General features: G+C 37.1%; 1 protein-coding gene across 1 annotated transcript; it reads left to right on the top strand.

Moving 5' to 3' along the window:
• Positions 1-19,922: 19,922 nt before the first annotated feature.
• On the top strand, positions 19,923-21,098 carry LOC123258174. Its single transcript, XM_044718052.1, has one exon. It carries the CDS (start codon positions 19,923-19,925, stop codon positions 21,096-21,098), a length of 1,176 nt encoding a protein of 391 aa, XP_044573987.1.
• Positions 21,099-72,089: the final 50,991 nt, after the last annotated feature.

The following is a 72,089-nucleotide window of genomic DNA, read 5'->3' on the forward strand; positions in this document are numbered from 1 at the left end:
TACCTCTGCGCGTCTCCGCAACATCCTTTCACGGCTTGACGCAGCAGATGCAGTAGCTTCAGCTCCAGATTCCATTGTGCAATTAAATTAAAACGCAACTTTGCGACAACAAAAACAACAACGGTGTTTTAGTATCACTTTTAATGCTGATCACGAGAATTGAACGGGATGATAACCACGTCGGGGTCACCAAATGTTGAGCTATTAATAGTTTTTAATAGCAGCCAAATAACTACACGCGTTTCAAATTATATTTTCAATATATTTATTTTGGGTTCAATTTAACCCTAATATATGTATGCGGCTCCAATCAATTCCAAATCACAACCAAAACGCCAAACCAAGAACTTGCGCAGAAGCTCAACCAAAGCTCCCCAAAGCGCATACGCTACAAATAACAATAAAGCGCATGCGAAACTGGGGACAAAACAGAGACGAATCATGCTGATAACAACAGCTGCATCTTAGAATATTATTATTATTTTATATGCAATCTTTGGTGGCTGCTTGGCCCAACAGCCTGTCTGTCTGTTTGGTTGTCTGTTCTATTATTTCTTGCTCTATTATTTCCTGGCAATCCTGAAAAAAATTGGAGATGTTTGTTATTATTATATGAGCAATTATTGTTCTACAACTTTTTGAAAAAGCTGTAAAAGTCGAATTCCTTGAATAACTTTTGAAAGAAATGTCTGATCGGGTCGGTTGAGGTACCAAAAAAAAATTTTTTTTTCAAAATTGGCTCATTTGATCATTTTCATATTGCACGTGGAGATAGCTCTTGAGATGACGCAATTTTTGATATATCGCTTATTTCAGCCTCCTTTGAAACTTGCATTTACTTATACATGTGTGTGTTTTTGATTGGCAACTTTGCTTTTTGGAGTCTGCATATATTTGGTCAATACACTAAAAAATATGGAGTTTATCTTTTCAGATTTTAGTTCATTTATCTAAAAATAAAATCCAAATAAAAAAAGGGATTAAAATGTAAAACATAAAAAACATTGGCTGAACTAGGTCTAAAACTCAGACCCTCCCGTGTTAGAAACCACAACGCTCTCCACTCGGCTAATCCCGAACTTCGTTGCTTGATGGCAAATTTTGATGTAATTCTGCTTTGTGTTTCAGTGTCTCATGTCTTAATGAGAAGACTTACAAATGCCAAATTTTACGAGTAGAAAGCTTTATATGCATATGCCCCCACTGAGCATATAATGCATATAAATAAAACTCTGCTTTACTTAAATTACAGCCACCACCGTTTTTGGGCCAAATCATGGATTAAAAGCTAAAAAAAAACGAGGCAAACCAACTCCGCTAATACTTTTCTAATATTTATTTTATATCGCACACCCAAAATAAATTAATACATTCAAAAACTGGTTTAACTAGAAAAACTGTAAAAACGCAGTTTTCAGTTTTTTTAATTTTCTATCTTTGCGCATTTATTTTACAAATAATACATGTTTATTATATGATTGATCGGATATGCCATAACTTTGTTTCTTTTTATAAGTTAGAAGGATGGGACTTAGTACAGATTGCATTTATGGAAATCTTATCCGATTTGCAAAATTTTATTAGGATAATTGGCTTTACTTTGTTGTTTTTGAAACTAGAATGATGGGACTATCTACAGTTTCCGTTTTGCGCAATCTAATCCTATGTTTCATAAGGATCGGCCGACTATATCCTATACCTGCTATATAACTGACCGATCGGAAATGGCACAACCTTTCTATTTTTAAAGATGCTTGGGGCTGTTTTCAATAATTTTATTAGAAATTTTGTTGATGGTGAAATTCTCATAAGGATCGGACAACTATATAGGATCCGATATATATAAAAATAATATAATCTTCTGCTTAACTGCAAGGGTATATAAACTTCGGCTCCGCTTGAAGTTGGCTTTCCTTTCTTGTTTTTATACCCTTGCAGAGGGTATTATAATTTTGGTCAAAAGTGTGCAACGCAGTGAAGGAGACATCTCCGACCCGATAAAGCATATATATTCTTGATCAGGATCACCTCCTGAGTCGATATGAGGATGTCCGTCTGTCCGTCTGTCTGTTTCTACGCAAACTAGTCTCTCAGTTTTAGAGCTATCGAGTTGAAACTTTGCACACATCCTTCTTTCCTTTGCAGGCAGTATATAAGTCGGAACGGCCGGGATCCGTCGACTATATCCTATAGCTGCCATATAACTGATTGATCGGAAATGCCATAACTTTGGTGTTTTTTAAGTTAGAGGGTTGGGACTTTCCACACATGTTATGTTTGACCAATATATCTTATGTACAAAATTTCATAAGGATCGGCCGACTATATCCTGTAGCTGCCATATAACTAATTGATCGGAAATGCCGTAACTTTGGTGTTTTTTAAGTTAGAGGGTTGGGACTCTCCACAGATGTTATATTTGGTCAAAATATCTAATCTACAAAATTTCATAAGGATCGGGTGACTATATCCTATAGCTGCCATATAACTGAACCATCGACAGTGGTTGGGCTTGTATGGTGCCGCGCCAAAAATATTTCTAGTGGCGATATCGCAATGAAATTTTTTCCAAAAATCTATAAAATGTATTCTAAACACACTGTAAAAAAAATCGTATCGTATAGCTTCTATACAAACCAATGGCGCGATTTTTCATAAAATTATTTTTTTTCCAATACTAAAATTAAATATTTGACCTTTAAATACAAGCATTAAATTGTAATCCCTAAGAAGTTTTACGTAACTATTAAGTTGAGGGAAGTCTTACTATTAAAAAAACAAACTTAATATTGATGTTTACTTATATTTGTATAAAGAAAGAGTTATAAGACTTCATCAACATAAAATTCTGTAAGCCCTCTTCGCTGCACCATACATTAAAAGCATATAAACGTGAGAAAACACACTTATAAGAAGAACTTAATAAAGTTTAAAGCAATGGAATAAACAAAAAATAACTCAAAACTATTATATGCAAATCTATTAATAAACACAAACTCAAAAGACGAAGGACAAAGCAACAGAACAACAACCCCACAAGCGAAAATAAATTTTTGTAGTGCAAAACTGACCCTTAAAAAGTTAAGAGGGTGTTAGAATTTTCACGATTGTAAGCACATCTGCAAATTTCTGCAAAAAAAATTTACACATTTATTACCTTTAGAGCCAGACGAACACATTAGTATATAACTTAATTGTGGCATTTCGTGGCGTCACAACTAAAACTTTAACTAAACATGAAAAAGACGTTCAAAAAATAGACAAAAAACATGTATTTTTTCAAACTAATATAACAAGAACAGTTTAACATGTACGATTTTTTATAATATGTCAAATTTTAGAAAATACCTTGAACTTCAAAATCCATTACAAATATTTTAAATTTGGATACGTAATAAATGATCTGACCACTTCAAAGTTCGGTTTTGTTATGAAAAATTCGCGATGCGCGCAATCTGCGCTGTGAAAATAAACACCTTCACTCAACTTCAATTCTATTTTTAAGAAGAACGTTTAATTTTCCGGACAAACCTAGTAAGCCACAAAGAAGTTTGGACAATTTAGAAGCGATTTGTTTACTTTTCCTATATTTTTGTTGTTATGACTTTTTTTATTTTTTTATTCACTGTGCATAGCGGACACCGACTGAACTGCAAGGGTATATCAACTTCGGCTCCGCCCGAAGTTAGCTTTCCTTTCTTGTTTTTTTATAATTTATTACATAGTGTATTATATAATAAATAGTTATTACATATAGTGTAGTATATGTATTACTAGCGGACCCGGTAGACTTCGCACTGCCAGCTGTTGTTTTTTTCTTCTTTTCTTAACAAAACTTCTTTTGTGACTTTTTCTTAAAACTTCTTTTGTGATAAAATTTAAAATTTTTCAAACTTAAAAATATTATCTGATACAGTAAGAACTGAAGATAGCTAAAGTAAAGTTTCGTGGAGCTGACCAAATAAATTAAAATACAGTACTAATTACAATTTGTGACTCTGAAATTTTTTCGCGATCGCGATTCACTTTTGTTTAATTTCGAAACGCGACATTAGATCCCTCAAAGCGCACGCGACGAATAATTTGATTGGATTTGAACTTTGTGGAGCGGGAAAAAATTTAAAATTGACCCTTTTTCGTTAGAAACACACCTAAATTGCTTTAAATTATAATCACATTGACTGATTATAATTTAACTAGCAGTACCCTGCCACGTTTCGCTGTGGCATATTGTTGTTGCACGCATAAAAAATAAGTCAAACAAAAAAGAATAATTTTCAAATTAATTAAATTCTGTAATACTTGTGGGTATACAATATTCTTTGTTTCTCCTCCTTAATCATTCATTATTATTTCTGTATTTTAGTACATAGGCTGCTCTTCACTTAAGCACCTTGTGATACACGACATTTTTTGTTTTATTATCAGGCGCAAAAACAAACAACGCAGATGGTCTTCCGCAGATAAGTTTCGCGGAGCTATCATTTAAATAATTTTCAATCCCAAAAATTAAAGAGTACCCTCTTATTTTATTCAACTTCAACATCCTGAAAGACTGGCTATTTATAAGATTTAAATTTATTTACAGACACACACTGTTAAAATACATTCTGTCTAATCATCACTAATTTACCTCTGTCTCTGTCTCTGTCTCTGTCTCTGTCTCTGTCTCTGTCTCTGTCTCTGTCTCTGTCTCTGTCTCTGTCTCTGTCTCTGTCTCTGTCTCTGTCTCTGTCTCTGTCTCTGTCTCTGTCTCTGTCTCTGTCTCTGTCTCTGTCTCTGTCTCTGTCTCTGTCTCTGTCTCTGTCTCTGTCTCTGTCTCTGTATCTCTATCTCTCTGTCTCTCTGTCTCTCTGTCTCTCTGTTTGTCTAAAAAATAAAAATAAAAATTTAGGGGTGGACTACCCCTAACATTTTTTTTTTTTGCACGGTTCCCACTGCATACGTACAGCCCACCTCCCGTCCAACCGACCGCGGGACGCTGCCGCGTAACGTACGGCTCGAATCGCGGGAATAGATCCGAGATAGATAAGCGAGGATTAGGAGAAAGATATTACGAGGAAGAGGGGGGAAGATTTAGGGGGATGAAAAATAGATGTTGGCCGATTCTCATAGATACCGGATAAGCACAAAAAAGTATGGCAACGAAGACTGTGGCACGAGAATTTTATATATTAGACTAGCTGTCCCGGCAGACTTCGTACTGCCAGCTGTTGTTTTTTTTGTTGCGTTCAGAATCTTCTTTTGTGACAAAATTTAAAATTTTTCAAACTTAAAAAAATTATCTGATACAGTAAGAACTGAAGATAGCTAAAATTAAGTTTCGCGGAGCTATCATTTAAATAATTTTCAAACCCAAAAATTAAAGAGTACCCTCTTATTTTATTCAACTTCATTTATTGAATAAAACCATGAAGTTTTATTATTATTTTCGATACATCATGTTGCTTACTTACAAAAGTTTTCCTGAAAGACTGGCTATTTATAAGATTTAAATTTATTTACAGACACACACTGTTAAAATACATTCTGTCTAATCATCACTAATTTACCTCTGTCTCTGTCTCTGTCTCTGTCTCTGTCTCTGTCTCTGTCTCTGTCTCTGTCTCTGTCTCTGTCTCTGTCTCTGTCTCTGTCTCTGTCTCTGTCTCTGTCTCTGTCTCTGTCTCTGTCTCTGTCTCTGTCTCTGTCTTTGTCTCTGTCTCTGTATCTCTATCTCTCTGTCTCTCTGTCTCTCTGTCTCTCTGTTTGTCTAAAAAATAAAAATAAAAATTTAGGGGTGGACTACCCCTAACATTTTTTTTTTTTGCGCGGTTCCCACTGCATACGTACAGCCCACCTCCCGTCCAACCGACCGCGGGACGCTGCCGCGTAACGTACGGCTCGAATCGCGGGAATAGATCCGAGATAGATAAGCGAGGATTAGGAGAAAGATATTACGAGGAAGAGGGGGGAAGATTTAGGGGGATGAAAAATAGATGTTGGCCGATTCTCATAGATACCGGATAAGCACATTTCATCAAAATCGATCAAGCCGTTTCGGAGGAGTATGGTAACGAAAACTGTGGCAAGAGAATTTTATATATTAGATTATTACCCTCATAAGAATAGGCCTCTCATCTGTTAATTTGTTAAAAAAATTTGGTTTCCCACAACTACGAAACAATTTTGGATTTTAAATACATTTGTGGGCAAATTTTTATTTTATGGTCTTCCGACCCGTGAACATGCCACGTATAATTGACCATGGGAAAAACATGAATGTTCTAGATTTAAACCACAAACTTTTAAGGATTGGCCTTGTGATTTGTTGATTGTCATGGCAAATGCAAGACGTATCGGAAATTGAAGTCTTTTAAATTCAAACGGCATATCGGTTGGGATCATCGGGATCCTCGGAATGAGAACTTCCTCACCTTTGAATTTTCCTATCATTATCGTAGCGTAAATTACATTGTTCATCAATTTACTAACCACCAAACGCGTACCGTTGCACAGTTTTGGTTGGTTTATGTTTCGAAGCATGATTACTACGGAGCCAACCTTTAGGCGTAAATTGTGCGGTGGTAAGCCAGGCACGTCCAAAGAGTTTAAAAATTCAATTGGATAGTTGGTGGCTTCATCTTCATTTGTGACGCAGTCAATAGATTTGAATGAATGCATTGTTCCAATGATCTTATTTCGAATTATGTAGTTCAGGTCATCTACATCTTTATTCTTAGCCGCTAAAATTGCTCGCTCACTCAACCATTCATTATTTTTGTAGTTAGAAATAATATTTGGAAATACATTGTTGATAAGTTCGTCTTTTGATGAGACAAAATAACAGAAATTATTTGGAAATGATATTAAACCGCTCGATTCTATCTACAAAATAAAAACCAGATTCTTTAACTACATTCTATGTAAGTACAAAAATAAATACCTTAAATGTCGGATTAAAACCTCCTTCTTCGATAATGTCTGCCCCAAATGACGTCATTTGGAAACAACTATTGTATTTTCGAGTATTTGCAAGAAAGTGGCGTGATTCTTGTGTTTCGCCGCAAAGCAATGAATACAATGGCTCTTGTGGCGGAGTCAACACTGGCAATTTCACTTTACCATTAACGCAGCATAATCCAGGCGTTTCTCCGGAAAACTTTAATGCACCACAATACTCGCAAACAACGTCCATTTGCCCAATGCAAACGCTAGGATGCAAGCTGTAATCATTGCTGCAATCGTATCGAAACGCAGCTCGATTCAAATCAGCTAAATATCTGCGTCGCAAATTGAAATCTATTTGAGAAGCACGAAGTCGAGCCATACTATTGCGGCGCTGTTCACGTGCAATTTCTCGTTCTTCTTCAGTCCTTTCATATGCAATATTTTGTACTCTTCTTGCATTACGGCTTTGTCGGGAAAGATTCGACCGTCTTGGTCGCGGCATTATTAATTAAACTTCACTTCACTTCAATCCACTTGTTAATTATTTATTTAATAGAAATAGTTTTAATATTGATTTCAGCGCAACACAATCTTTTTGGTTCGTTGTTAAATTTGAGAGCCTGACTATGAATTTGACTTCGTTTGTAACTGACATTTTGACATTTGACATTTTCTTCTTAGCTGTCTGCCTAAATAAAAAAGTATGGGCCAGGGAGGAAAGGGAGGAACGCTGTCGAACGGGACAAAAAGTATCCTATGTCCTTCTCCTGGCTCTAAGCTACCTCCCTACCAATTTTCACTCAAATCTGTTCTTCCGTTCTTGATTTATAAGTTGTGTAACATAAAACACGATGTTCTTTTATATATATAGATATAAACTGTATTGAATAGCAATAGATAAATAATAATCATTTTTAATCCCAGAAACTAAAGAGCGTAAAGGAGCTGGTGGTGGGACCATTTGTGGCAATTTTATTTTGCCTTTAGCACAAAGCACAGTGTTTTCATTTCCGCAATTGTTACTGTTTTGTCGGCACAATAATCAATTGCCGGATCATAGTGGAATGCAGCTCGTTCAAGAATCACAGAAGCACTGCGTCTGCGGATTCGCTCATTTTCATTATGTCTAGCTTGCTGTTGTTGTGTTTGATGTACACGAACTCGTTGCATTCTAAGCTTATTTCCTACATTGTCACTCACTAAAGAACGCAATTCTGACATAGCAATACGACTATTTTCTTCTGTCTGTCTCTGGTCATCAGTGCGGCTACCACGTGAGGTAGCTCTTCGCACATTTAATTGATTACGACGACCTAAGTCTTCACCTCGGCATCGTAAATTGTAATTAATCAAATTGAGAAAATTTCCCGCAAAATTTGAGAAGTAATAAAATTTCAAATAAAAATTTTTTTCAATTTTTTTCACAACTTTCAGTGAACACTATATGGGTTTGTCACATAAAATTAACTGAGCAGAGAACAATGAGTAGCTGTCAAACAATGTATCACATACCGGCGCCTACTATTATTGTAGTCTCCGTTTTGTTTAAAAAACGTTTGTATGGGAAATAGAAAAATGCTGTTTATGGATTTTCCCGGCAATCATTCCCGGTTGATCGTAGAAGGGTGAAAATTGAGGATTGTATGTATTTTTGTATGTTGTATCATAAAAAAAGAGAAATTAAAAATTTTGTCTAAAAAGTAAAAATAAAAATTTAGGGGTGGACTACCCCTAACATTTAGGGGGATGAAAAATAGATGTTGGCCGATTCTCATAGATACCGGATAAGCACAAAAAATTTCATCAAAATCGGTCGAACCGTTTCGGAGGAGTATGGCAACGAAAACTGTGGCACGAGAATTTTATATATTAGACTAGCTGTCCCGGCAGACTTCGTACTGCCAGCTGTTGTTTTTTTTGTTGCGTTCAGAATCTTCTTTTGTGACAAAATTTAAAATTTTTCAAACTTAAAAAAATTATCTGATACAGTAAGAATCTGATACTGAAGATAGCTAAAATTAAGTTTCGCGGAGCTATCATTTAAATAATTTTCAATCCCAAAAATTAAAGAGTACCCTCTTATTTTATTCAACTTCAACATCCTGAAAGACTGGCTATTTATAAGATTTAAATTTATTTACAGACACACACTGTTAAAATACATTCTGTCTAATCATCACTAATTTACCTCTGTCTCTGTCTCTGTCTCTGTCTCTGTCTCTGTCTCTGTCTCTGTCTCTGTCTCTGTCTCTGTCTCTGTCTCTGTCTCTGTCTCTGTCTCTGTCTCTGTCTCTGTCTCTGTCTCTGTCTCTGTCTCTGTCTCTGTCTCTGTCTCTGTCTCTGTCTCTGTCTCTGTCTCTGTCTCTGTCTCTGTCTCTGTCTCTGTCTCTGTCTCTGTCTCTGTCTCTGTCTCTGTATCTCTATCTCTCTGTCTCTCTGTCTCTCTGTCTCTCTGTTTGTCTAAAAAATAAAAATAAAAATTTAGGGGTGGACTACCCCTAACATTTTTTTTTTTTGCACGGTTCCCACTGCATACGTACAGCCCACCTCCCGTCCAACCGACCGCGGGACGCTGCCGCGTAACGTACGGCTCGAATCGCGGGAATAGATCCGAGATAGATAAGCGAGGATTAGGAGAAAGATATTACGAGGAAGAGGGGGGAAGATTTAGGGGGATGAAAAATAGATGTTGGCCGATTCTCATAGATACCGGATAAGCACAAAAAAGTATGGCAACGAAGACTGTGGCACGAGAATTTTATATATTAGACTAGCTGTCCCGGCAGACTTCGTACTGCCAGCTGTTGTTTTTTTTGTTGCGTTCAGAATCTTCTTTTGTGACAAAATTTAAAATTTTTCAAACTTAAAAAAATTATCTGATACAGTAAGAACTGAAGATAGCTAAAATTAAGTTTCGCGGAGCTATCATTTAAATAATTTTCAAACCCAAAAATTAAAGAGTACCCTCTTATTTTATTCAACTTCATTTATTGAATAAAACCATGAAGTTTTATTATTATTTTCGATACATCATGTTGCTTACTTACAAAAGTTTTCCTGAAAGACTGGCTATTTATAAGATTTAAATTTATTTACAGACACACACTGTTAAAATACATTCTGTCTAATCATCACTAATTTACCTCTGTCTCTGTCTCTGTCTCTGTCTCTGTCTCTGTCTCTGTCTCTGTCTCTGTCTCTGTCTCTGTCTCTGTCTCTGTCTCTGTCTCTGTCTCTGTCTCTGTCTCTGTCTCTGTCTCTGTCTCTGTCTCTGTCTCTGTCTCTGTCTCTGTCTCTGTCTCTGTCTCTGTCTCTGTCTCTGTCTCTGTCTCTGTCTCTGTCTTTGTCTCTGTCTCTGTATCTCTATCTCTCTGTCTCTCTGTCTCTCTGTCTCTCTGTTTGTCTAAAAAATAAAAATAAAAATTTAGGGGTGGACTACCCCTAACATTTTTTTTTTTTGCGCGGTTCCCACTGCATACGTACAGCCCACCTCCCGTCCAACCGACCGCGGGACGCTGCCGCGTAACGTACGGCTCGAATCGCGGGAATAGATCCGAGATAGATAAGCGAGGATTAGGAGAAAGATATTACGAGGAAGAGGGGGGAAGATTTAGGGGGATGAAAAATAGATGTTGGCCGATTCTCATAGATACCGGATAAGCACATTTCATCAAAATCGATCAAGCCGTTTCGGAGGAGTATGGTAACGAAAACTGTGGCAAGAGAATTTTATATATTAGATTATTACCCTCATAAGAATAGGCCTCTTATCTGTTAATTTGTTAAAAAAATTTGGTTTCCCACAACTACGAAACAATTTTGGATTTTAAATACATTTGTGGGCAAATTTTTAATTAAAATTTTTAAACTAACCAAATTCCAAATCCTTTTTAAATTAAAAATACGTATAACTTCAGAGCCACTGAAGCTATCGAAAAATTCTTTACGTCTTTGGAAAGGTTTTTAATTATTCCACCTTCTTGAATGTCAAAATCTATAGAGTTAAAAAAAAAAAGAGTTTTGATGTTTATCCTTACAATTTAATTATTGCTAACTGTGTGAATCGCCTGTCCAGAGGTTACTTCCATATATATATATATATTCTATATATTATGCGTTCTATCTATATATATAAAAGAACATCGTGTTTTATGTTACACCACTTATAAATCAAGAACGGAAGAACAGATTTGAGTGAAAATTGGTAGGGAGGTAGCTTAGAGCCAGGAGAAGGACATAGGATACTTTTTGTCCCGTTCGACAGCGTTCCTCCCTGGCCCATACTTTTTTATTTAGGCAGACAGCTAAGAAGAAAATGTCAAATGTCAAAATGTCAGTTACAAACGAAGTCAAATTCATAGTCAGGCTCTCAAATTTAACAACGAACCAAAAAGATTGTGTTGCGCTGAAATCAATATTAAAACTATTTCTATTAAATATGCGGCTGGCACGTGAGGTAGCTCTTCGCACATTTAATTGATTACGACGACCTAAGTCTTCACCTCGGCATCGTAAATTGTAATTAATCAAATTGAGAAAATTTCCCGCAAAATTTGAGAAGTAATAAAATTTCAAATAAAAATTTTTTTCAATTTTTTTCACAACTTTCAGTGAACACAATATGGGTTTGTCACATAAAATTAACTGAGCAGAGAACAATGAGTAGCTGTCAAACAATGTATCACATACCGGCGCCTACTATTATTGTAGTCTCCATTTTGTTTAAAAAACGTTTGTATGGGAAATAGAAAAATGCTGTTTATGGATTTTCCCGGCAATCATTCCCGGTTGATCGTAGAAGGGTGAAAATTGAGGATTGTATGTATTTTTGTATGTTGTATCATAAAAAAAGAGAAATTAAAAATTTTGTCTAAAAAGTAAAAATAAAAATTTAGGGGTGGACTACCCCTAATATTTAGGGGGATGAAAAATAGATGTTGGCCGATTCTCATAGATACCGGATAAGCACAAAAAAGTATGGCAACGAAAACTGTGGCACGAGAATTTTATATATTAGACTAGCTGTCCCGGCAGACTTCGTACTGCCAGCTGTTGTTTTTTTTTGTTGCGTTCAGAATCTTCTTTTGTGACAAAATTTAAAATTTTTCAAACTTAAAAAAATTATCTGATACAGTAAGAACTGAAGATAGCTAAAATTAAGTTTCGCGGAGCTATCATTTAAATAATTTTCAAACCCAAAAATTAAAGAGTACCCTCTTATTTTATTCAACTTCATTTATTGAATAAAACCATGAAGTTTTATTATTATTTTCGATACATCATGTTGCTTACTTACAAAAGTTTTCCTGAAAGACTGGCTATTTATAAGATTTAAATTTATTTACAGACACACACTGTTAAAATACATTCTGTCTAATCATCACTAATTTACCTCTGTCTCTGTCTCTGTCTCTGTCTCTGTCTCTGTCTCTGTCTCTGTCTCTGTCTCTGTCTCTGTCTCTGTCTCTGTCTCTGTCTCTGTCTCTGTCTCTGTCTCTGTCTCTGTCTCTGTCTCTGTCTCTGTCTCTGTCTCTGTCTCTGTCTCTGTCTCTGTCTCTGTCTCTGTCTCTGTCTCTGTCTCTGTCTCTGTCTCTGTCTCTGTCTCTGTCTCTGTCTCTGTCTCTGTCTCTGTCTCTGTCTCTGTCTCTGTCTCTGTCTCTGTCTCTGTCTCTGTCTCCGTCTCTGTCTCTGTCTCTGTCTCTGTCTCTGTCTCTTATATATGTAGAAATTTTATTCTTATGATTAGCGCACTGCTACCCAAATGGCAGCTTAATCTAATCGTCTTTAACAATTTAATAGGGCAAGAAGTGATTACATGAATGGAAATTAAATGTGGTTGATGGAATTATTATGTCAAGATCCGGTCTGGTTGGTCTTGAGGGTGGAATCTTTTTAGTCTTCTCCTGACTCTAGTTCTTGGATCGGCGCTGCTAATAGCAGCGGTGCCAAGTCTTTTGGCTAGGCTGTTGGGGTGATCATTCAGACTTTGCATATATTTTTGAGAAAGTTTTTGCAGCTTGTCTCCGATTTTGGGCACGTTGAGATCACGTTCAATGTCTCTTGTTCGGATGAACCACGGAGCTCCAGAGATCCTTCTAAGGGTTTTTGCTTGCAAAACCCGGATTTTTATAAGATTTGTTTTGGCAGCGATACCATAAACCTGTAGCCCGTAGAAAAGGGTTGTCGCTAAAATTGATTTATAAATTTGGACCTTACATCCTAGCGTAACCTTATTGCGTGGTGCAAGTAACCAAGCCATCCGAGCAATTTTGTTTTTGAAAGAATTTTGAATACAAGTTATATGTCTGCCAAAAGTAAGTTTTTTATCCAGAGTGACACCAAGGTATACGCAGGAAAAGCTCTTATTGGACTTCCATTGAGATTGACTCCAGGACAGGTACTTCTACAAATAGGGAATGCTTTATTAGCACATTTGTCCGAATTTATTCGGATGTTCCAGTTCATGGCCCATTGGTGAAACGAATCCAGATATTCTTGTAAAGCAAATGTGACAGTCAAGATACTTGGTTAGGTCAGCAGTGTCGTCCGCATATGTCGCAATTAAAACATCTTGTTCGTTAACTTCCGTAATTGGAGTTTGGGTAGGCATATACAAAGTATATATGGAGTTTAAAGTAGGGCCAAGGACGCTACCTTGTGGAACTCCGGCAGAGATCGGTTTGATGGACGACATATATCCATCTACAGATACATGGAAAGTGCGATCTTCCAGAAAGCTTTTTACAAGCTGGAAAATTTGTGGTGTAAAAAGACTTTTTTTTCGGAAAGGCAGCAACTGCATACTCCTTCTTCTCTCATGCTTCTAAAGCAAAGTTGACAACTCTGTGAAGTTGCTCAAGAGTTCCATGTTGAAGACGAAAGCGGAACTGTAATTCCGGAATCGCACTGGTGACATTCTCGTCAGAAAGTAGTCTATTCAGGATCAGTCTTTCCATGGTTTTTTCCAGAGATGGTAGTAGGCTAATGGGCATGTATGAGTCTACGTCAGTTAATGGCTGATTTTAGAGTGGGCTGAGTTTTGTACAGTTTTGTGATACGCCACAGTGAGTAGTTAGAACTAGCGTCTGTATCCAGGTTTTCCAAAAGTCGATCTATAGAATCTTGTTTTCTCTGGGCGAGCACCTTGCGAAGACAGTTAGCCAGCCGATGATATATCTGATGGATTCCGTGATGTCTCCCGTTCTTGTAAATTCTCTTCTGACTTTTCGCTTTAGATTAAGGAGCGCATCAATTCTGGGTGGTAGGTGGGGATGTCTAGAAGTATCTGTAGTTCGGTGATTTCTGGGTGCAGCTATCTCAGCTGCCTGGTTTATAATGCGCATGAAAGTGCTGATGGCATTGTCAATCCCAGAAGGTTCCTGGATTTGTATGTTAATCTCGCCCAGCTGCTCTAGGTGGGCTTTGAAGGAGTTTATATTAGCACCTCTGGCAAGAAGTCGTGAGCGCTGCGGATTTTTCACAGGTGTAGAATGGAGTGTGGCTAGAATAGGAGTGGGGTCCGAGGGAGATCATGGAGTGTACTCACTTATAGCCTCTCCATAGCGTATCCATTGATTATATGAAATCAATGTACCAAGTACTTGACACGGGTGAACCCACTTTTTAGTCATATAACTCCTCCGATTGAGACTAAGCAGAGTGTATACCGGGCCCCCAGCTAGGCAGACTCTCGGCACGGGTCGAGTGACACCTTAGTCCGGCCCGGTGTGAGATGGTGTTTTAATATGGAAGTTGGATAGAAACTGTAGTGCAGGGGAGAAAAAAAGGCTCCTTTTTAGAGGCGGTAACTCAAGCGCATCATCAGCACCGCTTACGGCGTATATACTAGTTTACCCGCTAGCTGTCGGGGGCTGTTTGTTTGCTTGGTAGTTACAGATGATATTCTAATCACCGCCACTCGAGACACTCCTATTGAAATTCAGCTTTGTGACATCAGGTTCGATGAAACTGACAGACGGACCACCTGAAAGAGACAACAAAGGCCGTTACTTTATGAAAGCCCCAATTTAACACAGCAGAGATCGCAGCTCCTCAAATCCAAGAACTGAGCTCTATGACAGCTATAGAGCTGTCGGCCGATCCTTATAAAATTGTATAGGGTCGGAGATGTCTCATTCACTGCCTTGCACACATTTGAATAAAATTATAACACCCTCTGCAACGGTTTAAATATCTACCAATACAACTAGTACACGAAGAAAAATGTTAGAAAAAGAAAAATTATAAAATAGAAGAAGGGGGAGGGGGATAAGTATTTTCACACAAAAAGAAAAAGAGAAGAAAAGGAAGAAGAAGACAACAAAGACAAATGAGAAGATGGAACATCGCGGCTTCTGTCGTTTTCGGAAGAATGGGAGAAGTGTGAGGAGATTGAATCTCCACACGAGAGAGACAGATTGCAAGAGGGGGCAACGGTACACGGACAAATTAGATAGAGGAGTGTTTAGAAAGTTCGGAAGGAAAAAAGGCTTTTGGAATGTAGACGGCATGAGGGGGAGCAGGGGGGAAGAAGAACCAGCACGGCTACGCGCACGGAAGAACCCAAGCGGGAAATGCGACGGGAATTCGGGAAAGGATTAACGGCGAGCACCGAGGCATGAAGGAATAGCAGCAGAAAGCACTATATAAGAAGGGACACTTGAGAAAATCGAGGCCGAGTCTTCTAGGGAAGATTGAAGGTTGAGTAAAAGACCCCCGTGGGTAAATCTGACATTCAAGCGGGAAAGTTTCCTTGCAGGAAGTAAGAGTATAGGCAGAAGTGCGGGATTTAGAGAGAGCCCAAGGATCTGTGATCCGTGGCTCAAGCACACCCTGTGGGTAAGTCCGGCGGCTGTACGCGATCATGTATCCGCGGCGGAACTGAAGCCCAAGGGTAAATCGAGTCGGGTTGGTTTATTCCCTGACACGGCAGGTATTATGGTGTCATAGTAATAGCGACGGATCGCAAGACCACACGTCCTGGTGGGCGAACCCAGTCGGGCCGGGTACAGGACAGCCACGACATGTTGACATGTCAACTACCCTACATTACCCTAAGTGCCCAACTACGAGACAGCTCTATATGAAATTTGTTTAGGCGCGGCCGGGGTGATTCCACTAGGTGTAGTTGACAGGCACTGGACCAAGAGAACTGCTCCATAACCAGTAGTAGACAAAAAAGCAGATATGGGTACCGAGCTGCCAACTAGGGATATTTTAGGGAAAATATAGGCTTTTGCCTGTTTTTCCTTTATTTTGATTTGGCTTCTGGATTTGCTTTCTCTGACTGCTGAAAAAAATTTGACTTTGCTTTTGTTTTTTCTCAATATTTTATTGTATTTGTTGTAAATTAAATTGTAAAGTAGTATATTTTATTTTTAAATTAAATATATTTTCAATAAACTTATATTAAAGAATTAATATTTAATATAATAATAAGAATTTAATTCCAATAGTTTGCCTTATATTCTCTTCTTTTAGTCCGTTGGAACGCTTCACGAATTTCCTTCTTAAATTCCTGGTCCGTTCTTCGATCGGAGTTAATCTGGTTAATCCAAGCTTTTTCAGTAACGTGAAGTAAAGCTTAATTACAATCGATATCGATAAGGTCTAATTCACAATAGCTGATTATAATATTATATACTATACGGAATATCTTATTTACACTAGCTTACATATAAGTAATTCTAGATTAATATTGTCGCGGATCGATTATCGATAGTTAGTATTTAAGTAGAATTTTGTTATTGTGCACTCGTGAAGATGTTGGGCACACTAGGATAAAAAATAATGGCGCGTGTGGTGAATTTGTCGTTGTTGTGATAGAGTGTGGGAGGTTAAACTGCGGTAAGCTTTGTAATTTATTATTCTTTCTTACCCTAACATGTACCCCCATAGAATAAAACATAAGTTGTACGCATACACATTGGCTTGTGTTTTGGAAGCGAGTTGCCCCATCGCCGCCGTACATTTGTTTAAGGCATCTCCCACACGAGAGACGACAGAAGCTATTATTCGCAGTCAGGCGACTGGCGACATTGTTTTGGAATAGCACCCTGGTGAGAGGATCGATATTGCCTGGACGACATGATGCACCATTCGCCCAGAAGGAGTCCCCGACTGAAAGAGGGACAGAATATCGCACCGCAAGTAGATGGCAGCGTTTTGGCCCCGCAACCGTCGCAAGCCGGCGGCCGAGGCAGTGAAGCCCCGGCGTCATCAGCGCAGCTGGCAGCATCTGGAGCCACCAGGAAACCGAAGGTGGCCGACCTCATGGATAGGATCGCCGAGTTGGAGAAGGAGTTGGAACGCGCTCGCAGCGCTAATATGGAACGCACTGGCCCCATTATTTCGAGTGAGGTTGGGGTAGGTCAGCCGCCATTTTCAACCGGCCTGACCGTACCCAACGCAACAAGTGTTTATTATGCGGCGTCAGAGAGACCGCCACCCTGGAGCGGATCTCAAACGGTACCGTGTTCGCAGAACTGTACCACGAGGATTAATCAAGCATCGCCATTTTGCGCCACCGGCACTACTGTTCCAGCGCATGGTTTCGTGCTACAGAATGAAGTGTCCGGTGGAACATCGGTACGTGCGCCTTCTCCTGGAGACGGTGCTTGGGCGACGAGCATTGGAGGAACTGTACGCTGGGCGCCACGAAAGCTTCCTGAACTGCCTACGTTCGGAGGGAAGCCAGAGGACTGGCCCATTTTCTACTGCGCGTTTACGGAGACGACGCAAGCGTATGGTTGTACGGACTTGGAGAACAACCAAAGGCTACTGAAGGCGCTAAAGGACGACGCGCGTGAGACGGTGAAGTCGTTGTTGATTCACCCCAGCAATGCGAATGCAGCGGTGGAGCAGCTGCGATTCAGATACGGCCGACCGGAGCAACTAATACGCAGCCAGCTCAACAGCATTCGAGATGTGCCTGCAATTACGGAGCACAACCTGGGAAAGCTCGTCGCATTCGCCACCCATGTCAGCAACCTCAAGGCTTTCCTACAGTCAGCGAAGGCGGAGCAGCACCTGGGTAACCCTATGCTGATGGAAGAGCTTGTGGCCAAGCTCCCAATAAGCAAACGAGTGGACTGGGCAAGGCACGCTGCAACTATTCAGCCCTATCCGATGATTGTGGACTTCAGTTCGTGGTTGATGGAACTAGCCAACGTGGTCTGCGTGGTGGCGGACATTGATGGAAGGGAGCCAAGGCGTCGATTGCTTCATGCCAGCGTCGACCGAGAGCAGGACGAGCAACAGGAGAGCTGCCGCAGGAATTGTCCAATTTGTGAAGGCCTTGGACAACATGCAGTTCGGGACTGCCAACGATTTATTGGAGCCACACCTACAGAGAGGTGGAGACTCGCAAGAAGACATCGCCTATGCTTCATGTGCTTGCAAAGCGGGCATATGACTGGATCCTGCGCTGCGTCAGAAGAGTGCACCGTGAATGGATGCAGGAGGAAGCATCACCGTCTTCTTCATGAGGCAAACAACGAAGGCTTCAGGAGACCGCCACAGCGAGGCGGCAATTGGAGAGGCGTCCAAGTGAATGAAGGAGCAGCCTCATCCGTGGATGCCTCTGCGACCCCGGAGAGAAATTTGAGCTCGACGAGGACCGAGAACGACTTCTGTTCCGTGTATTGCAGGTGACGCTATACGGAGGTGGGAAGCAGGTGGACACGTACGCTCTTCTGGATGAAGGTTCTTCGGTGACGATGGTCGACAACGAGCTGGTTGCAGAGCTAGGCGTACAAGGAGTACGTCGTCAGCTGAACGTTCAGTGGTTCGGAGGTAGGGCCACAAGAGAGCCTACTAACGTGGTACGTCTGGAGATCAGTGGAGCAGGCAAGTCCTCCCAGCGATCGAGAACTTCGGTGTGAAGGCGGCGCCAGCGGCCGCAGCCAGCGACGACGTGAGGGCTCAGAAGATCTTGGAGGATACTATGGTGCGAGAAGACGGATAACGTTGTGCTGCCACGTAGTTATGATATGGCGTACAATAGATTGGTCAACATCGAGAAGAAAATAAAGCGAGATGGGCAGTTCGCCCAAGAGTATTCACGGATTGTCAATGATTATGTCGACAAGGGATACGCTCGGCGTCTGGAACGGCAGGAGATCGATTCGGAAAGCGATAGAACATGGTATTTGCCGCATTTTGGAGTGGAGAATCCCAACAAGCCAGGGAAGATCCGATTAGTATTCGACGCAGCGGCACGAGTTGGAGGAGTATCGCTGAATTCTGCGCTGAGCAAGGGGCCGCAACACTATAAGGCCTTGGCATCTATCCTCTTCCATTTTAGGGAAGGTGCCGTCGGAGTCTGCAGCGACATTAAGGAGATGTTTCACCAGGTGCTGATCCGACCCGAGGATATATGTGCGAAACGATTTCTGTGGAGAGATGGGAATGACCAACGGGACCCCGACGTCTACGAGATGTGCGTGATGACCTTTGGAACAGCATGCTCACCGAGTGCGGCGCATCATGTGAAGACAGTGAATGCCAAGCGATTCCTGGATTCGGATCCCAGAGCAGTCAAAGCCATCGTCGACTACCACTGCGTGGATGACTATGTGGACAGCTTTGCCACAGAGAGCGAAGCTATCGAAGTATCTAGCAGAGTGAAGAAGATACATGCAGAAGGCGGGTTTGAGCTTTGCAAGTTTTCGTCCAGCTCGCCTACAGTGGAGAGGATGCTTGGACCCAGTGATCACGCCCAGAGTATTGGATGGGGTGAGGCCGAGCAAAAGATTTTGGGAATGCGGTGGCAGCCAGCCACGGACGACTTCAGGTTTCGAGTGAAGTACCACAAAGTCGCCCCCGTCGTGTCCGATGGGAAGAGAATTGCCACAAAAAGGGAATTCTTGAGCATGGTCATGTCAACGTTTGACCCTTTGGGATTCCTGTGTTGTCTAATGATAACAGCGTAGTTGTTGCTGCGAGAGGTCTGGAGGAGGAAGATCTCATGGGATGAACCACTACCGGCTGAAATGTACAACGCCTTTATGGACTGGCGTAAAGAGATGGAGAAAGTGGAACGTTTTCGGTGCCCACGTCACTACTTTGGATCCGAGCTGGTGAAGACTGTCGAGATGCACGTATTTGTGGATGCGAGTCAGTCGGCAATCGCATCAGTGGTCTACTGGAGGATCACGTACGAGGACGGCGACGTGCAAGTGAGGTTCGTGTGCGCAAAGACGAAGTGTGCACCGATGCGAACGATGACGATTCCACGGTTGGAGCTGCAGGCAGCAGTTCTAGGAACGAGGTTGATGGACACAGTCAGACAGGACCATAGTGTGGCCATTGCAGAGACTGTGCTATGGACGGATTCGAAGACAGTGCTGCGTTGGATTGGCAGCACACACCGGCGCTACAAGCAGTTCGTAGGGAACATAGTAGCCGAGATTCTGGAGTCGACGAAGGTGGCCCAATGGAGATGGCTACCATCCGCCGACAACGTGGCAGATGATGCAACTCGAGCGCAACGCAGCGTGGACCTAAGCGAGGAGTCACGCTGGTTAAGAGGACCGGCATTCCTGAGGAGACCAGCGGGCAGCTGGCCAGGAACTGAACCCACCGACGAAGCGGATGCAGAAGACGAAGAGGAGATGCTGAGTGAGTTTGTGCTTGTTGGAGCGAGTGACCCGTTCATATCGCTGGAGAGATTCTCAAGCTACAGGCGATTGCTGAGGACTACGGCTTGGGTCCTAAGGTTCATACGTCGATGCCGTGGACAACGAGATGAGCTGGAGAACTACGGCCTCAATGTAGCTGAGTGTGAAGCAGCTGAGGACTTGTTATTCCGTAGAGCACAACGTGAGGCGTTCCCCGATGAGGTGCAGGCCGCAGAGAAGGACTTGGACGTCGCTAAAGGAAGCGACATATGTGGACTGGCGCCAAACCTAGATGGCAATGGAATCCTGCGAGCGTATGGCAGGATCGATGCGGCGCTATGTATACCTTACAGCGCCAGGAGGCCAGTGATCCTCTCCCACCGGCATGGTCTCACGGAGATGATTGTGCGCGACGCCCATGTGAGGATGAAGCATCAAAACGTGGATGCTACTATGGCGGAGATCCGGACCAGGTTCTGGATTACGAGACTGCGGAGAGTGCTTCGTCTGGAAAGGCGTGGAGGAGACCCTTGCTGGAACGGATGGTGAGGTCAGACGAGCCCGCGTTAGGATCATGGATGGAGATCGGACCCGCTGGATAATGCGCCCCGCTTCAAAGTTGGCGGCTTTGGATTTGAGTGAAGAAGTTCTTCACGGAGGTGGGGATGTCGCGGATCGATTATCGATAGTTAGTATTTAAGTAGAATTTTGTTATTGTGCACTCGTGAAGAGGTTGGGCACACTAGGATAGAAACTAATGGCGCGTGTGGTGAATTTGTCGTTGTTGTGATAGAGTGTGGGAGGTTAAACTGCGGTAAGCTTTGTAATTTATTATTCTTTCTTACCCTAACATGTATCCCCATAGAATAAAACATAAGTTGTACGCATACACATTGGCTTGTGTTTTGGAAGCGGGTTGCCCCATCGCCGCCGTACATTTGTTTAAGGCATCTCCCACACGAGAGACGACAAATATATTTATACAATTCAACACGCCTCCTTAAATTTATAATTTAGATTACTTTATTTACTTCATTTATACTTCATTTGTTTACCATTAACTTTTTACAGTTTGACTTATAATAGTTTACAAGTTGTTACAATAATTTTAGCGATTGTGTTAAGAGGAGCCCCGTAAATATTCGTGATACTCCAATGAGTTCCGTTTAAAAACTGTTTTTATTTCTTACAATTCTCTTACAAGAAACATACATGAAAATCTTAAATCTATGTAAAACTACTTATCAACGGACTGCACGCTGACATGCTATGTGACCCTTTTTTAAGTGCTTCAAGTGCACCACATAAATATTTGGTTAGACTGCAGGAGATCGTCTTTCAAACCATGCTGTTAATCACTTATTCACATGGGTCTGATCTCTTACATTCTATGTTTGGAATTTTTATCGTGTTCAATGCTTGAACATTCTGCAAAGGGCCACAAAAAAGGTGTACATTTTGGATATTTTTAAATTTGTTTTCTTCAATATTAGAAAATTGTTATTATTATAATTGTTCGATGACAATATGTTGTTAATTATATCATTCTATTACATATTTTTAAATATTTTAACATTGTTTAAGTTATTTTATTAGCTCCCATGTTTTTTTTTAAATTAAATTGAAGTTATAAAACCAAAAAGAAAACAAAACTTGCCGATGACTATAATTGCTGATGTTGTTTTGCTGCTCTTGCCGATGCTTTTGTTTCCGTTGTTGCTTTGGCTGCTGTTGCTCCTGATGTTGCTGTCGCTCGGATGTTGCTTCTGCTTAAGGGGCTGCTGCTGCTGTGACTGATGTTGCTTTTGCTGGGGTGCTCACTGCTGCATTGGCTGATGTTTTTTAAATTTTTCGATGAAGGGCCTCGGATACGCCAACACCTTTATAATTTTATTTTTTTATAGTTTCATATGTTATTTATTCCGGTGCTGTCCCGGAAAAAATACCATAGAAAGGAACGATTTTAAACTATGCTCTTTTTTGCCCAGATCGCACCCTTATTTTATGCTCATTGGCATTTACACAATTTTACTTTCTGTGTTCCTTACCTATTGGGGGAAACGACAGTTTTGTTTTTTTTCCATGACTACGATTTTAAACTGGGATCTTCTTTGCCCAGATCGCAGCCTTATTTTATGCCTATTGGCACTTTTATAATTTAATTTTCTGTGTTCCTTACCTCTTGGGGGGAAACGACAGTTTTTTTTTTCTGACTACGATGTTAAACTGGGATCTTCTTTGCCCAGATCGAAGCCTTATATTATGCCTATTGGCATTTTTATAATTTAATTTTCTGCGTTCCTTACCTCTTGGGGGGAAACGACAGTTTTTTCCTGACTACGATTTTAAACTGGGATCTTCTTTGCCCAGATCGCAGCGTCATCTTATGCCTATTGGCATTTTTATAATTTAATTTTCTATGTTCCTTACCTCTTGGGGGGAAACAACAGTTTTTTTTTTTTTTGTTTGACTACGCGATTTTAAACTGGGTTCTTTATTGCCCAGATCGCAGCCTAACCTGAGTCTCTTACCACAGGGGGGAAAACGTCAGGGTGTCCCGAAGGACCACATGATAAGAGGAGCCCCTTATATAAAGGTGTTACTCCAATGAGTTTTCAAATGAAACCTTATTAGTATAGGGGCTCCTCTTAACAAGTGATCCGGCTCGAAGGACCAAATGTTAAGAGGAGCCCCGTAAATATTCGTGATACTCCAATGAGTTCCGTTTAAAAACTGTTTTTATTTCTTAGAATTCTCTTACAAGAAACTTACATGAAAATCTTTAATCTATGTAAAACTACTTATCAACGGACTGCACGCTGACATGCTATGTGACCCTTTCTTAAGTGCTTCAAGTGCACCACATAAATATTTGGTTAGACTGCAGGAGATCGTCTTTCAAACCATGCTGTTAATCACTTATTCACATGGGTCTGATCTCTTACATTCTATGTTTGGAATTTTTATCGTGTTCAATGCTTGAACAGATTGTCTATTATTCAAAAATTTAATTTTACATATGTAGGCTTTTGGTTAATATATCTGCAACATTTTTATTTGAATCTACTTTTACAATATCGATTAAGCCTTTATTATAACTCTCATTTATGTAGTGATAATGAACTTCAATGTGTTTCCAATTTTTTGTAAAGTTTCCGAATTTAGCTATTGCGATTGCTATTGTATTGTATATACATTTTTTCTTTAAATGAATCCATTAATAAATTTGTAGTAAATAATATTTCAGTTACAGACATAGCATTGTATTCAGCAAAAGTTGAACATTTTAAAATTGATTTTTTTTTCTTGAAGATTTTCAATCAACACAATCTCCTGCGAAATCCGAATCTACAGTCCAGAATATCATTATTTAAATTATCACAATAAGTCTGTTTTTAAGTATTTTGCATAAAGCATCTTAAAGGATATTTAAAATGAGTTTCGTTATAGCAGTTTTGGAATCTGCTAAGATAATTCACACTATATACATATATATTCACGTTATACATATATATGTACTATATGTACTTATGTATGTTAATTCTCCTATTAAATTTCTATGTTTTATTTGTTCGGTTGATTCATATGGTTGTTCTAACTTTAAACTTTTTTCCATGGGTGTATCGTATAATCTTGAATTTTCTAACATGTATTTTTCCGCTAAAGACTCTATATATTTCGTTTGACATAATGTCATTTTAGTTCTATTATTATTATAGTCTACATCTATGCTAATATAGCTTGTAATTTTACCTAAGTCTTTCATAGAAAACGTTTTCTTTAAACTAACTTTTACTTCTTCGATTTTGGTCAAGTCCAAAAACTAGTAAGTGAATTGGATCCTTTTTTGCAATATCTACATACATATATGTTAAACAATAATCGTACTAACTTCTTATAAAACCTAGACCTGTTAAGAATTCATTTATCGTATCATACCAAGCTCTTGGGCCTTCTCTGAGACCGTACAGTGCCTTTTGTAATTTGAAACGTTGCACACATCCTTCTTTTCCTTGCATGTAGTATATAAGCAGTGCCGGCGTTACTCAACGCGAGGCCCTGGGCCTGAGTTTTTAATTAAATTTAAGGATCGGCCGACTATATCCTATTGGCATAACTTTGGCGTTTTTTAAGCTAGAATGATGGGACTTTCTGTCTTATTTGGGCAATCTAATCTGTTCTGCTAAATTTTATAACGATCGGCCGACTATATCCGATTGCCGCCATATAACTGAACGATCGGAAATGGCACAACCTTAACTGCAAGGGTATATTAACATCGGCTCCGCCCCAATTTAGCTTTCCATTCTTATTTTATTATACTAACGATTTCATGAAATTCTAAATTTTCTATCATATTTTCTTTTATATTATTAAATTTAATTCTAACTCTTTTATTATCTTCTTCTGTTAGTGTACCAAACAAATATTTGTGAGCTGATCCTACAATATTTATTAATTCCCGTTTTTGTCTATTTTATACGATTTAATGGTTTAAGTGACCATTTCAAAGTAAATTTTCATCTCTATATAAATAAAAATCATTTGCTGTTCGTTAGACGCGCTAAAACTCGAGAACGGCTGAACAGATTTATCTTATCTTGGTCTTGAATTATTCGTGAAGGTCTAGAAAAGGTTTAAAAGGTGAGATAAATTCGAATAATTGCCGGAAAAATCCTCAAACCGCATTTTTCTATTTCCCATACAAACGTTTTCGAAATAAAATGGAGACTACAATAATAGTAGGCGCCGGTACGTGACTCATTGTTTGAGAGCATCTCATTGTTCTCTGCTCAGTTAATTTTATGTGACAAACCGATATAGTTTTTTCTGAAAAATTTTGAAAAAATTGGATAAAATTTTAATTTGAAATTTTCTCACTTCTCAAATTTTGCGGTAAATTTTAAAATACAATTTACGATGCCGAGGAGAAGACGCCCTGACTTAGGTCGTCATAGTCAATTAAATATGCGAAGAGCTACCTTACGTGCTAACCTCACTGATGACCAGAGACAGACAGATCAAGAAAATAGTAGTATTGCTATGTCAGAATTGCGTTCTTTAGTGAGTGACAATGTAGGAGATAGGCTTAGAATGCAACGAGTTCGTGCACCTCAAACACATCAACAGCAAGCTAGACATAATGAAACTGAGCGAATCCGCGGACGCAGTGCTCCTGTGATTCTTGAACGAGCTGCATTCCACTATGTTCCGGCAATTGATTATTGTGCCGACAAATCAGTAAAAAGTGGGGAAATGAAAACAATTTTGTAAATTAGTAAATATTGTAAAGCGTTAAGGTGTTAAGGTTATTAAGGTGTAATATTGTAAGTACACTGGTGAATCTACTGGATTATGTTGCGCTGAAGGCAAAGTAAAATTGCCACAATTGGTCCCACCATTAGATCCTTTACGCTCTTTAGTTTCTGGGATTGGAAATGATTCGAAGCCCTTCTTGACCAACATTCAGAAATATAACAACTGTTTCCGGATGACATCATTTAGTGCTACACATATTGTACAAGACAATTTTATGCCCACTTTTAAGGTGTTATATAAAAATATTCAAGTTTGTTTTAAAATATATATATAGGAAATAATTAATGCCCAAATTTTGAAAAATCACAGATACCAGGACAATTTTATCACTTACTGGGAACTCTGATACCACTACCTGTTGCAGATCATCAATTTTTACAAATTTATTTTATGGGCAATTCAGATGCGGAAATTAATAATCGTTGAAGAAAACCATTGTCCAACAATTACAAATGTTTCTTCATGATCAAACATGATCAAAATAGCATTGGATCGGATGCCATCTGATAGCCATAATACTGGAAGACTGACTTTGAAAAGACTGATGAACAACGTCATTGAGGCGACAATCATAAAAGGAAAATGCAAAGGAGAGGATGTCTTCATCCCGCGGATACCAATGATTCCAACGGACACACCAATCGATTTTAAACGCTTACAATTTCCAGTACGTCTGGATTTTGCGATGACCATAAATAAATCGCAAGGACAATCGTTAGAAGTTTGTTGAATCAACTTGGAGTTTCCCTGTTTCGCGCGTCGGAAAACCGTCTTCTTGGTTTATTTACGCACCACAAAACAAAACAAAAAATATAGTTTATGAGAAAGCTTTAAATTAATTAACAGACTGTATTTTAACAGTGTGTGTCTGTGAATATCAAATTTAAATCTTATAAATAGCCAGTATTTCAGGAAAACTCTGTTTTGTAAGTAAGCAACATGATGTATCGAAAATAATAAGAAAACTTAATAGTTTTATTCAATAAATGAAGTTGAATAAAATAAGAGGGTACTCTTTAATTTTTGGGATTGAAAATGATTAAAATTATAGCTCTAGGAAACTTAATTTTAGCTATCTTCAGTTCTTACTGTATCAGATAATTTTTTTAAGTTTGAAAAATTTTAAATTTTGTCACAAAAGAAGATTCTGAACGCAACAAAAAAAAAAAAACAACAGCTGGCAGTACGAAGTCTGCCGGGTCAGCTAGTATTTTATAAATTCTTGGTATGTATTTAATATTTATACCCTTAATTATAATACCCTCTATTATAATTTTGGTCAATAGTGTGCAACGCAGTAAAGGAGACATCTCGGACTCTATAAAGTATATATATTCTTGATCAGGATCACCTCCTGACTCTATATAAGCATGTCTTACTGTCCGTCTGCCCGTCTAGGCAAGCAAGTCTCTCAGTTTTAAAGCTATCGAGTTGAAACTTTGCATCCTCCTTTTGGTTGCAGGCAGTATATAAGTCAGAACGGGATCGGTCGACTATATCCTATAGCTGCCATTTAACTGATTGATCGGAAATGCCATATCTTTGTTAATTTTTTTAGAAGGGGGTTATTTAAAATATCTTATGTAGGAAATTTAATAAGGATCGGCCGACTAAGTCCTATAGCTGTCATAGACCGATCGGAATTGTCATAACTTTGTGTTGTTTTTTAACTTAGAAAAATGGGGCTTTGTACAGATTCCAGGCAAAATATTCTGATAATCAGCTGAAGACCCCCGCCCCAGCTACTGCAATTCCTGCAGCTCCAACTCAAGCTCGACTTCCCAGTTTGGCATTACCAAAATTCAGTGAAAATTATTCGGAGTTCAAAAACTTTATTTCGAAAAATATTTAAAATTTCGAAAAATTACACAGGCCAACAGCAAAAAATCTCCACGCACAATTTCACCTGCTCCATAACCTTTAAGCTCCCCTGAACCAAAGTCCAGAACAAACATAGGTTTTATCACCCACAGTTTCCGCGGTACACCTTAGAGAAGAAATTGATCAAATTTTACCTTATATTGAATTATGTAGGCCGTGAAATGGCGATGACCATCATTGTTTCTAGTAAATATGATTTTTGAAATGTATGTGTACCAACTAAAATGAATAAATGGTATCTAGCAGTTACCATATCTTTGGAATATTCATCCAAAGATGAAATCTCAGATTTTCTACATTAATTTTTGGTGTTCTATGATTTTTTTCCAAACATTTTCCCATGGAAGATTTTTATTTTCTTATTAAAATCAGTAGATCATAACATGTTTTAATTTTGGATTTAAGGAAAAACACGAAATAATTTTATTGAATTTATTATAGGTGGTTAAACAATATTTTCGTCAATTAAATTGGAGTTTTTAATCGCATATTTTCTACAAGTCATGGCAATCTACAATTTCTTTAAAACTTTACTAAACCAGCTGAACCTACAATAGATACGTTTTGAACATAGAAACAGTTTTACATAGCCATGACTTTAAGAAAATATGAGATTAAAAACTCCAATTTAATTGACGAAAATATAATAAAAAGCTTCCATAGAAAAATTTTTGGGGAAAAATCATAGAAGACCAAAAATTAATGTAGAAAATCTGAGATTTCAACTTTGGATGAGTATTCCAAAGATATGGTAACTGCTAGATACCATTTTTTAATTTTAGTTGGTACACATACATTTCAAAAATGATATCCGCTGGATAATGCGCCCCGCTTCAAAGTTGGCGGCTTTGGATTTGAGTGAAGAAGTTCTTCACGGAGGTGGGGATGTCGCGGATCGATTATCGATAGTTAGTATTTAAGTAGAATTTTGTTATTGTGCACTCGTGAAGAGGTTGGGCACACTAGGATAGAAACTAATGGCGCGTGTGGTGAATTTGTCGTTGTTGTGATAGAGTGTGGGAGGTTAAACTGCGGTAAGCTTTGTAATTTATTATTCTTTCTTACCCTAACATGTATCCCCATAGAATAAAACATAAGTTGTACGCATACACATTGGCTTGTGTTTTGGAAGCGGGTTGCCCCATCGCCGCCGTACATTTGTTTAAGGCATCTCCCACACGAGAGACGACAAATATATTTATACAATTCAACACGCCTCCTTAAATTTATAATTTAGATTACTTTATTTACTTCATTTATACTTCATTTGTTTACCATTAACTTTTTACAGTTTGACTTATAATAGTTTACAAGTTGTTACAATAATTTTAGCGATTGTGTTAAGAGGAGCCCCGTAAATATTCGTGATACTCCAATGAGTTCCGTTTAAAAACTGTTTTTATTTCTTACAATTCTCTTACAAGAAACATACATGAAAATCTTAAATCTATGTAAAACTACTTATCAACGGACTGCACGCTGACATGCTATGTGACCCTTTTTTAAGTGCTTCAAGTGCACCACATAAATATTTGGTTAGACTGCAGGAGATCGTCTTTCAAACCATGCTGTTAATCACTTATTCACATGGGTCTGATCTCTTACATTCTATGTTTGGAATTTTTATCGTGTTCAATGCTTGAACATTCTGCAAAGGGCCACAAAAAAGGTGTACATTTTGGATATTTTTAAATTTGTTTTCTTCAATATTAGAAAATTGTTATTATTATAATTGTTCGATGACAATATGTTGTTAATTATATCATTCTATTACATATTTTTAAATATTTTAACATTGTTTAAGTTATTTTATTAGCTCCCATGTTTTTTTTTAAATTAAATTGAAGTTATAAAACCAAAAAGAAAACAAAACTTGCCGATGACTATAATTGCTGATGTTGTTTTGCTGCTCTTGCCGATGCTTTTGTTTCCGTTGTTGCTTTGGCTGCTGTTGCTCCTGATGTTGCTGTCGCTCGGATGTTGCTTCTGCTTAAGGGGCTGCTGCTGCTGTGACTGATGTTGCTTTTGCTGGGGTGCTCACTGCTGCATTGGCTGATGTTTTTTAAATTTTTCGATGAAGGGCCTCGGATACGCCAACACCTTTATAATTTTATTTTTTTATAGTTTCATATGTTATTTATTCCGGTGCTGTCCCGGAAAAAATACCATAGAAAGGAACGATTTTAAACTATGCTCTTTTTTGCCCAGATCGCACCCTTATTTTATGCTCATTGGCATTTACACAATTTTACTTTCTGTGTTCCTTACCTATTGGGGGAAACGACAGTTTTGTTTTTTTTCCATGACTACGATTTTAAACTGGGATCTTCTTTGCCTAGATCGCAGCCTTATTTTATGCCTATTGGCACTTTTATAATTTAATTTTCTGCGTTCCTTACCTCTTGGGGGGAAACGACAGTTTTTTCCTGACTACGATTTTAAACTGGGATCTTCTTTGCCCAGATCGCAGCGTCATCTTATGCCTATTGGCATTTTTATAATTTAATTTTCTATGTTCCTTACCTCTTGGGGGGAAACAACAGTTTTTTTTTTTTTTGTTTGACTACGCGATTTTAAACTGGGTTCTTTATTGCCCAGATCGCAGCCTAACCTGAGTCTCTTACCACAGGGGGGAAAACGTCAGGGTGTCCCGAAGGACCACATGATAAGAGGAGCCCCTTATATAAAGGTGTTACTCCAATGAGTTTTCAAATGAAACCTTATTAGTATAGGGGCTCCTCTTAACAAGTGATCCGGCTCGAAGGACCAAATGTTAAGAGGAGCCCCGTAAATATTCGTGATACTCCAATGAGTTCCGTTTAAAAACTGTTTTTATTTCTTAGAATTCTCTTACAAGAAACTTACATGAAAATCTTTAATCTATGTAAAACTACTTATCAACGGACTGCACGCTGACATGCTATGTGACCCTTTCTTAAGTGCTTCAAGTGCACCACATAAATATTTGGTTAGACTGCAGGAGATCGTCTTTCAAACCATGCTGTTAATCACTTATTCACATGGGTCTGATCTCTTACATTCTATGTTTGGAATTTTTATCGTGTTCAATGCTTGAACAGATTGTCTATTATTCAAAAATTTAATTTTACATATGTAGGCTTTTGGTTAATATATCTGCAACATTTTTATTTGAATCTACTTTTACAATATCGATTAAGCCTTTATTATAACTCTCATTTATGTAGTGATAATGAACTTCAATGTGTTTCCAATTTTTTGTAAAGTTTCCGAATTTAGCTATTGCGATTGCTATTGTATTGTATATACATTTTTTCTTTAAATGAATCCATTAATAAATTTGTAGTAAATAATATTTCAGTTACAGACATAGCATTGTATTCAGCAAAAGTTGAACATTTTAAAATTGATTTTTTTTTCTTGAAGATTTTCAATCAACACAATCTCCTGCGAAATCCGAATCTACAGTCCAGAATATCATTATTTAAATTATCACAATAAGTCTGTTTTTAAGTATTTTGCATAAAGCATCTTAAAGGATATTTAAAATGAGTTTCGTTATAGCAGTTTTGGAATCTGCTAAGATAATTCACACTATATACATATATATTCACGTTATACATATATATGTACTATATGTACTTAAGTATGTTAATTCTCCTATTAAATTTCTATATTTTATTTGTTCGGTTGATTCATATGGTTGTTCTAACTTTAAACTTTTTTCCATGGGTGTATCGTATAATCTTGAATTTTCTAACATGTATTTTTCCGCTAAAGACTCTATATATTTCGTTTGACATAATGTCATTTTAGTTCTATTATTATTATAGTCTACATCTATGCTAATATAGCTTGTAATTTTACCTAAGTCTTTCATAGAAAACGTTTTCTTTAAACTAACTTTTACTTCTTCGATTTTGGTCAAGTCCAAAAACTAGTAAGTGAATTGGATCCTTTTTTGCAATATCTACATACATATATGTTAAACAATAATCGTACTAACTTCTTATAAAACCTAGACCTGTTAAGAATTCATTTATCGTATCATACCAAGCTCTTGGGCCTTCTCTGAGACCGTACAGTGCCTTTTGTAATTTGAAACGTTGCACACATCCTTCTTTTCCTTGCATGTAGTATATAAGCAGTGCCGGCGTTACTCAACGCGAGGCCCTGGGCCTGAGTTTTTAATTAAATTTAAGGATCGGCCGACTATATCCTATTGGCATAACTTTGGCGTTTTTTAAGCTAGAATGATGGGACTTTCTGTCTTATTTGCGCAATCTAATCTGTTCTGCTAAATTTTATAACGATCGGCCGACTATATCCGATTGCCGCCATATAACTGAACGATCGGAAATGGCACAACCTTAACTGCAAGGGTATATTAACATCGGCTCCGCCCCAATTTAGCTTTCCATTCTTATTTTATTATACTAACGATTTCATGAAATTCTAAATTTTCTATCATATTTTCTTTTATATTATTAAATTTAATTCTAACTCTTTTATTATCTTCTTCTGTTAGTGTACCAAACAAATATTTGTGAGCTGATTCTACAATATTTATTAATTCCCGTTTTTGTCTATTTTATACGATTTAATGGTTTAAGTGACCATTTCAAAGTAAATTTTCATCTCTATATAAATAAAAATCATTTGCTGTTCGTTAGACGCGCTAAAACTCGAGAACGGCTGAACAGATTTATCTTATCTTGGTCTTGAATTATTCGTGAAGGTCTAGAAAAGGTTTAAAAGGTGAGATAAATTCGAATAATTGCCGGAAAAATCCTCAAACCGCATTTTTCTATTTCCCATACAAACGTTTTCGAAATAAAATGGAGACTACAATAATAGTAGGCGCCGGTACGTGACTCATTGTTTGAGAGCATCTCATTGTTCTCAGCTCAGTTAATTTTATGTGACAAACCGATATAGTTTTTTCTGAAAAATTTTGAAAAAATTGGATAAAATTTTAATTTGAAATTTTCTCACTTCTCAAATTTTGCGGTAAATTTTAAAATACAATTTACGATGCCGAGGAGAAGACGCCCTGACTTAGGTCGTCATAGTCAATTAAATATGCGAAGAGCTACCTTACGTGCTAACCTCACTGATGACCAGAGACAGACAGATCAAGAAAATAGTAGTATTGCTATGTCAGAATTGCGTTCTTTAGTGAGTGACAATGTAGGAGATAGGCTTAGAATGCAACGAGTTCGTGCACCTCAAACACATCAACAGCAAGCTAGACATAATGAAACTGAGCGAATCCGCGGACGCAGTGCTCCTGTGATTCTTGAACGAGCTGCATTCCACTATGTTCCGGCAATTGATTATTGTGCCGACAAATCAGTAAAAAGTGGGGAAATGAAAACAATTTTGTAAATTAGTAAATATTGTAAAGCGTTAAGGTGTTAAGGTTATTAAGGTGTAATATTGTAAGTACACTGGTGAATCTACTGGATTATGTTGCGCTGAAGGCAAAGTAAAATTGCCACAATTGGTCCCACCATTAGATCCTTTACGCTCTTTAGTTTCTGGGATTGGAAATGATTCGAAGCCCTTCTTGACCAACATTCAGAAATATAACAACTGTTTCCGGATGACATCATTTAGTGCTACACATATTGTACAAGACAATTTTATGCCCACTTTTAAGGTGTTATATAAAAATATTCAAGTTTGTTTTAAAATATATATATAGGAAATAATTAATGCCCAAATTTTGAAAAATCACAGATACCAGGACAATTTTATCACTTACTGGGAACTCTGATACCACTACCTGTTGCAGATCATCAATTTTTACAAATTTATTTTATGGGCAATTCAGATGCGGAAATTAATAATCGTTGAAGAAAACCATTGTCCAACAATTACAAATGTTTCTTCATGATCAAACATGATCAAAATAGCATTGGATCGGATGCCATCTGATAGCCATAATACTGGAAGACTGACTTTGAAAAGACTGATGAACAACGTCATTGAGGCGACAATCATAAAAGGAAAATGCAAAGGAGAGGATGTCTTCATCCCGCGGATACCAATGATTCCAACGGACACACCAATCGATTTTAAACGCTTACAATTTCCAGTACGTCTGGATTTTGCGATGACCATAAATAAATCGCAAGGACAATCGTTAGAAGTTTGTTGAATCAACTTGGAGTTTCCCTGTTTCGCGCGTCGGAAAACCGTCTTCTTGGTTTATTTACGCACCACAAAACAAAACAAAAAATATAGTTTATGAGAAAGCTTTAAATTAATTAACAGACTGTATTTTAACAGTGTGTGTCTGTGAATATCAAATTTAAATCTTATAAATAGCCAGTATTTCAGGAAAACTCTGTTTTGTAAGTAAGCAACATGATGTATCGAAAATAATAAGAAAACTTAATAGTTTTATTCAATAAATGAAGTTGAATAAAATAAGAGGGTACTCTTTAATTTTTGGGATTGAAAATGATTAAAATTATAGCTCTAGGAAACTTAATTTTAGCTATCTTCAGTTCTTACTGTATCAGATAATTTTTTTAAGTTTGAAAAATTTTAAATTTTGTCACAAAAGAAGATTCTGAACGCAACAAAAAAAAAAAACAACAGCTGGCAGTACGAAGTCTGCCGGGTCAGCTAGTATTTTATAAATTCTTGGTATGTATTTAATATTTATACCCTTAATTATAATACCCTCTATTATAATTTTGGTCAATAGTGTGCAACGCAGTAAAGGAGACATCTCGGACTCTATAAAGTATATATATTCTTGATCAGGATCACCTCCTGACTCTATATAAGCATGTCTTACTGTCCGTCTGCCCGTCTAGGCAAGCAAGTCTCTCAGTTTTAAAGCTATCGAGTTGAAACTTTGCATCCTCCTTTTGGTTGCAGGCAGTATATAAGTCAGAACGGGATCGGTCGACTATATCCTATAGCTGCCATTTAACTGATTGATCGGAAATGCCATATCTTTGTTAATTTTTTTAGAAGGGGGTTATTTAAAATATCTTATGTAGGAAATTTGATAAGGATCGGCCGACTAAGTCCTATAGCTGTCATAGACCGATCGGAATTGTCATAACTTTGTGTTGTTTTTTAACTTAGAAAAATGGGGCTTTGTACAGATTCCAGGCAAAATATTCTGATAATCAGCTGAAGACCCCCGCCCCAGCTACTGCAATTCCTGCAGCTCCAACTCAAGCTCGACTTCCCAGTTTGGCATTACCAAAATTCAGTGAAAATTATTCGGAGTTCAAAAACTTTATTTCGAAAAATATTTAAAATTTCGAAAAATTACACAGGCCAACAGCAAAAAATCTCCACGCACAATTTCACCTGCTCCATAACCTTTAAGCTCCCCTGAACCAAAGTCCAGAACAAACATAGGTTTTATCACCCACAGTTTCCGCGGTACACCTTAGAGAAGAAATTGATCAAATTTTACCTTATATTGAATTATGTAGGCCGTGAAATGGCGATGACCATCATTGTTTCTAGTAAATATGATTTTTGAAATGTATGTGTACCAACTAAAATGAATAAATGGTATCTAGCAGTTACCATATCTTTGGAATATTCATCCAAAGATGAAATCTCAGATTTTCTACATTAATTTTTGGTGTTCTATGATTTTTTTCCAAACATTTTCCCATGGAAGATTTTTATTTTCTTATTAAAATCAGTAGATCATAACATGTTTTAATTTTGGATTTAAGGAAAAACACGAAATAATTTTATTGAATTTATTATAGGTGGTTAAACAATATTTTCGTCAATTAAATTGGAGTTTTTAATCGCATATTTTCTACAAGTCATGGCAATCTACAATTTCTTTAAAACTTTACTAAACCAGCTGAACCTACAATAGATACGTTTTGAACATAGAAACAGTTTTACATAGCCATGACTTTAAGAAAATATGAGATTAAAAACTCCAATTTAATTGACGAAAATATAATAAAAAGCTTCCATAGAAAAATTTTTGGGGAAAAATCATAGAAGACCAAAAATTAATGTAGAAAATCTGAGATTTCAACTTTGGATGAGTATTCCAAAGATATGGTAACTGCTAGATACCATTTTTTAATTTTAGTTGGTACACATACATTTCAAAAATGATATGTACTAGAAACAATAATGGTCATCGCCATTACACGGCATACATAATTCAATATATGGTAAAATTTGATCGATTTCTTCTCTTAGGTGTACCGCGGAAACTGTGGGTGATAGAACCTATGTTTGTTTTGGACTTTGGTTCAGGGGAGCCTAAAGGTTATGGAGCAGGTAAAATTATGCGTGGAGGAAAAAAAAAGTTGAAAATTGTCGGCCTGTGTTATTACTGAAAAACAAATTCAAGACGAACAAAATTTTAGGTAAAGAAAATAATAAAACTTAAAATAAAATAAAAAAACTAAGAACAAAAAAAAGGAAGAAAATAACAAGCAATATTTTGTAACCATAATTAAACGGTATTTGCAGTGGTGCAGTAAAATTTGATATCTCAAAAACGCGAAGCAAGCGCGCTGCAGGTTCTGCTCACAGCGACTAGTGTTCGAAAATGTAAAAATTAATGTAGAAAATCTGAGATTTCAACTTTGGATGAGTATTCCAAAGATATGGTAACTGCTAGATACCATTTTTTAATTTTAGTTGGTACACATACATTTCAAAAATGATATGTACTAGAAACAATGATGGTCATCGCCATTACACGGCCTACATAATTCAATATATGGTAAAATTTGATCGATTTCTTCTCTTAGGTGTACCGCAGAAACTGTGGGTGATAGAACCTATGTTTGTTTTGGACTTTGGTTCAGGGGAGCCTAAAGGTTATGGAGCAGGTAAAATTATGCGTGGAGGAAAAAAAAAGTTGAAAATTGTCGGCCTGTGTAATTAATAAAATAACAACGCCCTATATTCATAATTTCTTAAAGGCAAATAATAGCAATTTAATCAGAACACCAATTTTAGAAACTGTTTCACAGCCTCAAACATCTACAGGTCATAGACAGGTACAGAGACCAGAAAACAGACAACAGGAGTTTTTAGCTAATAGAAATATGAAGGGAGCTCAGTTAGAAGAACATATTGAGCAGAGAATCAACTAAAAGCTATCAGCAATATTAAATCAATTAAATTTCAGTAATGCACCGACTGATTTCGCTGAGATATAGTGAAGTGCATGAAGGAATTTTCGGGAGAGCCCACAGAATTTAGTTCGTGGAAAAAAACGGTAGATCGAGTGCTAGAAGCCTACGCGAGCAAAAAAGGCACCCCCAAATATTTTTCAATTTTGCAGACCATTCGCAATAACACTGATCATGCTGATGAAGTCCAAGATTCTTACAACATCCCCCTAAACTGTGAAGCAATTGCTAGATGCCTAACATTGCATTTTGCCGATAAACGTGACTTGAGTACTTTAGAATATCAACTGACAACAAAGATACAACACGGAAATCAGACAGTTGAGGAATTTTAATAAAATATTTACAAGCATCACTTCAGAAATACCGACCAAAAACATTTGAATAATCCCATACCCTTTAAGCCAATACCTTTACCACGGAGATCGATACCATTTAATAATGTACTGTATCGACACCAGAAATTCAATCCCAATCAAATACCCCCTTCGGTCCCACCGAGAAGTTTCAACGAAAAGACAATTATAGTCAAAATAAAAGGAGAAAAGTGTGATTCAGTAAACGTTATTACACCCCGGACAACTCATTTGGCAGAATCACAGAAGACAGAATTCAAAAATCTTTTAAGCAATTACCCGGAAATTTTTTCAAACCAAATGAAAAACTGACATTTGCAACCAAGGTAGAAGCAGAAATAAGAACAACAAATGAAAATCCTTCAGTGATTGTAATGGACCAAAAATATTCAGTGACTGACCAATGTATTTTAAATATCCTTACAAATCAAAGCAGTTTTGGAATTTACAAAATTTCCAACATCTCTTACATCAGTAGTAGGAACATCTCTCGCATCAGTTGGAAATACTAAGATTGCTAAAGGTAAATATAGTGGATAGATAGTGAACAGCTCAGTGATACAAATTTGTGTTACAGTGAGAAAGCAACCTGTAGTGTGATCTCTACCGGCCGGTTAGTCTCGCGCACTTCGCGTAGCGTGTTCTCGCTTTTCATCAATGTGGCACGTTGACACTGGAATTGTCAAAGGCAACCGGTCAGAAAGGGGACTGAAAAATGAGTGGAAAGAGATCGAATGTAAGAGGTCGAGTACACGTGGCAAACTAAACTCAAACTGATGACGTAACAGAGCCATAAGCAGAATCGGCTAACGCAGCAGTTACCACAGTAGCCAAGCTTGGGACTCACTTATCCTTGTGTTGTATGCATGGGTCATTATAGGAAGCATCCACTGTAGCAATACAATATTGTGCTACAGTGTTGTTATATAAACATAATGCCCCGGCCAAATATTGTATGCAAACAACGCATACAAGTGAGCCATGCATACTTACACCCTTACGCTCAGGCCGCTATCAGCCTTATATACGAGCATAGAAATATATATGTATATGAATATAACCGCGACTGATCGCTGCCGAGCATTTGTACGCAGCGCAGCCGCGAGCAATAGAATATTAATTCACTCTGGATTTGACTATTAAAGAATACAGAACGACATGGCCAAAGACCCAAAACACAATATCTATATAAAGATTATATTTTGTCTTTAAAGTTTACATGGCGACCGTGACACCGATTGTGCCAGGAGACGACAAAAAAAAAAAAAACAAAGTGACAAACAAACATAATTACAAAATAAAAAAGTATAAATATATATAATAAAATATTTATATATATAAAAACAAGAAGAAAAAGAAGCGCACCGGAAAACAAGTTCAACTACTTAGACAGAGAAGACTTATTAAGCATCTCTTAAAGCAGCAAGGACGTAGCAGGAGAGCAGTAACGCAACAAGGGCTGGACATATCCGTACCAATGCCTAAGTTGCCTTTAATATTAAGGAATTCTACCCAAGCCGATGCGCGAAAGCTCTGCTTGAAAAAATATTAACCACTGTTAGGCTGTATACTAAAACCATATAACTTATGTTGATTTATATACAGCAAAACATTGTAAATCAGTTCTTCCTCTTTTCCTTAATTTTTACAAATAAACCCAACGCAATTGCGCACGGGAATTAAAGATTTTGTCCTTCTCTTAATTTTTTTTAATGAATAATAGCATTAATAAGTTAAACTTCAATAATAAAAATAAGCCAAATATATTTGGCATAAAATTTGGAATTTTAGAACAAACCCCAACTATAGGTTTAATAGAGACGAAAACTGTCGATTCCACGGCAAACGTCATAAACAAAATAGAAACAGAAAAGTAGGTATGGAAACGGTTACCCTATTGTTATTAATAATCGTCGTTGTAATGTTAGTGAACGTGTTTATCAAATTATACAAATTATATAATAAATGCTTGCGCAAAAGATTCCAAAGTCAAGCTAATGTCTTGGATAAAATCTAAAAAAAAAAATTTTTTTTTAAAATACACATTGCAACTTCAATTATGATCAAAGGTAACAAATATAAAAATATTCTCCATTTAAAACAAAACAATAAAGATGACCACCATAGAAGCCATTAGAAAGGTTTACGAAAGGGATGCTTATTTTAAAGAACATGTTCAACAAATAGTCCCAACGACTCCAATAAGCATAAAACAATTAGAATACCTTCTAATTGAAACATTTAATTTCGAAAATTCAATTTGCTCAAAAACACAAAACGCGATTGTATTAAGCACCATTCCAGGTGTCCAAATAAAATCAGTACTGGAAAAACATGAAACGTTAGGCAAAACACTTGTTATGGTAGTATTCAGAAAATAATTCTCCATATTAACAAAAATGCAATGGAATGAATTATTCTTCGAATTGAATAAATTAAAAACCTATTTTGACAAATCATATAAATCTTTATCTCAAAATCGTACAATTCAACAGAATACCATACACAAACACGCCGAAATATTAGTAGCCCGTTTCAATAAAGCGTGGATATTAATATATATTCAGAGAGATCGATTAGATAAAAATCGATGGTCACAAGTTTCAAAGTTCCTAACAAGATTGCGATCTAACCTAATAAATGTAAAAGATATGACTTGGATATTTCAGTGCCAAGTATCTTAAACACACCCTTAACAGTAGAACCTGGGGACGAATTAGAAACGCGAGAACTACCAACCACAGACCAAGTAGAGTTGGAAGATTTAGACTCTGATAGATTAGAAATAGAAGAAAAAGACCTAAACAATCTAACTATACCCGCAGTTCTCTGGCAATCTGAATTATCAGACCAAGACGCAGAAGATATAGATTCCAACAACATAATAGACCAAAAACCAATTATAATGGCAGACGAAACAATTGCCCAACGGGCATACATAAAAGATATTTCAAATGCCATCCCAGAGTTCAATGGCCAAAAACCAAATCTTCAAAGATTTATCACAGCCTTGAATTTGGTGAATTTAACAAAAGGCACATTTGAACATATAGCGGTTGAAGTAATCAAATCAAAAATTGTAGGATCAACCCTATATAAAGTCCAAAATGAAACCACTATAAATGGAGAAACATCAGATGTCATCAAAGCAAAAATGTCAAAAACACTTCAAAAAGGTAAAACAGCTGAAAAGTTCACAACTGAAATCGAAAACTTGCGAAAGCTTCTTGAAGCATCGTATATCGATGAGGGGTTGCCTGCCGAACATGCTGATAAATTCAGCACAAAAGAGGCAATCACTAAAAATCATAGCTTGCAAATAACTGTTAACCGATTCGAGCGGTCTCAAAATAAGTGTTTGTCTGAGAGCAACCGATTGAGTTGCTCGTATAAAAATTTTGCTCGCGCTCAGTCAAAGCACACTTTTTTCTGTTTTCGTTTGGTCTGCTCATTCTAGGACCGTTTGCTTGCGTTCGACGATTCAAAAGGTCTTTTGTGCATGTATGTGTGTATGTGAAGTTTAGTGGGCTAAACTTGTCAATTTGCTTTGTAAATCTCTCGTGTAAACCGTGATTCATCAAATTTATTGAAAATGGGACGAGAACTTAATAAAAAAGTGCATCAATTTTTTATATTTAACAAAATGGACAGCAAAGTTGTCCAAAGTTTAGTTGTTAAGCTTAACTCAAAATACATGAATTTAAAAGGAAAACATTAATTTTTTAATTAAAATAATCAATATATTAGTTCGAAATTGGAAAATTCACGTTTAAAATTTTAATAAGTTTTTTCGTCAAATTTCATGTACCATGTGCCACTGTGCAGCGAAACGAAAACAAATTATTGATAAGACTTTTTGCGCTGACTTTTTCAGTCAATCGGTCTTTTACTGAGTCTCTCTGTGCGAGTGTCACTCAAATCTCTCATTGAGCGATGTTCGGTAGATGAGAGTTTCATGATTTGCTCATTGTAATTCGTTCAACAGAAAACCGAAACAAAACAAAACAAAGCCTGCTGCTCAGAGAGGAACCGAAACGGCATGCTTTGTTTCGGTTGCTCTCGCAAACAGAGCGTAAGCAAAAAAAACGGTTAACAGTTATTTGCAAGCTATGCTAAAAATAGACTAGACTAAAAATTGTGAACATGGACGCCTTAAAACAGTACTAGAAGCAGGTAATTTTTCAACAATGAACGAAGCCATCGCTAAGTACATACAATGTAGTACCGACATGACAGGCAATCCAAGTACAATCCTATATAACCGAAGAGGACAACCCCACCACAATAACAACTTCAGAGGAACTTACCGCGGAAGAGGTTACGGAAGAGGTTATTATAACAGTAATTACCACCAAAACAACGGTTATAACCAAAATAATGGGTATAACCCAAACTATAATAACCACACCAATAATTATAGAGGTCGTGGAAATTCTAGAGATAACAACCGTGGTGGAAATAACGGCTACAATAACAGTAACACTGGTGGAAATACCAATTCCCAAGTTCGAACTGTTGAATCCCAGCCGGAAAACTAAAGACTTCCCTTAAGAAAAAGCCACAAAACTTACAACTGTATAAAATAAACCTCAGCCTCAATATTTATGTAACCATTAAAAATTACGTTACAAAAACATTCCTAACTCCCTAACATCCCTGGTATAGGAGAAGGTACTATTCAATCTCAAGGTTTAACTTTTGTAGAAATTCAAACAGGAAAATTCATAATTCCATTTCATTTTCATTTAGTAAGCAATGACTTCCCAGCACGATCCAAAGTAGTGAGACAAATTAATATAATAATCACCCACAAAGAAGTCCTTATTAAAAATCAGTGTATAGATGAAGGCATCATTATAGCCGGCACTATAACTGATTCAAGCAACACATTTGTCCGAATATTAAATACGACCGATAAAAATAAAATGATAAACATTTTCAAAATAAAGTACGAACCATTGGAAAATTATCAAATTGTCCAAAGCAACGAAACTAAAACCAGAAAAGAAGATGTCCTTTCAAAATTAAGGAAAAATGTTCATACAATGTATTAAAGCACCCTCACCAAACTATGAACCGAATTTACGAACCAATCTCAGCAAATAATTTCTATAAACAGAAGCTGAGATTAAAAGATTTTACACCAGTCTACATTAAAAACTATCGAACACCACATAGCCAAAAAGACTACCTTATGAGTAAAAATAGCACCAAATTCATTCCATAGAATGATGACATTAGCATTTTTGGGATTAGAACCATCCTAAGCTTTCCTTTATATGGACGACTTAGTAGTTATAGGTTGTTCAGAAAATCATATGATACAAAATCTAACCAATGTATTCAATCTATGTAGAAAACACAACCTTAAGTTACACCCTGAAAAATGCTCTTTCTTTATGCACGAGAAAGAAATTTTACCAGATGATAAAAAATTTAACGTAATAACAAATTATCCTGTTCCGTCCGATGCAGATAAATCTAGAAGATTCGTAGCCTTTTGCAATTATTACAGACGTTTCATACCAAATTTCTCGTATTATTCAAGACACCTTACCCATTTGTGCAAGAAAAACATAAAATTCAACTGGACTACTGAGTGTCAAGAAGCTTTTGAATATCTTAAAAACGCACTAGTCCAACCCACACTATAAATATACCCAGATTTTAATAAAGAATTTTGTATAACAACAGATGCTAGTAAGCAGGCATGCGGTGCAGTTCTAACCCAATCATATGATGGGATAGACCTCCCGGTAGCATACGCCTCAAGAACATTTACAAAAGGCGAAAGTAATAAGTCCACAACTGAACAGGAATTGACAGCTATACATTGGGCAGTTAACTATTTTAGACCATATATATATGGAAAACACTTCACTATAAAAACAGACCACAAACCATTAACATATCTATTTTCAATGAGAAACCCAACTTCCAAGTTAACAAGAATGACGTTAGACTTGGAAGAATATCAATTTACTGCAGTATACCTTAAGGGAAAAAACAATTATGTGGCAGATGCCTTATCAAGAATAAGCATCGATGAACTAAAAGAAATGAATAGACAAATACTAAAAGTCACTACTAGATCCCAAAGTAAACAGAAAAATATCTGCGCAGTTTCAACATCTAGTTCGGATTTGCAAAAGCAACCGACAGCTTCTAAGCCCAAGATATTTGACGTCATTCATAACTAAGATGTTAAAAAAGTAGTGACCTTGCATTTAACAATATCGAAGTGTTCTCTCAAGAAGGGAAAACAGATATATGCAAGAATAAACGTTAATGATCTATATACCAATGGAATATTCGATTTAGATCAATTTTTCCAAAGGCTTGAAAAAATAGCCGGTATAAATAAGATTAGACAACTTAAAATGGCACCGAGTGAAAAAATCTTTGAACTCGTTTCAATAGATAAATTTAAAGATAAGGGCAATGAAATATTATTAAATTTAAGAGTAGCGCTACTCCAGCCGGTGACCATAATAGAAAATAAAAAAGAAAAGGAAGCTATTCTGTTTACATTACATGACGATCCTTTACAAGGCGGACACACAGGCATAACAAAAACGCTAGCAAAAGTAAAAAGACATTACTATTGGAAAAACATGACACGTGACGTTGCAATCCACGTAAAGAAATGTCTGAAATGCCAAAAATCAAAAATCACAATCCATACAAAAACGCCTTTGACGATAACAGAAACCCCATTAAAAGCGTTTGATATAGTATTAGTGGACACGATCGGTCTATTACCTAAATCAGACGAAGGTAACGAATATGCAGTTACTCTAATATGCGACTTAACAAAATATCTCGTTACAATCCATATAAAAGTCAAAAGTGCAAGAACAGTAGCGAAAGCCATATTCGAATCTTTTATTATAAAGTACGGTCAAATGAAGACGTTCATTAGGGACATGGGAACTGAATATAAGAATTCAATTATTAATGATTTATGCAAATATCTCAAAATTAATAATATAACATCAACTGCACATCATCAACAAGCATTGGGGCAATAGAAATAAGCCATAGAACATTTAACGAATACGTTAGATCATACGTTTTGTCAGATAAAACAGACTGGGATGTTTGGCTCATATACTTTACATATTGTTTTAATACAACACCCTCTGTTGTACATGGATACTGTCCATATGAACTAGTTCAGTAAAACCCCAACCTTAAACATTAAATTCAATAGCAGTGAATATATTACACCACTGTATGACGTAGAAAACTTTGCAAAAGAATCAAAATTCAGACTTGAAAACGCTTATAAAAGAGCGAGAATGATGATTGAACAAAATAAGCAAAAACAAAAAGAAATCTATGATAAAAGATCAAATGATTTAAAATTAGAAATAGGAGATAAAGTTTTATTAAAAAACAAAGTAGGGCATAAATAAGACTTTAAGTATACAGGACCCTATAAAGTAGAAAGTATAGGAGAACGAGAGATATATATATCTATATATATATATATAATATACAATAATAAGCAAAATAAATAAGATAACTATTTTTTCTGAGAAATTTTACATATGATAATAAATTATTAATAATGCAAACAAAATTAAAATATAAATTTTTTTTTTGTTTAAATTTTTCTAAAATTCTATATTTTAAGCATAAAATATAAATTAATCATATATTACTAAAATTTAATTAAAACATATTAAGAAAATCATTAAACTCTACACTAAATATATATAATCAATAGATAATAAGTTAATTCAAAATAACTCCATTTTATTACGTTATTTTAAAAAAGGAGGGAGATGTAGTATGCATGGGTCATTATAGGAAGCATCCACTGTAGCAATACAATATTGTTCTACAGTCTTGTTATATAAACATAATGCCCCGGCCAAATAGCCAGTTATATATATATATGACGGAGATCCCTCCAAAGTTTCCATATTTCTAGTCAGTTTGCACAGCAAGTTCTGCTCGTTGCAAGAGACGCATCCAAACTGACCTGCGTAACACAGAGTTTTGTCTCATTTCTGCAAAGTCTATTGCCATCTCTGTTACTTGCATTCAGTCCGCGCTCTCCGACCAGACCATGCTCAGCAGCAGAGTGTGTCCCTTTTCCTCAGCTACTGGTCATTCTAAAACTACTAGACAATGTGTCGCCACAACAAAGCTGTACGCACATGTACAATGGGCAAACTAACCATTCTAAGACACGGCCTTCCTGACAACTCACACGTTCTCGTGTGTTTAGTTTTCAATACCACGAGACTCAATTTCTCTTCTCTTTAAACTTTTCTTTATTCTTAAACAGATATTTTTTTCTTTCTTTTTACTTCATGTATTGGACAAAAGCTTTCAAAATAAAAATCACTTACATAAATATCAAATCTTCTGTATTCATTACATTTCTTCAATTAAACATAATCTTATTAATTCATTTTGTTATTCTTTAATAACATTATTCTCTTTTGTAAAATAAAACCTTTGTGCATTTCCTTTGGCACATTTTAACAATTGTGTAATTCCTTTTACACGTCTTACGATATAACATTAGTGTAGTTCCTTTAACACTTTTTAACATTTGTGTAGTTCCTTTAACACATTAAAAAAACATAAGTGTAGTTCCTTTAACACTTTACAATAACATTAAATTCTTTTTCGGAATATCTCTATACGTTAATTTATTTAAAAATATAATTATATTTATATTTTTTTTTTTTTTTTTTATGAATCTCTTTCTTCATTGTCAGACGCATTTTCCATCATGTCGTCTCTGTCTTCGTGTATTAACTGATTATTTGGCAAAGCTCTTAAGAATTCATGGGAATATTTGTAAGTTCGCTTGCTTGTTAAAGACTTTAACAGATATCTATCTCCATCTAGTATTTTGACAATCTCAAAAGGCCCTTTAAATTTAGGGTCAAGCTTAGTTTGATGACGCTCCTCGTTCTTAAACAAAACATGATCGCCTACCCGTATTATAGCGGATCAAGGTCGTTGTTTTGCAAGTTTAGATTTTCGTGAGTTTTGTTCTTCTCAAAAAATTAATTTGCATTTAATTGCCACCGGTGCGAGTAGGGCCAACGGTCAGGTCGACCGAGTAATGAGCACACTCAAAAGTATGTTGACGGCTGTGGAAACCAGTCAGAGGTCGTGGCAGGATGCGTTGGCCGAGGTGCAATTGGCAATGAATTGTACGGCGAATAGAGTAACTAAGTTTAGCCCATTAGAATTGTTAATTGGTAAAGAAGCTAGACCTTTTGGCTTACTACCAATAGATGAGGAAGTTGATGACAAAATAGACAGAGAAAATCTAAGAAAAGAAGCAAAACAGAATATGGAAGACGGCGCACGATATGATAAGCGCAGGTTTGATAATAATAAGGCGAAAATTGTTAAACATAGTTTAGGCGATCATGTTTTGTTTAAGAACGAGGAGCGTCATCAAACTAAGCTTGACCCTAAATTTAAAGGGCCGTTTGAGATTGTCAAAATACTAGATGGAGATAGATATCTGTTAAAGTCTTTAACAAGCAAGCGAACTTACAAATATTCCCATGAATTCTTAAGAGCTTTGCCAAATAATCAGTTAATACACGAAGACAGAGACGACATGATGGAAAATGCGTCTGACAATGAAGAAAGAGATTCATAAAAAAAAAAAAAAAGGGGGGGGGGGCATAAATTAACGTATAGAGATATTCCGAAAAAGAATTTAATGTTATTGTAAAGTGTTAAAGGAACTACACTTATGTTATTTTAATGTGTTAAAGGAACTACACAAATGTTAAAAAGTGTTAAAGGAACTACACTAATGTTATATCGTAAGACGTGTAAAAGGAATTACACAATTGTTAAAATGTGCCAAAGGAAATGCAAAAAGGTTTTATTTTACAAAAGAGAATAATGTTATTAAAGAATAACAAAATGAATTAATAAGATTATGTTTAATTGAAGAAATGTAATGAATACAGAAGATTTGATATTTATGTAAGTGATTTTTATTTTGAAAGCTTTTGTCCAATACATGAAGTAAAAAGAAAGAAAAAAATATCTGTTTAAGAATAAAGAAAAGTTTAAAGAGAAGAGAAATTGAGTCTCGTGGTATTGAAAACTAAACACACGAGGACGTGTGAGTTGTCAGGAAGGCCGTGTCTTAGAATGGTTAGTTTGCCCATTGTACATGTGCGTACAGCTTTGTTGTGGCGACACATTGTCTAGTAGTTTTAGAATGCACAGTAGCTGAGGAAAAGGGACACACTCTGCTGCTGAGCATGGTCTGGTCGGAGAGCGCGGACTGAATGCAAGTAACAGAGATGGCAATAGACTTTGCAGAAATGAGACAAAACTCTGTGTTACGCAGGTCAGTTTGGATGCGTCTCTTGCAACGAGCAGAACTTGCTGTGCAAACTGACTAGAAATATGGAAACTTTGGAGGGATCTCCGTCATATATATATATAACTGGCTATTTGGCCGGGGCATTATGTTTATATAACAAGACTGTAGAACAATATTGTATTGCTACAGTGGATGCTTCCTATAATGACCCATGCATACTACATCTCCCTCCTTTTTTAAAATAACGTAATAAAATGGAGTTATTTTGAATTAACTTATTATCTATTGATTATATATATTTAGTGTAGAGTTTAATGATTTTCTTAATATGTTTTAATTAAATTTTAGTAATATATGATTAATTTATATTTTATGCTTAAAATATAGAATTTTAGAAAAATTTAAACAAAAAAAAAATTTATATTTTAATTTTGTTTGCATTATTAATAATTTATTATCATATGTAAAATTTCTCAGAAAAAATAGTTATCTTATTTATTTTGCTTATTATTGTATATTATATATATATATATAGATATATATATCTCTCGTTCTCCTATACTTTCTACTTTATAGGGTCCTGTATACTTAAAGTCTTATTTATGCCCTACTTTGTTTTTTAATAAAACTTTATCTCCTATTTCTAATTTTAAATCATTTGATCTTTTATCATAGATTTCTTTTTGTTTTTGCTTATTTTGTTCAATCATCATTCTCGCTCTTTTATAAGCGTTTTCAAGTCTGAATTTTGATTCTTTTGCAAAGTTTTCTACGTCATACAGTGGTGTAATATATTCACTGCTATTGAATTTAATGTTTAAGGTTGGGGTTTTACTGAACTAGTTCATATGGACAGTATCCATGTACAACAGAGGGTGTTGTATTAAAACAATATGTAAAGTATATGAGCCAAACATCCCAGTCTGTTTTATCTACAAAACGTATGATCTAACGTATTCGTTAAATGTTCTATGGCTTATTTCTATTGCCCCAATGCTTGTTGATGATGTGCAGTTGATGTTATATTATTAATTTTGAGATATTTGCATAAATCATTAATAATTGAATTCTTATATTCAGTTCCCATGTCCCTAATGAACGTCTTCATTTGACCGTACTTTATAATAAAAGATTCGAATATGGCTTTCGCTACTGTTCTTGCACTTTTGACTTTTATATGGATTGTAACGAGATATTTTGTTAAGTCGCATATTAGAGTAACTGCATATTCGTTACCTTCGTCTGATTTAGGTAATAGACCGATCGTGTCCACTAATACTATATCAAACGCTTTTAATGGGGTTTCTGTTATCGTCAAAGGCGTTTTTGTATGGATTGTGATTTTTGATTTTTGGCATTTCAGACATTTCTTTACGTGGATTGCAACGTCACGTGTCATGTTTTTCCAATAGTAATGTCTTTTTACTTTTGCTAGCGTTTTTGTTATGCCTGTGTGTCCGCCTTGTAAAGGATCGTCATGTAATGTAAACAGAATAGCTTCCTTTTCTTTTTTATTTTCTATTATGGTCACCGGCTGGAGTAGCGCTACTCTTAAATTTAATAATATTTCATTGCCCTTATCTTTAAATTTATCTATTGAAACGAGTTCAAAGATTTTTTCACTCGGTGCCATTTTAAGTTGTCTAATCTTATTTATACCGGCTATTTTTTCAAGCCTTTGGAAAAATTGATCTAAATCGAATATTCCATTGGTATATAGATCATTAACGTTTATTCTTGCATATATCTGTTTTCCCTTCTTGAGAGAACACTTCGATATTGTTAAATGCAAGGTCACTACTTTTTTAACATATTAGTTATGAATGACGTCAAATATCTTGGGTTTAGAAGCTGTCGGTTGCTTTTGCAAATCCGAACTAGATGTTGAAACTGCGCAGATATTTTTCTGTTTACTTTGGGATCAAGTAGTGACTTTTAGTATTTGTCTATTCATTTCTTTTAGTTCATCGATGCTTATTCTTGATAAGGCATCTGCCACATAATTGTTTTTTCCCTTAAGGTATACTGCAGTAAATTGATATTCTTCCAAGTCTAACGTCATTCTTGTTAACTTGGAAGTTGGGTTTCTCATTGAAAATAGATATGTTAATGGTTTGTGGTCTGTTTTTATAGTGAAGTGTTTTCCATATATATATGGTCTAAAATAGTTAACTGCCCAATGTATAGCTGTCAATTCCTGTTCAGTTGTGGACTTATTACTTTCGCCTTTTGTAAATGTTCTTGAGGCGTATGCTACCGGGAGGTCTATCCCATCATATGATTGGGTTAGAACTGCACCGCATGCCTGCTTACTAGCATCTGTTGTTATACAAAATTCTTTATTAAAATCTGGGTATATTTATAGTGTGGGTTGGACTAGTGCGTTTTTAAGATATTCAAAAGCTTCTTGACACTCAGTAGTCCAGTTGAATTTTATGTTTTTCTTGCACAAATGGGTAAGGTGTCTTGAATAATACGAGAAATTTGGTATGAAACGTCTGTAATAATTGCAAAAGGCTACGAATCTTCTAGATTTATCTGCATCGGACGGAACAGGATAATTTGTTATTACGTAAAATTTTTTATCATCTGGTAAAATTTCTTTCTCGTGCATAAAGAAAGAGCATTTTTCAGGGTGTAACTTAAGGTTGTGTTTTCTACATAGATTGAATACATTGGTTAGATTTTGTATCATATGATTTTCTGAACAACCTATAACTACTAAGTCGTCCATATAAAGGAAAGCTTAGGATGGTTCTAATCCCAAAAATGCTAATGTCATCATTCTATGGAATGAATTTGGTGCTATTTTTACTCATAAGGTAGTCTTTTTGGCTATGTGGTGTTCGATAGTTTTTAATGTAGACTGGTGTAAAATCTTTTAATCTCAGCTTCTGTTTATAGAAATTATTTGCTGAGATTGGTTCGGTTTCTAATCCGAATATATCTGTAAATTCGGTTCATAGTTTGGTGAGGGTGCTTTTATACATTGTAGGAACATTTTTCGTTAATTTTGAAAGGACATCTTCTTTTCTGGTTTTAGTTTCGTTGCTTTGGACAATTTGATAATTTTCCAATGGTTCGTACTTTATTTTGAAAATGTTTATCATTTTATTTTTATCGGTCGTATTTAATATTCGGACAAATGTGTTGCTTGAATCAGTTATAGTGCCGGCTATAATGATGCCTTCATCTATACACTGATTTTTAATAAGGACTTCTTTGTGGGTGACTATTATATTAATTTGTCTCACAACTTTGGATCGTGCTGGGAAGTCATTGCTTACTAAATGAAAATGAAATGGAATTATGAATTTTCCTGTTTGAATTTCTACAAAAGTTAAACCTTGAGATTGAATAGTACCTTCTCCTATACCAGGGATGTTAGGGAGTTAGGAATGTTTTTGTAACGTAATTTTTAATGGTTACATAAATATTGAGGCTGAGGTTTATTTTATACAGTTGTAAGTTTTGTGGCTTTTTCTTAAGGGAAGTCTTTAGTTTTCCGGCTGGGATTCAACAGTTCGAACTTGGGAATTGGTATTTCCACCAGTGTTACTGTTATTGTAGCCGTTATTTCCACAACGGTTGTTATCTCTAGAATTTCCACGACCTCTATAATTATTGGTGTGGTTATTATAGTTTGGGTTATACCCATTATTTTGGTTATAACCGTTGTTTTGGTGGTAATTACTGTTATAATAACCTCTTCCGTAACCTCTTCCGCGGTAAGTTCCTCTGAAGTTGTTATTGTGGTGGGGTTGTCCTCTTCGGTTATATAGGATTGTACTTGGATTGCCTGTCATGTCGGTACTACATTGTATGTACTTAGCGATGGCTTCGTTCATTGTTGAAAAATTACCTGCTTCTAGTACTGTTTTAAGGCGTCCATGTTCACAATTTTTAGTCTAGTCTATTTTTAGCATAGCTTGCAAATAACTGTTAACCGTTTTTTTGCTTACGCTCTGTTTGCGAGAGCAACCGAAACAAAGCATGCCGTTTCGGTTCCTCTCTGAGCAGCAGGCTTTGTTTTGTTTTGTTTCGGTTTTCTGTTGAACGAATTACAATGAGCAAATCATGAAACTCTCATCTACCGAACATCGCTCAATGAGAGATTTGAGTGACACTCGCACAGAGAGACTCAGTAAAAGACCGATTGACTGAAAAAGTCAGCGCAAAAAGTCTTTTCAATAATTTGTTTTCGTTTCGCTGCACAGTGGCACAAGGTACATGAAATTTGACGAAAAAACTTATTAAAATTTTAAACGTGAATTTTCCAATTTCGAACTAATATATTGATTATTTTAATTAAAAAATTAATGTTTTCCTTTTAAATTCATTTATTTTGAGTTAAGCTTAACAACTAAACTTTGGACAACTTTGCTGTCCATTTTGTTGAATATAAAAAATTGATGCACTTTTTTATTAAGTTCTCGTCCCATTTTCAATAAATTTGATGAATCACGGTTTACACGAGAGATTTACAAAGCAAATTGACAAGTTTAGCCCACTAAACTTCATATACACACATACATGCACAAAAGACCTTTTGAATCGTCGAACGCAAGCAAACGGTCCTAGAATGAGCAGACCAAACGAAAACAGAAAAAAGTGTGCTTTGACTGAGCGCGAGCAAAATTTTTATACGAGCAACTCAATCGGTTGCTCTCAGACAAACACTTATTTTGAGACCGCTCGAATCGGTTAACAGTTATTTGCAAGCTATGATTTTTAGTGTTTGCCTCTTTTGTGCTGAATTTATCAGCATGTTCGGCAGGCAACCCCTCATCGATATACGATGCTTCAAGAAGCTTTCGCAAGTTTTCGATTTCAGTTGTGAACTTTTCAGCTGTTTTACCTTTTTGAAGTGTTTTTGACATTTTTGCTTTGATGACATCTGATGTTTCTCCGATTATACTGTCTTTGAGTTTTTTAATTATTCCATTTATAGTGGTTTCATTTTGGACTTTATATAGGGTTGATCCTACAATTTTTGATTTGATTACTTCAACCGCTATATGTTCAAATGTGCCTTTTGTTAAATTCACCAAATTCAAGGCTGTGATAAATCTTTGAAGATTTGGTTTTTGGCCATTGAACTCTGGGATGGCATTTGAAATATCTTTTATGTATGCCCGTTGGGCAATTGTTTCGTCTGCCATTATAATTGGTTTTTGGTCTATTATGTTGTTGGAATCTATATCTTCTGCGTCTTGGTCTGATAATTCAGATTGCCAGAGAACTGCGGGTATAGTTAGATTGTTTAGGTCTTTTTCTTCTATTTCTAATCTATCAGAGTCTAAATCTTCCAACTCTACTTGGTCTGTGGTTGGTAGTTCTCGCGTTTCTAATTCGTCCCCAGGTTCTACTGTTAAGGGTGTGTTTAAGATACTTGGCACTGAAATATCCAAGTCATATCTTTTACATTTATTAGGTTAGATCGCAATCTTGTTAGGAACTTTGAAACTTGTGACCATCGATTTTTATCTAATCGATCTCTCTGAATATATATTAATATCCGCGCTTTATTGAAACGGGCTACTAATATTTCGGCGTGTTTGTGTATGGTATTCTGTTGAATTGTACGATTTTGAGATAAAGATTTATATGATTTGTCAAAATAGGTTTTTAATTTATTCAATTCGAAGAATAATTCATTCCATTGCATTTTTGTTAATATGGAGAATTATTTTCTGAATACTACCATAACAAGTGTTTTGCCTAACGTTTCATGTTTTTCCAGTACTGATTTTATTTGGACACCTGGAATGGTGCTTAATACAATCGCGTTTTGTGTTTTTGAGCAAATTGAATTTTCGAAATTAAATGATTCAATTAGAAGGTATTCTAATTGTTTTATGCTTATTGGAGTCGTTGGGACTATTTGTTGAACATGTTCTTTAAAATAAGCATCCCTTTCGTAAACCTTTCTAATGGCTTCTATGGTGGTCATCTTTATTGTTTTGTTTTAAATGGAGAATATTTTTATATTTGTTACCTTTGATCATAATTGAAGTTGCAATGTGTATTTTTTAAAAAAATTTTTTTTTTTAGATTTTATCCAATCATTAGCTTGACTTTGGAATCTTTTGCGCAAGCATTTATTATGTAATTTGTATAATTTGATAAACACGTTCACTAACATTACAACGACGATTATTAATAACAATAGGGTAACCGTTTCCATATCTACTTTTCTGTTTCTATTTTGTTTATGACGTTTGCCGTGGAATCGACAGTTTTCGTCTCTATTAAACCTATAGTTGGGGTTTGTTCTAAAATTCCAAATTTTATGCCAAATATATATGGCTTATTTTTATTATTGAAGTTTAACTTATTAATGCTATTATTCATTAAAAAAAATTAAGAGAAGGACAAAATCTTTAATTCCCGTGCGCAATTGCGTTGGGTTTATTTGTAAAAATTAAGGAAAAGAGGAAGAACTGATTTACAATGTTTTGCTGTATATAAATCAACATAAGTTATATGGTTTTAGTATACAGCCTAACAGTGGTTAATATTTTTTCAAGCAGAGCTTTCGCGCATCGGCTTGGGTAGAATTCCTTAATATTAAAGGCAACTTAGGCATTGGTACGGATATGTCCAGCCCTTGTTGCGTTACTGCTCTCCTGCTACGTCCTTGCTGCTTTAAGAGATGCTTAATAAGTCTTCTCTGTCTAAGTAGTTGAACTTGTTTTCCGGTGCGCTTCTTTTTCTTCTTGTTTTTATATATATAAATATTTTATTATATATATTTATACTTTTTTATTTTGTAATTATGTTTGTTTGTCACTTTGTTTTTTTTTTTTTTGTCGTCTCCTGGCACAATCGGTGTCACGGTCGCCATGTAAACTTTAAAGACAAAATATAATCTTTATATAGATATTGTGTTTTGGGTCTTTGGCCATGTCGTTCTGTATTCTTTAATAGTCAAATCCAGAGTGAATTAATATTCTATTGCTCGCGGCTGCGCTGCGTACAAATGCTCGGCAGCGATCAGTCGCGGTTATATTCATATACATATATATTTCTATGCTCGTATATAAGGCTGATAGCGGCCTGAGCGTAAGGGTGTAAGTATGCATGGCTCACTTGTATGCGTTGTTTGCATACAATATTTGGCCGGGGCATTATGTTTATATAACAACACTGTAGCACAATATTGTATTGCTACAGTGGATGCTTCCTATAATGACCCATGCATACAACACAAGGATAAGTGAGTCCCAAGCTTGGCTACTGTGGTAACTGCTGCGTTAGCCGATTCTGCTTATGGCTCTGTTACGTCATCAGTTTGAGTTTAGTTTGCCACGTGTACTCGACCTCTTACATTCGATCTCTTTCCACTCATTTTTCAGTCCCCTTTCTGACCGGTTGCCTTTGACAATTCCAGTGTCAACGTGCCACATTGATGAAAAGCGAGAACACGCTACGCGAAGTGCGCGAGACTAACCGGCCGGTAGAGATCACACTACAGGTTGCTTTCTCACTGTAACACAAATTTGTATCACTGAGCTGTTCACTATCTATCCACTATATTTACCTTTAGCAATCTTAGTATTTCCAACTGATGCGAGAGATGTTCCTACTACTGATGTAAGAGATGTTGGAAATTTTGTAAATTCCAAAACTGCTTTGATTTGTAAGGATATTTAAAATACATTGGTCAGTCACTGAATATTTTTGGTCCATTACAATCACTGAAGGATTTTCATTTGTTGTTCTTATTTCTGCTTCTACCTTGGTTGCAAATGTCAGTTTTTCATTTGGTTTGAAAAAATTTCCGGGTAATTGCTTAAAAGATTTTTGAATTCTGTCTTCTGTGATTCTGCCAAATGAGTTGTCCGGGGTGTAATAACGTTTACTGAATCACACTTTTCTCCTTTTATTTTGACTATAATTGTCTTTTCGTTGAAACTTCTCGGTGGGACCGAAGGGGGTATTTGATTGGGATTGAATTGCTGGTGTCGATACAGTACATTATTAAATGGTATCGATCTCCGTGGTAAAGGTATTGGCTTAAAGGGTATGGGATTATTCAAATGTTTTTGGTCGGTATTTCTGAAGTGATGCTTGTAAATATTTTATTAAAATTCCTCAACTGTCTGATTTCCGTGTTGTATCATTGTTGTCAGTTGATATTCTAAAGTACTCAAGTCACGTTTATCGGCAAAATGCAATGTTAGGCATCTAGCAATTGCTTCACAGTTTAGGGGGATGTTGTAAGAATCTTGGACTTCATCAGCATGATCAGTGTTATTGCGAATGGTCTGCAAAATTGAAAAATATTTGGGGGTGCCTTTTTTGCTCGCGTAGGCTTCTAGCACTCGATCTACCGTTTTTTTCCACGAACTAAATTCTGTGGGCTCTCCCGAAAATTCCTTCATGCACTTCACTATATCTCAGCGAAATCAGTCGGTGCATTACTGAAATTTAATTGATTTAATATTGCTGATAGCTTTTAGTTGATTCTCTGCTCAATATGTTCTTCTAACAGAGCTCCCTTCATATTTCTATTAGCTAAAAACTCCTTTTGTCTGTTTTCTGGTCTCTGTACCTGTCTATGACCTGTAGATGTTTGAGGCTGTGAAACAGTTTCTAAAATTGGTGTTCTGATTAAATTGCTATTATTTGCCTTTAAGAAATTATGAATATAGGGCGTTGTTATTTTATTAATTACACAGGCCGACAATTTTCAACTTTTTTTTTCCTCCACGCATAATTTTACCTGCTCTATAACCTTTAGGCTCCCCTGAACCAAAGTCCAAAACAAACATAGGTTCTATCACCCACAGTTTCCGCGGTACACCTAAGAGAAGAAATCGATCAAATTTTACCATATATTGAATTATGTAGCCCATGTAATTGCATTGACCATCATTGTTTCTAGTACATATCATTTTTGAAATGTATGTGTACCAACTAAAATTAAAAAATGGTATCTAGCAGTTACCATATCTTTGGAATACTCATCCAAAGTTGAAATCTCAGATTTTCTACATTAATTTTTACATTTTCGAACACTAGTCGCTGTGAGCAGAACCTGCAGCGCGCTTGCTTCGCGTTTTTGAGATATCAAATTTTACTGCACCACTGCAAATACCGTTTAATTATGGTTACAAAATATTGCTTGTTATTTTCTACGTTTTTTTTTGTTCTTAGTTTTTTTATTTTATTTTAAGTTTTATTATTTTCTTTACCTAAAATTTTGTTCGTCTTGAATTTGTTTTTCAGTAATAACACAGGCCGACAATTTTCAACTTTTTTTTTCCTCCACGCATAATTTTACCTGCTCTATAACCTTTAGGCTCCCCTGAACCAAAGTCCAAAACAAACATAGGTTCTATCACCCACAGTTTCCGCGGTACACCTAAGAGAAGAAATCGATCAAATTTTACCATATATTGAATTATGTAGGCCGTGTAATGGCGATGACCATCATTGTTTCTAGTACATATCATTTTTGAAATGTATGTGTACCAACTAAAATTAAAAAATGGTATCTAGCAGTTACCATATCTTTGGAATACTCATCCAAAGTTGAAATCTCAGATTTTCCAAAAATTTTTCTATGGAAGCTTTTTATTTTATTATTGAAATCAGTAGATCATAACATGTTTTAATTTTGGATTTAAGGAAAAACACGAAATATTTTTATTGAATTTATTATAGGTGGTTAAACAATATTTTCGTCAATTAAATTGGAGTTTTTAATCTCATATTTTCTTAAAGTCATGGCTATCTAAAACTGTTTCTATGTTCAAAACGTATCTATTGTAGGTTCAGCTGGTTTAGTAAAGTTTTAAAGAAATTGTAGATTGCCATGACTTTAAGAAAATATGAGATTAAAAACTCCAATTTAATTGACGAAAATATTGTTTAACCACCTATAATAAATTTAATAAAATTATTTCGTGTTTTTCCTTAAATCCAAAATTAAAACATGTTATGATCTACTGATTTTAATAAGAAAATAAAAATCTTCCATGGGAAAATGTTTGGAAAAAAATCATAGAACACCAAAAATTAATGTAGAAAATCTGAGATTTCAACTTTGGATGAATATTCCAAAGATATGGTAACTGCTAGATACCATTTATTCATTTTAGTTGGTACACATACATTTCAAAAATCATATTTACTAGAAACAATGATGGTCATCGCCATTTCACGGCCTACATAATTCAATATAAGGTAAAATTTGATCAATTTCTTCTCTAATGTGTACCGCGGAAACTGTGGGTGATAGAACCTATGTTTGTTCTGAACTTTGGTTCAGGGGGGCCTAAAGGTTATGGAGCAGGTAAAATTATGCGTGGAGGAAAAAAAAAGTTGGAAATTGTCGGCCTGTGTTATTTAATCGTAGGTACCAGCATCTGTCCGTTGAAGAGACTGGCAAACAAAAACAGGGCGGTTTATTCGTTGGCTTGCTCGACTGCCAACACCAAACCAGCATGCAGTTATTGCAACGCTCAAGTCCATTTTTCGGCAACAGTGCAGTCCGTTCGCTCGCCTTGCATACTCTGCCTATGGGAACGGTCCTAGCTCAGGGAAAGGGCAAGAGGGTACTTCCTAATCAGCATCACCTGCACACAATAAAAATCGTTAGGCAGAGTTTGGCAGAGGCTACCGTCCTTTGGAAGAATATGAATTGGAACTTTGATGTTGGAACTTTGTAAATTTCAAAACTAACTGATAGTTATATTACGTCTGGTGCTGTATATATCGCATATAAATCAAATGAACGACCTGACAATAAGCTTACTTTGTTGCAACGCAACCATGAAAATTTCCAAAACTTCCATTAACGGGATAATTCCTGATCTTCGTTTGCATCTGTCGTATGCCAGAAAGGAAGCGTATTAAGGGGTCTCCGTGTGCCAAAGCGAGACAATTATATTGCCCTTTTCGGCGCTACGCTCCATTCCGTATATTTCGGATTCGGCATCCTTGGTGAAGGGTGATAAAAAAAAAATTTTTTGGTTCTCTCTTCCTCTTCGACCCCCACAACCACATTTAAAAGGGTCGGCTGATGCATTTCGCCTTGCTATTCGTTATGTTTTGATGTCCTTCAAATGGTACACGCCAAGTTGCTTCTCCGTGTCGCTAACTAATTAATAATAATTCGGACTTATCTTCTTCTTTATCTTAGCTTTCAAATTCAGACAAATTTGTATAATTTATGTATTATTTGTATGCGCGCAAGAAATGGAAGCTCTTCCTTCTCGCCTGCCACCATGTGTCCTGCGAGAAGTGCGTGAAGGTGTGTGTGGGTCGTACTCCGAGCACTCATCTACCAGTGCCCCATCTGCCGCAAGGAGGTGCGCGGTCGCGAGTTGGGCAAAAACATGCCCAGCGGCATCAAGATGCTCTTCCATCCGGAGCCCTGGTCGCTCCACAACGATTTCATCGAGACCTTCCAGGAGAGCAACAGTCGTCCCATGGCCAAATTCAAGGAACGTCAGGAGAAGCTGGTCGCCAAACTGGCCCAGGATATCGAAATGACCTAGGCCATCTGCCAGAAGCGTTACATCGAGATGAAGCACCTGACCGTGGAGCGGCGCAAGGCTTTCCTTCGTCAGCGTCAAATAAAAAAAAGTAACAGTCACTAATGGCCATGAAGAAGAAGGAGGAACTTCTGGCTGCTTCCTGCTCCTATAAATCTGGCTCCCAGAAAACAAAGTCATCTCAACGCAACCAGCGTTCAAGATCCGCCTCGGGTCAGAGTACCTCGAAGGGAAGTGCCAAACGCAAAGTGACTGGATTTATGCACCTCTCCAATCATTCCTTCGACCTCTAAGAGTCTTATCTCTCCGAGCTTATGTCCACTTAATAATCCATTTCAAGAATTTAATAAGGTTTCTTGTTAAAAACACTTAAAAACTTTAAAATTACCTTTAATAGCACATTGTTTATATATTTTCAAGCTTAACCATTTTGTTGCTGGCCTCAATTGTACTTAACTTGATTTAATTTTCTTAAACTTTCCACAAAACAAGTAACATATAATTAAACACAGATTTAATTAATAATAATTTATGGTTTTGAAACAAAGAATACAGTGTAAACACCTATTTTGACTTTAAAATACTCTTACTTCAATAAAAATTTGACAAATACTGGTGCAAGCTTACTGCTGAACTTCTTTGCCGCATTGCTTTGCGCGAAACTACTTCTTTCAGCTTGACCGCACGACTATGCAAGTTATAAACTTTGGCATTTGCTTCATGACACTGACTGATCCTCTCCTTAGCCGTTTTTCTAGCTAACGCTAATAAATACGGCGCTTTTAAAGCTACATCGTCCGTTAAAGCCTTTAACTTCCTAAGTAACTCATAGTCACGTCCGCCTAAAATCATATTCTGACCAAAACTTCGATGCTCTTAAAGACGCACTGATCTGATCAACGCTTGAATCCCAGTTTGTATGATCGGTATCTATATATGCCCTAATTTCTGCTAATACAGATCGATTTACCCGTTCTCTTGCGTTCGCTTGTAGTGAGTAGATTGCGGTACATATATGTCTGTCTCCAAACCGCGTTAAAAATGCTTTCAAATGTCCTGACTTGAATTGGGATCCGTTAACCGTTAAGATTGACTCCGGAACACCAAATATATAAAACACTTGTGACCCTAGGTAATCGCAATCGCACTCTTACTTGTTTTACAAATTGGACACTCCGAGACGTAACTACGAATCTGAGTAACCATCCCTGGCCAATAAAGATATCGCTTGAGCTTGTCAATCATCTTTGTCATGCCAATGTGAGCAGAATCGGGAAGATTGTCACCGCGCGATATAACCTCGTCAACTAAGTTGACTGGAACGTAAAATTTCCATGCTTGTTGTTATTGCGCTATATCTCCACTTGATGTTTCTACTTTCTTATAAACAAACTGATCTACAATTTTAAAATCCGGTAGCCTGTCTTGATTAGCTTTGATATGCTCTCGTAGCATCGTCAATAATAAGTTTTCTATCTATTACTTCGTCTATTGCACCTTCTTCGCGTCGCGACAGTGCATCCGCTAAAACGTTTTGCGGGCCCTTTCGGTGCTCTAGCTTCAGTTTGAGTTCACATAATACCATAGCACATCTTTCCAAGCGACCTCTCAAGTCTTTCTTCTTAACCACTGAAGCGCTGCGGTGTCAGTAATGACTTGAAAATCTTGCACCTCAATGTAGGCTTTAAACTTCTCTATTCCTTTTATAACTGCTAAACACTCTAGCTCTGCCGCGGAATAGTTGCGTTGCGCTTTCGACAAAATTCGCTGACAGTGGGGTTGCAATTGTGGCGTAGTTGTCCACAAACCGCCTGTACCATCCTGATACTCCGAGAAATCGTCTCAGCAGTTTTCCACCGCTTTCCACCGCACTGACTTTCTCTAGGTCAACTTTCAATTGGCCGCGCCCAATGATATATCCCAGATATCTAACCTCTGTCATGCAAAATTTCGATTTAGCTATATTTATTTTTAGGTTTGCCTTAAGCAGGTGGCTTGCGATTTCTTCGAGCAATGTCATGTGTGACTCGTAATCTTCAGACAAAACTAGCAAATCGTTCAAATATACAAAGACTCTTGTGCTCAACGTTGGTGGTATCACTATATCCATCAATCTGCACAGAGTTTGAGCCGCGTTGCAGAGAAAGGCTTTACCTTGTACTGGTACATTGTCCTGTTAGGAATCGTGATGGCTGTGTATTGCCGTGATTTCTCTTCTAACGGTAGCTGCCAAACCGAGTGTTTCATATCTAATCCAGTAATGGAGCGAGCTGGTGGCAAGCGACTAAGAATGCCGTCCACATGAGGTAGTGGATAAGCATCCTTGATCGTGAGCTTGTTCACTTCTCTGGAATCTAAGCATAGACGAACCTTGGGTCTCTTTTTAACAAGAACGCAATTGCTGCTCCATGAACTCTTGGATTCCTCTATAATTCCCAATGCCAACATGTTCTCTACTTCTTTGAACATTAATTCCTCCTTTGCTGGTGAGATCGGCCAGTGTCGCTGCTTGACGGGCTTTGCATCTCCAACATCAATGCTATGCTCCAGCACATGTGTTCTCCCTACCAATGGTAAACCATTTCTTTCATAGAAAGGTAACTTCGCAATGACTGAATCTAGCCTCTGTTTCTGATTGGTCGACAGTGCGTGAGTTTTAGCTACTTCACACGCTGTTTCCTCTCTTTTTTCCGTTAGTGCGGATACTGACTGCTTTTGTTCCATTATTTTATCACGTAATCCGAACTCTCGCAAGAAATCTATGCTCAAATAGACGTCTTGATTAAGATCTGGTATTATGCAAAAGTCGATTGATTTCTTGAGATCCCGGTACGCTATCTCCGTTCTGATTCTTTCCGTGACGTTGCTCTGTGCATCGTTAGCGGCTCTTATCTTGCCTGAACCCTTGCGCATTTTCGATTGAGTTACAAATTCCATGGCTGCTCTACCGCCTCTGCAACTAATGGACGATAATTGATTCTTTCCTATTTCAATCTCTGTGTATAGCCTTGTATCTGAGTTCAAAAATATCGCCGTAACTAACTTCTGTCGCCAAGTCTGAACTTCCCTCCAAAATCGTTGTATTCTCGTTTTCGATCGTCTCGCCTCTTTCGCACAAGAGTTGACGTTTCCGAGGATACGCTCTCTTGCTGCCTTATAATTTGCCTCGCGAATATGAAAGAGCTTGAACAGTATTGATCTATCCGGTAAGGTTTTGTTAAGTTCGTACTCCCGTGAAAGTGAACTTAACGTAAATTCTGTCTGAGTACTATTATCGGATTTTATTGTCTTGGATGCGACGCCTTGACGTGGTTAGTCGCATCCCCTCTCTGGTTTTCCGATTTTTTTTCCATTTGAAATCGGGCCTTGTAAGTGTCTTTGGACCCGCATCCATAGCAAAAGATACTGCGACAGTCGAGACAGTCGTCAAACGATGTCCGAGCTTGTCGCAGTTCCAACACTTCGTTCCAACACTTGTCGCATTGCTTTCGATGGTCTGCTGCAACTTCGCTGCACCCTTCATGTTGTAAGTCTGGTTCTAATTCCAAGACTATAGCGCTGATAGCTGTTTTTCTCTGTTTGAGATCGCATCTGTCTGCAAAACTGCTCTTGGGTGCGAATTTCTGCCCTTAAATGCGTTAGGTGGGCACGTGCAAGTGCTTTAGTTCATATCGGATTGATGGCTTTGAGTGTCTAATAAGAAGCTTAACCAATGACTCTTCTGTAATCGGGGTAATCAATCGGGCAATGAGATTCTGCTTAGATAAGGCTTCTACTCGATAAAGAAATTCTTCGGCTTGCAATCCCTCCTCCCTCGAACTAAATGTGCTAACTCTGAATTATACTTGGTAATTTCTCGGGTTGGACTGCCGAAAAGGACCTGTCACTTGATGACCGTATAGGTGGCTGTTCTCCCCAAATACTATAGCTGCATTTTCACTACCGAGCTGTGTATGGTTCTCAGACCTGCGTCTATTAGGACTGTGGGGTTGGTTCCCTAGGATTGTTGGTTGGATTGCAAATTGCGACTGAATAAATTGCGTGAGGTCTTGCTATTGGCATCGTACAAGTTAAAACTTTCCTTTTTTTTGGAAGTTATAGTACTTGGTAATTTTATGTTAATTTTGAAACTGAAAAACTTAAACCAATTCTACCCTGAGCTAACTAAGGCTTTTCGGCAGAGCCGTTGGCAGAGCGGCACCAGAGTTCGGTGGCGTGATTCTTTTCCTAAGAACTCCAGAGGATGCGCATGTGCTGAGTTACGGTTTATTGTAATGTTGAAGTTGTTGAAATTATTGTTAAGCGGATGCCCGTGTGCTGAGTTGCCGGTTATTGCAATGTTGCGGCTATTGACATTTTAATTAATTCGGGTTGTAATGGACCATCGTTGACTTGAAGCGTAACATTCTCTTTCCGTCTGCATAAGATGTAGAGTCCGACGCTGATGATCGTCACCAAAGAAAAGAGAGTAACCAGGCTAATTGTGTTTAGGTTGGCTTGCTTGAGGAGATTTTGTACTCGGCCTATGTTGTCTATATGTAATGCTTCTAAAGCTTTTAGAGACAAAATCTTGAGGCGTTGTTCCTCTGTTGGTGTCATCTGTATAATAGGGGTTCCGATCTTGGTTATAGTGTTTTCAAGGTTACTAAATGGTTGCCTGTTGATCAGAATTGTTTCGTTGGATAAATGAATTAAATAAGGGCCTTTAAGACATGTTTCGTTATTGTTCCAAGTTATGCTGCTAAAGGGGGGATGTTGCAGCCATAGCTAATAATGCTTTCAATGCCGACTCTAAATTTCTACTTCTTATCAGTGTGATCGTTGCAGAAGTTACAGTGTGCCGTAATACCCTAGCTTTTAGTACAATTAGTATGTAGTTACAATAATAACTAATTTAAACGTATTCAATTATGGGGGCTACATAGTTTTTATATGTTAGCTTGATCTTTTTGACTGCAAGTATTGTGTTGTTGGACATTTTATAATTAATAGATTACTATTAAACGAGGTTTAATATCTTTGTTTTCATAATTAGGTATTATTTTTCTTGACCGGCTTTATTATAATATTTTCATAATCTATTGATTCGAGTATAGGGATTTTAGCAAAGTAGAGCAGTACAGTTTTATTATGCAATATGGACAGATATGGACGTCAGAAAACTCCAATGATTCTTCTATTGTTAGTGGTGGTAGTTTATAATTTTTAAAATTTTGACTTATTATTTCAAACTCTTCTTCATTTAGGAGTATTGAATTTATTATATTTACTCTTGCCCATTGTATTGCGTACCTAATATTTATAATTTCTCCCTTTATCAATCTTACCTGATTCTGAAAACTAATGGCTATTTCATTGCTTAGAAAACTATCCTTCCTGATAGCATTCGTTAAATCATTTGTTATCTTTGTGAGTTTTTCTATTCTTTGTACTAACTGCCTATTTATTATGATTTGCTGATCGTTATTTGAAATTAGATGATAGAAATTATTTTTTATCGCGATAAGATCATTATGATCGGGGGTACCGGCCACATACTTCCAGGCCGATCCAAACCAGTTTATGGATCTAGTTTTATTAAAGTTAGAGCAAGTTCTATTTCGTGTATCAACGTGTTATATAGAGTATTTGTTTTTAGATCATTATTTGTGTAATCGTGTAATTTATTGAGGGTGGTTTCTATCTGCTTTAGGTCTATTACATGAACTATTGTAGTTGTGGAAACTGGCACTTTTCCTATACCCTTAAAGATAGTTATTGCCTGTGCGTCGGTGAAGTTTGTTATCTTCATAAACCCATTTGCTGGTCTCAAATGCAGCATCAATAATCTGTAAAAAGGGGTTATTGTGTTTTTATATTACTTTTGTGAACTATTTTCCCAGATTCGGTTAGTATTTTTGTGCTCTTATTTTCTTTGACTATTTCTATAGCATATCTTGGTGAGAGTTTAGTTTCTAATCTTACATTTCGTTTAATAAAAATTTGTTGTCCTGGCTGATAATTTTGAATTGTCTTTCGGTATTTGTTGTGATTTTTTAAATCTAATTCTTGTTTCTGCTTAATTCTGTCAAGGTTATACTGCCTTGATTTTTCATAGGTTTCTGGATTGGCAGATGTATTTCTCCCAAAAAATATGTCAAGAGGTTTTTTTGCAGTCACTGAATGTACTGTGGAATTATATTCATATATGGATCTGTCCAAAAATTCCTCGATAGTTCTTAGCTCCTGTTTAGCTTTAAGACAACGCATGATCTCTGAAAGTGTCGAATGAAATCTTTCTATTTGTCCGTTTAGAGAACTTCTATAAGGTGGGGCTTTGTAAATTTCTATTTTAATTGGTCACGGAGCATGAATGTTATAGTCTCTGAATTAAATGATTAAATTAAAGATATCGTGTAATGGTTTTTTTATATCTTGAATTGCTTTTGATTTAATGATTTTGGCCTGTGCTAGTTTTGAAAATTTGTCTATTGCGGTTAAGACTAACTTCTTTTCTGTTGAGTAAATATCTATATGAATTATGTGACCTGGATACTGTGGGATAGGGGTTTCTTTAAGATCTGGGTTTGCTCGCTTGCGATCGTATTTTTGCTCTAAACATACTCTACACTGCTTAATGAGATTAGTTATTTTTTGTCTCATTCTTGGGAAATAAAATTTATCTGCTAACTGTGCTTTGTTTTCCTCCACTCCCCTATGCGCTCCATTATGAATTTTAAGAATTTCCTCATTTTGCTCAACTTCTGTTTTAAGGTCTATTGTTTTAATCCCGGATGGGTTCAAATATTTTTTTAGAATTGCTAACATTTCCTGTTCGGTATAATTTGATCAATCTATTATGTGCCTATGAAAGGTTGGGAATGGAATGCTAAACTTGTAGTCGCTTAATTGGCTATTGTTTATAAGAAGCTAGTTTTTAAATGAATTAATGGGGGTTGTGTTGACGTTACTGAATTAATTGGTCCACTTCTCGATAACGCATCTGCTACTACATTCGTTTTCCCTGGTTTATACAATAATTCATAGTCGTATTCTTCGAGATATGGTTTCCACCTTTTTACTCTAGGATTTCCATTCCAAAGCGGCACCAGAGTCCGGTTTTTTTCGCGATTATTTTCCTAAGAACTCCAGAGGATGCGCGTGTGCTGAGTTACGGTTTATTGTAATGTTGAAATTATTTTTAAGCGGATGCCTGTGTGCTGAGTTGCCGGTTATTGCAATGTTAATTTATATTGCACACGCCGTCATGTCCTCTTTTCTGTGTCTAACTGACATTTTACTAGCAATAACTACAAAAAGTGTTCTTTTTTTTTAGAGTCTGTGCTTAGGACTGATGTTTACAGAATAACTCCTAGTGTTGATTTTTCGGAATCCTACTTCTTTTAATAAAAGTCATCAAAGTTAATGTTGTTTTAGCGGCTGAATTATGGCTTCTTTGATCCGGTACCATTCAATCGAAGTATCTCCGAAGGACGTAACTCCACGAACAAATATTCCATACTTCCACCGCTAGAATGCAAGAAATCATCCGGTATGAAGTGTCAGCTTGATCTGGTCGACCATTCTGATTATCTCGAAAAAAGGCGCTATTCCTAGATACAGAATCCTAAATCACCTCATCAATTCCACAATAAAATCCTTAGCTAAATCTTATTTACAAGCTAAGAAAGTCGCTTCAGTCACTGTTGTCGCGTGGTCGTCCCGATCCGTAATTACTCGAATCGCGGCCGATTTGAGTCCGATGCCCGATGCGGCCGATGTAATTCCTATGCGCAGACATTCAGATACCTCCTGTCAGACTCTTAGCTTGTTCCTGAACTCTAAATTGAACCTAACTACTTAAAAAAGACTCTAAAACAATAGAGCAACACAGTGAGTCTCACAACTCACTTTCGGGGCCTACTCCTACTACTAGAATCCTCTCTTCATCGTCCGCTCTGGGCGTCAAATCAAGTAATCGTAGTCATGCATTCTTTATAAAATGTCCTCGGGCCCTACACGTTTGGGGCGCCAAATTATAATCCAGTAGTAGTATCCAGTTGGTAAAAGCAAGTTGTCGTACGCTGCTGCCCCTTTTTGCTTTACCATATCGTTAAGGAAAACCTCTCTCTACACTACTAGGGGCTTACTATCGGTATTCACTATGGGATCGACGGGTCGTCTTTACCCACGGTGCGTAGGGGGTTTCGGGGGCGTGAACTTCTCGCGTTGCTTGGTTCTAAGCTCGTCGGAACGGTGTGGGTTCTTCCTAGCTTCCTACATATCACCACTCTACTCTAATAATTATTTAAGTGCACTTCACTGTTCGTTAATGATCGGGCAAATATTTGAATTGAGACTTATTGGAAACGGACGGACGCGGGACGTATTGAGGATCAGAAAAACTTTCGCTTGATCAGGGTGGCTGAAATGTTGTACGCTCCCCTGGTCTTTACCCTCCCTGCCTTGATACCTCGATGTGAATTTATTTGGTATCCCTGGAGTAATAAGCCCCAGACTCAGATAATACTCTTTTATTACGCTCGTTTCCGGCGATGCAGGTTCATTGGGCCCATCGAAAATGCAGATTTCTATAAAAATGAACGAATTCATGCTCCACTGGCACAAGTGTAAACTTTAAATACAAAATATAATTTTTATATAGATATTGTGTTTTGGGTCTTTGGCCATGTCGATCTTTATTCTTTAAAAGTCAAATCCATAGGTAATTAATATTCTATTGCTCGCGGCTGCGCTGCCTACAAAGGCTCGGCAGCGATCAGTCGCGGCTATATTCATATACATATATATTTCTATGCTCGTATATAAGGCTGATAGCGGCCTGAGCGTAAGGGTGTAAGTATGCATGGCATGGGAATTTGCTAACCAATGCACTTCCCAGGAGTGAGACTTTAAGGCATATATATGTCGTAGAATGGTTAGTTTGCCCATTGTACATGTGCGTACAGCTTTGTTGTGGCGACACATTGTCTAGTAGTTTTAGAATGCACAGTAGCTGAGGAAAAGGGACACACTCTGCTGCTGAGCATGGTCTGGTCGGAGAGCGCGGACTGAATGCAAGTAACAGAGATGGCAATAGACTTTGCAGAAATGGGACAGAACTCTGTGTTACGCAGGTCAGTTTGGATGCGTCTCTTGCAACGAGCAGAACTTGCTGTGCAAACTGACTAGAAATATGGAAACTTTGGAGGGATCTCCGTCATCAGAAGTGGGATCTGCTTTGCCTACTGATCGTGCCACCGATCCGTATTTGTTGGCGTTGGAGCTGCAAAACCGCAACCTACTGAAAATCATCAAAAACATGCAGACACCAAGGGCACCGCTAACCGATGGAAAAGCGTCATATGTAACTCTTCCAAAATTCAATCCTGACAGTGCTGGAGCAGATGCTTCCTCTTGGTGTTCAACAGTGGACCTAATTTTTGCGGATAACGTGCTCGAGGGTAGCAATCTGGTGATCGCCCTAAGCAAGGCACTAGAAGGCGGCGCATCACAGTGGCTTTCCCAAATTTGCTTTGCCGGCATCACTTGGGCGCAGTTCAAGGAGCTGTTTATACAACGCTTTGTTGGAATTGAGACTTCTGCCGCCACGCTATTAAGTGTTTTGAATGGTAGACCAAAGACGGAGGAGGGCTTCGCTGAATACGGTAGCCGTATTGTGACGCTACTTATGTCAAAATGGAAAACCAAGGATTTGGAAGAAATAGCGGTATCTGTGACTCTGGCTCACATGGCACAAATAGATAACAAGTTGACACACTGGATTTTTACAAACAACGTGAAAACTCGCAATGAGCTACAATAACAGCTACTCGCACACTCTTTCAAAAAGCGCAGTATGGACGACGATTTAACTGGCTCGGAGCACAAGAAGTACAAGTTTCCGACCCCGATGAAATGTAATTACTGTGGAAAGGGTTGCCATAAATACGCCGAATGCCGTGCTCGCTTGGAAAAGGGCCAGAGCAAAGGGAAAATCCACAGCGGCAGCAACGTGACTGGACTGAAGGATCGGTCAAGCGTTAAATGCTTTAAGTGCGACGAATTGGGACATTTTGCATCTGCTTGTCCAAAAGGCCGAACGTATGAGAAGCGGGTAGATATCTGCACAGTAGCTCCACCGACTGGAATAATAAGGGCATCCGGTGAGTCTATTCCATTTTGTTTTGATTCGGGTGCTGAATGCTCCTTAGTGAAGGAAAGCGTCGTGGATTTGTAGTACTCAGCAAGTATTATGTAATATTTTTGTTACACGTTTTGTGAAATTTTGTTACACGTAATTTTGGATAAGCATCTGAAATACGATGTGTTGGTTGGTCGTGAAATCCTTAGCTTGGGCTTTGGAGTAACAATAGACGCCGAAAAATTCCAAATTTATAAAACAAAAAGGGTAGATGTTTTGACTGTAACTGATTACAAAGATATTTTAAATGCTGATATTGATTTAGTCGAATCCGATAAAATGGCCTTAACAAATATCCTAAAGTGTTACTCTGATTGGTTTATCAGCGGTATTCCAAAAACTCGAGTCTCGACAGGGCAGTTGGAAATTAATTTAATTTACTAAAGACGGTGCAACGACGTCCTTGCAGGCTAAGTGAAGAAGAGAAAAACCATGTGCGTTGTAAAATTAATGAATTATTGAAAGCTAATGTTATTCGTCCAAGTTCCTCACCTTTCGCTAGCCCTATGATGTTGGTAAAGAAGAAAAACGGCACAGATCGTCTTTGTGTGGACTATAGGATATTAAATGAGAACACCGTTGCTGATAGGTATCCGTTGCCCCTTATCGCAGACCAGATTGCCAGGCTTCGCGGTGCCAAATATTTTTCGAGCTTAGATATGGCTAGTGGCTTCTACCAAATTCCAGTACATGAAAATTCGATTGAGCGAACAGCGTTTGTAACGCCAGAAGGACAGTACGAGTTTTTGACCATGCCTTTTGGCTTGAAAAATGCACCTTCTGTGTTCCAGAGGGCCATAATAAAGGCATTAGGAACCCTAGCACACACATATGCTATCGTTTATATTGATGATGTGTTGGTTATAGCCGAAACCAAAGAAGAGGCGTTGGAACGGTTGCGTACTGTGCTAGAAACACTAAGTAAGGCCGGATTTTCGTTTAATGTAACTAAGTGCTCCTTTCTTAAAACTCGTATAGAGTATCTGGGGTTCGAAATAAGCAACGGGGAAATTAGGCCAAACCCACGTAAAATAAAAGCATTAATTGATTTACCGCCTCCACAATCTGTGTCGCAGTTACGACAATTTATTGGATTGGCTTCATATTTCAGACAGTTCGTTCCAAAATTTTCGGAAACGCTTAAGCCTTTGTATCACCTAACGTCAAAGAAGATTGCAACTTTCACCTGGCTACCAGACCACGAGCAAATACGAACTAAAATCATATCAGTGTTGACACAGGCCCCCGTTTTGATCATATTCGACCCGCAATACGCAATAGAGTTGCACACTGACGCCAGTTCAATCGGCTATGGAGCTATATTATTGCACAAAATTGACAAAAAACCCCATGTCATCGAGTATTATAGTAAATGTACGTCTCCTGCCGAGTCTAAATACCATTCTTATGAATTAGAGACGCTAGCGATTGTTAACAGTGTCCAATATTTCCGCCATTACTTGCAGGGACGTATTTGTCGTATATACAGATTGCAATTCTTTGATGGCCAGTCGCACAAAACTTTATTTAACGCCGAGGGTACATAGGTGGTGGGGATTTTTGCAATCGTTTAAGTTCGACTTAGAATACAGAAAGGGTGAACGAATGGCGCACGTAGATTGTCTATTTCGGAATCCAGTGCCTGAGAAAAAAAATGATCAAAATAAAACACCTGTGGAAAATAGTGGTCAGAATAGGATACCTGAGAAGCGAATAAATCTGACTGAGGTAACCGACAATTGGTTAATTTCGGAACAGCAGCGTGATAGCGAGATTTTAGAAATATCAACTAAATTAAGAAATAATGAATTACCAGATAATTTAGATAAAACCTACGAATTACGTAAAGGTATTTTGCATAGAAAAATACAGCGATATGGTAAAACTAAATGTCTACCGGTAATTCCAAGGTCATTTCGGTGGGCAATTATCAATCATGTCCACGAATCAATAATGCATTTGGGTTGGGAAAAGATATTGGATAAGGTTTATAGCTATTATTGGTTTGAAAACATGTCAAAATATGTGCGTCGGTTCGTAGAAAACTGTATCACTTGTAAATTGTCGAAGCCACCTGTAGGTAAAGTGCAGGCAGAGTTACATTCTATTCCTAAAATAGATATTCCGTGGCACACTGTACATATTGACATAACAGGAAAATTGAGTGGTAAAAACGACTTAAAAGAATATGTTATCGTCTTAATAGACGCATTTACAAAATTTGTTTATTTTTACCACACTTTGAAAATAGATACGGAAAGTTGTGTTAAGGCCGTAAGATCAGTTGTCTCTTTATTTGGCTTGCCTACCCGTATTATAGCGGATCAAGGTCGTTGTTTTGCAAGTTCAGATTTTCGTGAGTTTTGTTCTTCTCAAAAAATTAATTTGCATTTAATTGCCACCGGTGCGAGTAGGGCCAACGGTCAGGTCGACCGAGTAATGAGCACACTCAAAAGTATGTTGACGGCTGTGGAAACCAGTCAGAGGTCGTGGCAGGATGCGTTGGCCGAGGTGCAATTGGCAATGAATTGTACGGCGAATAGAGTAACTAAGTTTAGCCCATTAGAATTGTTAATTGGTAAAGAAGCTAGACCTTTTGGCTTACTACCAATAGATGAGGAAGTTGATGACAAAATAGACAGAGAAAATCTAAGAAAAGAAGCAAAACAGAATATGGAAGACGGCGCACGATATGATAAGCGCAGGTTTGATAATAATAAGGCGAAAATTGTTAAACATAGTTTAGGCGATCATGTTTTGTTTAAGAACGAGGAGCGTCATCAAACTAAGCTTGACCCTAAATTTAAAGGGCCTTTTGAGATTGTCAAAATAC

This window comes from Drosophila ananassae, assembly GCF_017639315.1.
Source record: "Drosophila ananassae strain 14024-0371.13 chromosome Y unlocalized genomic scaffold, ASM1763931v2 tig00000096, whole genome shotgun sequence".
Lineage (NCBI taxonomy): Eukaryota > Metazoa > Arthropoda > Insecta > Diptera > Drosophilidae > Drosophila > Drosophila ananassae.

Coding starts and splice junctions, on each gene's coding strand:
- LOC123258174 (XM_044718052.1), top strand. CDS start 19,923: ATGTACAACGCCTTTATGGACTGGCGTAAAGAGATGGAGAAAGTGGAA.